Consider the following 55,343-nt stretch of genomic DNA (forward strand, 5'->3'; position numbering starts at 1 on the left):
CTATTCTTATGTACAGAAGTATCTGATAGGCCAACAACTTTTCTTGACCTTTCTAACAATATGTTATCTGAAAGCCTTCCTGATTGTTGGATGCATTTGGGTAAATTGAGAGTTCTTAATTTGGAAAACAATAAATTGTCTGGAAATATTCCTTCCTCATTGGGTTCGCTGGATCAAATTTCAACACTGCGTTTGAGCAACAACAGCATCTCAGGAATTTTGCCTTCCTCGTTGAAGAATTGCAGTTTGCTACGACTTTTAGATGTTGGACAAAACAATTTGTATGGAGAAATACCAACATGGATTGGAGATTATCTAACTGATTTGATTGTCCTACATTTAAAGTCAAATAGATTCTATGGGAGCTTACCTTTAAGTTTATGTCACCTTAGTGATATTCAAATACTGGATCTTTCCCTAAATGATTTATCTGGAGTCATTCCCAGGTGCTTCCATAACTTTACCCCAATGATTCATGGAGTACATGATTCTGATAGCAGTGCTTTTGTCGATGGCATTGATGCCTCATATATCATTGATCAATCGAGAGGTTATGGACGAATCTTTGTAAATTATGAATACATAACATGGAAAGGGAAAAACTACAAGTACGACAAGAATCTCAGACTACTCAGAATTATTGATCTTTCAAGTAATAAACTGAGCGGAGAGATTCCCACAAATCTGACAAATCTTGTAGAGTTGGTCCAGTTAAACCTCTCAAGGAACAACTTGAGTGGAACCATCCCTGAGAGCATAGGGAAGATGAAGCTACTGGAATCTCTAGATCTATCTCACAACCAGCTTTCTGGTAAAATTCCAATGGGATTAGCTGATATATCTTTTTTGACATTCTTGGACTTATCGAATAACCAATTGTGGGGGAGAATCCCTACAGGAACTCAATTGCAAAGCTTTGCAGCTTCCGACTATTCAGAGAACAGAGGACTTTGTGGACCTCCTCTGAATGTTAGATGTTGTGGAGATGGAGAATTGCAAGAAACTTCTACTTCATGCGAAACCGGTGCTGGAAGAAACGTTGAAGAAGATGATGAAGAGTGGGTTGATATGTCATGGTTTTACATGGGAATTGGAGTTGGATTTGGTATTGGGTTTCTGGGAACCTGTGGGTTGGCTTGGTATTTCAACACTTCCTGGAGACGTGTTTATTTTAACCAGCTTTTGAATGGTCGTCGTTGGAGGACTAGCAAGTATGGAGCTAGATTAAGAAGGCCACTTTGAACTTGGTAAGAGCGTTTCCATTTTTATTTTTTCTTTTCTTTTTTCTTATTTTAACCTGCTTTTTAATTATCATTTTTGTGTGTCTGTAATATAACTTTATTGTGTTTCTGTTTTAATGTTTACAAGGGCCGCAACGCATTGGCACTTTGAAGAACCATCAATCAAAATTGTAATACAGCGAAGGGCATGTGGAAATTAAGCACCTGATACATATGTTGTCCGGTCATGAAATCATTCCTTTTGAAAGAAAAACCCAAAAAAAAAAAAAAAAAAAAAGGATTTATGTTTGTGTGTTGTGTGTATCTAGCTTATTGTGAAATGATTCTTGCATGATGAACAATAAAACCCTATTGGTATGGCATTCCCTTGGCAGTTCTTGTGGTTGCTTCTATAATTGTGTTTTGTGTTGGTGTAAACTCTATAAGTGAAGCCTTTCTGTTTGTAATATTATTGAATTCAACTTCCTAAGTAAATAAGTATTAATATTTTCTATTTTGATTTTATTTCTTCCATTTTCCATTTGTCTAAAATTTTTTAACCTCTTTCTAGTTATATGTAAGTTGATGTGTTCTTAATACTATATATTAATCTGCTCGAATTTCATTCTTAATTACTATTTGAAAAAAAAAAAAACATTATAAAGTAGATAATCTCTATTGATTATAAAATTAATTAATAAAACAGAGAACAATATCACATAGCTAAGAAGATCAGATAACGATAAATATACAGATTTAGTAATTTTAGCAGCTAACCAACTATTTCTGCTGTAATTAATGTTAATTAATAGTATATATTGAGCACTGTTCCCAATTAATTAGATTTATGGGGCTTGCCAACATATTAAATTATAATATATATGTATATTATATTTGTTTGTCACTAGGAACAAGAGGTTCCTTTGCATTACTTGCGACAGTCAGCCCCTTAAGTTCATCAGGCTTAAGTTTAATTGGGCCGAAATTAAATGATTTACAAAAGGGGAATTTGGCCCTATCTTTATTTTAAACACCTTAATGAAAAATACCCCTGCCCTTTAAAACTTTTTCCTTCTACCCATCTTTTTTTTCATTATTCCAACTTTATCCTTACTCTGTAAACCACGTGCAATTTCTCTCTCACTGATCACTATCTCACCCACCACATTCCACATCCAGACAGAGCTTTTACAGCTTTAGCAGCTCACCTCTTCTTCTCTGCTGCTTGTCTTCTGGTGATGTTCTTCCCCCAACATCCGTCTACAACCCCATCGCTTCCAATCAGCTCCCTTTGGCCGTAATTAGCGATATTTACCTTCTAGACTTCGTGGATCCGTCTGGGTTTGTTCAGGAAATCTCTTCCAAGGTCAGCAGAGTGGTGGTTTCGAATCACTACAAGACCGCAGTAGATTGCAGTGAGAGTTCTTGTTCAGTTGGTGAGAATGTGGAGAGGGTTATTGACATCTGGAGGAGTGGAGCTACTGTTGTTTTTTATTATTTCAAGGAAAGAGCTGGTAGTGGTCTAAAAGATTTGAATTTTGTTTCGATGAGGGTTTGATCTTTGAATCCATCTTCGTTCAAGCGAGTAATTTGTTTTTATCGGTTTATTGATTTTTCATTTTATTTTATTTTATTTTTTAAAGCTGTAAAGCTACAAAATTCTCTCTTTATTTGGGTGTATAAGGCTTTTGCATTTTCTTTTTTTGAAGTTGGAGGATGTAATTAGTCAAGGATTAACCGGCTTATCCTAGAAGCGGGAATGATTCTCTCGGTCAATCATATGAGATTGCTCTTGTGGCTGGAGCATTTGGAGATTGCCTGGTATAGTCAATGTATCCTTCTGTCTCTCCAAACATGGGTCATTGTAGCATTTTTATATATGTTCTTGTACTTATTTGCTCCAGCGTATAGAGGTGTTGTGTTAGGTAGAAGTGAATTGATGACTGAATTCTTAGTGTACAGTCATGTCAAGTTTATACATTTGTTTATGTTAGATTTGTCCTTCCATGCATAGGCTATGAAAGCTAATTCTTTATTGGAGTTGAGGAGTGAACTTGGACATAAATTAGCTAACAAACGTTGTAATCTAAAGTTGAGGTGTTGAGGTATGAAGCTATCTACCTACAAATATGATTGTCAATGTATTTATAGCATATTTTTCTTTTTCTTTTTTAACATTCATTGATTAGACATTTTTTTTTTTTTTTTTTTTATGTTATTAGTTGACTTCAATTTATCCCTAGAAAATAAGTAGGCTTGGAGTGTACGTTAGTTTAAATCTAGTCTAAAGTTGTTATTTTGCCAGCTGCACTAATAGTTGTTGACATGTTGTGGGCCTGAGGCAACTTAAGGACTTAAATGACATAGATGATTACAATAGCTTCACATTTCATTGCAGAGATTTCTTTTCTTGAAGAATTTCTGTTCTTTTCTCCTTTGAATGCATTGATTATTGGCTCGCCACATTTAAGCATTTACATGCCAGTTTTCTCGTAGTTATAATTCCTATGGAAAAGTAATGTTGAGGACCGAGACTGGTAAGTATGGCGTTAATTGCTTAGGATATTCTTTCTAGAGTTATAATGTGGTAGATTGTTTTTTTCTCCAGTAATATATATTCATGCAACAGAGAAATCATACTTTAGTTCTCTCTGATAAATTGGATAAGCCCCTTTGTCAGAATAAATAACAGTCAATCACTGGGCATTGGAAATCACTTCAACTCTACGATGATGTGGTTCAGATAATACACCTAATCTTTTCCTTGGTTAAGGATTTAATGCCAATACTTCTGTAGATTTGTATTCCTACTTTCTTTTGATTATCTTTGAAGTGTCACAACTAAAAATACCTCTAGTAACTAAAAATGCCTCTAGTGTCACAACTAAAGGACTATAGGGGGTTGCAGAATAATATAAGAATAGCTGCCAACCAAAGAAGTCTTTATGAACAAGCCACTAAAGAAGTGAATTTAATAGCTCTTATGAGTGGAGTATATTTAATATAGACTTTTGAATATTTTTATGAACTTTTTTTAAGTGATTACTTTTACGAACTTAATGCAATTCTATTTGGAAAAAGTACTTTTTTATTACAAATTTTTATGTTATTGCATAATTTTCATTTTAGCAATATATTTTGTTTAAATGTAATGACCTTGATTTATTTGTTACTTATGGTTCTTAGGCTTTTATGAAGTTTTCTTATGAAGTTCTTATGCCACAGTCTGATTTTCACTACTGAAGCTACAGCTAGGTGGGTGGGTGTGTGTGTGTGTGTGTTTTTTATTTGAAAGAAAAATGTAGAAACAGGCATGCAAAATGTTTGAGGTCTAGGCCTTTTTATCCGAGCTTGAGATATCCTTTGATTTACTGGGTTTGCGAATGGGAAAGTTTTGTTGTTTAGTCTATCGGTGTGGTCCCTCTCCTTCCCTGCTCTATTATCATTATTATTTCTATAGGCTTATTAATTTCATACAAAAAAATAAAAATAAATAAACATATTCAAGGTAGGTTTGACATGGACTGGTTATCTCCTCTAGAGTTTAAGGTGATGGTATGTGATATAAAAACCACATGAAAAAAATTGGGGTTGTAGAGGTCGGAAACCAAGTTGCTTTCATGAGTTGAGTTAATTAAACTTGTCAGCGCCTTGCTGTAGAAATTGTTGCAAATATATGACAGGCTTGTTGCCTTGTTAATGATTTTCAAGTTGATATTTCTATAACTATATCAAAATGGTTTGTATAAGTCCTTTATATTATTATTGATTTTCGGGGATCATTTAAATCTTGTTAAAATGTTTAAGAAGCAACTAGTAATGTTTTTACATACAAATCTTTTTCCAGGCTCAGCAGACAGAACTGTGAAATTCTGGGATTTGGAAACCTTCGAACTGATTGGATATACAAGCCTCGGAGTCACCGCATTCAATGTCTACTTGGTGAGCGAGCAGGTCTGCAGTCGAAGAGAGCTTGGGAGAGAGAAGAGAAAGAGAGAGAGAGCAGGTCTGCAGCTGGTATTCTTTCTTATATTTTTTTATCATTAAAGAATGTTGCACTCAACATGTTCTATGGTGCAATACATTGTTAAAAAATAATTGTAAATTTGGATGATTTGTGAAAGAAAATTTTTTACGCAATTTTGATGATAATTAAAAAGATCCTCACCTTAAAAGCATATATGGTCCGGTATTCCCTTGTTCCCTATATTGTTTATGCTCTTTATCTCTTGTATAGCAGAAACTAGTTGAGCTCCATTTGATCTCCCAGAAGCGGAATCTGAATCCGTTGTAGGCTATAATGTGAATGCAATTTTTCCTAAGTCTTTCATATGCTTACAAGAGGAGAGGTGAGAGATGCTTTTTCATAAAGGAAAGGAAAACAGAGGTGGTATTACTTTGGTAAAATAGTATTGTGTTTTAATTATTTCATATGTTATTTACCGTTATAAAGATGGCGTTATCATGACAATACGATATTAATGTGTGTATGGAATTATGGTGGGAATAATTATTTATTCTTCGCGCAAATACACATTATCAAAGTAGGTATATTGAATTGTAATGATTCAAAATGAAAAATAAAAGAATTGGCAACAACATGGTTATCACATTTTACCAATTTTTTGGCCCCCACAAGTCCTCTAATGTGTGTTAAATGCAACAACATGCAAAATATACATTCATTAATGATCCTAAGAAGAAAAAATCCCAAAAGTTCTGAAAAAGTTCTCAAATTGGCACAAAAATTTGATTACCGTAGGATTTTCGGTAATTACCGATGAAACCTATGGTAATCAATTTGTCCTTACTTGAAAAATTACTGTAGGTTTTATCGGTAATTATTGAAACCCCTATGGTAATCACATTTTACCAATTTTTTGACTCCCACAATTCCCCTAATGTGTGTTAAATGCAACAACATGCAAAATATACATTCTTCAATGATCCTAAGGAGAAAAAATCCCAAAAGTTCTAAAAAAGTTCTCAAATTGGCACAAAAATTTGATTACCATAGGGGTTTCCGTAATTACCGATGAAACCTACAGTAATCAATTTGTAGTTACTGAAAAAATTACCATAGGTTTCATTGGTAATTACGGAAACCCCTATGGTAATCATATTTTACCAATTTTTTGGCCCCTACAAGTCTCCTAATGTGTGTTAAATACAATAACATGCAAAATATACATTTTTCAATGATCTTAAGGAGAAAAAGCCCCAAAAGTTCTGAAAAAGTTCTCAAATTGGCACAAAAATTTGATTATCGTATGGCATTCGGTAATTACCGATGAAACCTATAGTAATCAATTTATAGTTGCTGGAAAAATTACCATAGGTTTCATCGGTAATTACCGAAACCCCTATGGTTATCACATTTCACCAATTTTTTGGTCCCCACAAGTCCCCTAATGTGTGTTAAATGCAACAACATGCAAAATATACATTTTTCTATGATTCTAAGGAGAAAAAACTCCAAAAGTTCTGAAAAAGTTCTCAAATTGGCAAAAAAAATTTATTATCGTCGGACCTTTAGTAATTACCGATGCAACTTATGGTAATCAATTTGTCCTTGCTGAAAAAATTACCGAAGATTTCATCAGTAATTACCAAAACCCTTGTAGTAACACCAAGCCATCACACCCAAACACAAAATTAATCTACAAATTCTTTGATAACCAAAACTCCAAAAAGAGTTCAAGAAATTCAAATTATTTAGACCCATTTCACTAAAAACACCATACTAAAACCCATATTCCATTTTCATAAGAAAATGCAGAATTAATGAAAAAAAAGAATCGTTTTCTCCATAAGAAGGGGAAAAAAAAAAAAAAAGAGTAAAGGGAAGTACTTGACCAACAATGGCAGCTAGAGGGAAATACTGTCTTCCATAAGGAGTAACATATGGGTTCTTCTTTGGAGCCAGTACGGCTCCATTGCCATTGCCAGAGTCAGCTAGACCTGGCAATTCGTGTTTGTGGATCGTGTTCGTGTCAAAAATGCCTAACCCGAACACGATCCATTTATCAATCGTGTCAGGTACCTAAAATATTAACCCGACCTGTTTATAAACAGGTCAACACGACACGACCCGTTTAACACGATTATTTTAACGGATCGTGTTGATCTATTAACCTGTTAACCTGAAATTGAACTATTAACCCGAAAATTAACCTATTAACCCGAAATTTTTTTTTTATTTTTATGTTTTTTTTTATTAAAGATGTATTTTTTGTTTTTAAAAAATTAGTAATAGAAAATTATTTTTATAAAATTTTTAATTTATAATATTTTTTAGTTATTAAATATTATATTAGTGATAAAATATTAATTTAAAATTAAATTTAAATAGGTTGTAATAGGTGTATAATCGTGTCGGGTTGAAACTGACATGTTTAATAAATGAGTCGTAATGGGTCAATTTCGAATTAAACAGGTCAATCCGAAAATGACACGATTAATATTTGTGTTAAACGGATTGACCCGATTATGACCCAAACCCATTTATAATAAACCCAAACCCATTTATTCCGTGTCGTTTTCGAATCGTGTCGCCGTGTCATGACCCAAATTGCCAGGTCTAGAGTCAGCAGCAGTAGCATTTGCATAAGCACAAACATAAAGGCCGTGGAAGTGAAGGCGTTGAGTTGAAAGAAGAAGAAGAAGCAAAAGAGTGAGAGAAAAGACATATAGGTCTTTTAAAAGTTTTTTAAAAGTATAATGGATATTAAAAGGCAAAGTAAAAAAGTTCATAATTCGGTAGCTATATATCTTCAAGCTCTTTCAAAAGGAATATTGGGCCAAATTCCCCCTTAAAAAACCAGGCTAGTCCAAGTTTGTAACAATGTTCATATAACGGGCCAATTTATAATCAGGCCCATTCTATGTTATAGAGTCTTTTAGAGCCCAACATGGCCCCAACTATCTACCCAATGTCATTGCCGAATCGAAAGTTGTTATCAAAAAGTCTTTCCGGGGAAAAAAAAAAAAAAAAAAAAAAAATCGTGTGCGGACGAGAATCAGTTATCCATTGCTATGGGTATAGAAGGGAGATTATATTAATTATTTGAAGTAGGGGTTAATAATATTTTCAGTTAATGAATAAGTATGGGTGTGAAAAATGAGATCATACAATATTGGAAGACTTGGACATTTTTGATTCTTTAATTAAAGAAATGGAAAAATCTTGAGGAGTAGAAATCAACCATATTCGAAAGCTCATTTGGAGAATTCTCAAAACATGGAACTTCAAACTGAACAAATTGATGTTTTGGCTTAGCAACAGCATGTTGGCCAAATAAGTCGTCCAGCATACTGAATCCTTATAATAACTATTTCTTCAATTTTGGATTCGGGAACCAAGTAAATTATATACTCACTACTGGAAAACTGCATTACAAAAAAAAAAATCAGCTGGTTACAAGGAACAGGGAATTAAATTGACTTTATAAGGGGAAGCGGTGATATAAGAAGGAAAATAAGCCATAAACCATGGGTTAGACACAAACAGCTGAATTCATATAAGTACATATGGGATCGAAAGTTGCAAGTCTGCTACATAAAACCTCGTCCCAATCTTATCATACGTATGCATATATATATATATAGAAAAAGGGTAGATTTTATCTACCACACGCAAATGAATGGGACATAAATACCCAAATAATATGGTGCAACAAAGAAGAGGGAGCTAGAAACAAATGGGGGATTGTCAATATAAATTTTTCCTATATATCATGGATGGTGTAATGTCACTGGGCCAGAGTTCTCCATATTTTCATATGCATTTTCCTCAAGGTAGCGTGCTTTTTATAAAGTGTTCAAAACAAAGGCCAAAGATCTGGACTCATAAAATTGGTGGTGCTGTCATAGAAGACTTCAAAGGCAGGATCGAACTTGAAGATGAAGCAAAAAAGAGTTTGTGATGAATACAACTACAGTGATCAAGAATGGCGTGATTGCTAAAATAGGAACTCACAATAATCTGATGAAAATCACTATAGCTTATGCATCGTTAGTGCCACCAGTCTATATAAGTTCAAAAGGAGGAAGAGTGTATAGGAAAATAAATTATACATATACGGGGAAGGGAAGCCTGAAAGATTTAATTCAAAGGAGAGTAACATTTAAGTTATCAAAAATGGAAAAAATCTGCATTTGTTAAAGTTCTTAAGTGACCCCTTGCTTGACAAAAAATCTAATCAAGCAAAAGATCACTTGGGGGTAGTGTTAATAGCCAAAATTACACACCAATAAAATAGCTCAATCATACACATGTTTAAGGGTAAAACAGTTGATACAAAGATCCAATAGAGGGACCAGGTTTATTTTTATTTATTTATTTTTTTGTGTGCACAGGTCACAATTAGACTGTATTTCGAACTAAGACTACAGGACTACAGGATAAAAATCCAGTACTATGTTTTTTGTCAATAAAATTAAAATATTTTTTTATATGAATTGATAAAAATTATAATTTATCATATTATTTATTAATTTGTAAACTAAACAAAATGATTTTAATTTTAATTATATAAGTCATTTATCATAATAATTTTTTAAAAGAGTTTTATCTAATTGATATTATCAAAATAAATTAAATATTGGATAAGTATTTATTATCTTTCTTTTTTATTTTTTGATAAAAGTATATATTATCTTTAAATGAAAATTAAATTTTCTTTTTTTTTTTTAAATTAAAATTAACTAGGATATGATTTTTTAAGGAAAATTTGTTTTGCTTAAGATGTATTTAATTTATTATACACTATTTAAATGACAAAATAATATAACTAAACTACATTTATTACTAAATTGGCTATAAGAAAATATTATATAGTTTGATTATATTAAATAAAATAATTATTTGTGCATATTTATTCTATTATTATTTAGCAATTAAAAAATATCATATACTAAGCGAAAGACTATTTTTTTTTTTTCATCGATTACAATAATAATCTTCCATACCTCAATATCTCAAGTATGAATGGTTTATCAAGGAAATTAATTTCCCTTAACCATATCAATTCAAGATGTGATGAATAGTTTATTTACATTCTACAATATTTTATAACGGATTAGATTTCCCAAGATTTTTATAAAAAATAAAAAAATAAAAACAAAATCGTTTAGTTTGGAGCCAAAAATGTGAAAAGGAAGCAGTCCAAGTGTCCCCAAGCCTACCATCCCTTGATGGGACAACTTATATGATAAAATACCAGACTATTCCACTATTTACATTTCTACTCCCCACTTGCGCCATTTATGCCATTTTCTTCTGTCAAATCCCACCTTACGCCATTTTCGTACGCCATTTTCTTCTGTCAAATCTCATCCTTATCAAGCGTGCCAAATAGGCCCCAAAGTCTTATTTGGATATGTTTGGTACGTGGGATTGGCCAAGATTGGACGGAACTGTGTTCCAGTTTAATATTTGGTTTGTCATTTTGAGATCGGGACAACTTATATTAAACAGTAATTTTATCCCAATTGATTGGGATTTATTTGACCTGGCTCCTTCCTGGATCATTTTTGTCCTAAATTCAAATGAAGCCCTACTTTGTTCTCTCGCTGAAGCAGATTGTTGGCTCACGGTGGAAAATCGAAAGAGCTCGTTGGAACGCAATGGAAAATCGAAGGAGCTCACCGGACATTTGCATCTCTCAGAGAAAGAAACACAATTGGTGAGTATGGTTTACCCTCCATCTCTGCATCTCTTCTGTTTAATCTTCTTCTTCCTTCTTCGTGACCTTTCTTCTTGTCCTTTGTTGAAATGAAACCAGATCTTACTTGATCTGGAAAGTTAAGGCTTCGATTTGCAAGTAAATCCCAGATTTGCAAGGACCCAGTCAAGTGTCATCTTCCTCTCTTTGTTTATATTGTCATGGTGTGGATTTGAAACCCAATTTTCATCTCTTGCTGACTTCTCTTAAAAAAAAAATTACTTAAAAATTTTACCAAAACCACCTTTTTTTTTTTTTTTCCTCGAACGTTTGGGAATTTTTTTTTTTAAATGCACTTTTGCAAGTAAATCCCAAATTAGCAAGGACCTAGGCAAGTGTCATCTTCCTCTTTGTTTATGTTGTCGTGGATGTAGATTTGAAACCCCAATTTTCATCCCTCGCCGACTTCTCTTAAACAAAAAAATTACTTAAAATTTTTACCAAAATCCTTTTTTTTTCCTAACGCTTGGGAAATCTTTTTTTTCAAATGCTCTTTTGCATTTTTTTTTTTCGGTTTGGGCAATTTTTCTTTTCGTTTGGTTTGGGCGTTCTTCTTCTTCTCTTTAAGCTTTTCATTGCAGACAAGGTTCTCAGCCCTATGCTCTCTGTTTCTCTATATATAGATACGTATGTATGTGTTGGTGTGTGTGAATGCATTTTGTTATAAAATTTGTTCGTTTTGATGTTGAAGTTTGTATTAGTATGGAACAAATTTTAACGAATTTCCTACTGCATGTTCTGTCTTAGAAACATAATATATTGGAGAAAGGTGTCTAGGCACTCTTCACTGTACCTTCCTCCTCCCAAATCTTATCGATTATTGCTCGAACACAAAACCTTAGCACCAAAGGTCAAATCCTCTACATACTGTTGCTATTTTCTTGTTCTTGTCTCTGAATTCTTCTTGTTAGAGGAATATGTTTTAGCTTATGCAGCTATTAATTTATTGTAATTTTTTTTTATTTGGCCTTGTGTGTCTGAAGTATGTGAAATGGTTCTAACTTATTTGGTCTTATTTGTGCTATTTTGATTTGGGTCGGTCTGATTTATTGTTCTCATTTGGTGTTGATTTCAATTTGGGTTAGTGGAGGTATAAGATGTTTAAGCTTTTCTTTGTTGGTTTGCCTGCTATGTCATTTTTATTTTTATTTCCTTGAAGAAAACCTATCTTGTGTTCCTTGGTTGCAGTTGTAATATTTGGTTTGAGGAGTTGTATGTTTGTTGCTTCCTTGCACGGGTTGCATGTTACTGTTGATGAGGATTCCAAGTTAGATGCTGCTTTCATGTTATTATGACATGCTGGCTTTGTTTTATAGTGTGAAGATGGTTTGGGTTTTATAGTTGTTGTTTTCGGTAGTTTGTTCTTATGACACACTGGCTTTGTTTTCTAGTTTGAAGATGGTTTTGGCTTTTAAGTTAGCTGTTGGTTTCATTATTTTGTTCTTTTATAGTGAGTTTTGCACATTTTTTTAAACATTTAGTACAGTTGGTGGTACTTGAAAGGATGACAGGAAACGTATGTGAAATCCTTCTACTGTACCTGAATGACAAAGTTTAAACTTAAATTTCTATTTCCTTTGCAATATCTCTAAATATAATTTTTACATTGTCACTCTTTTTAGCATAAAATTGTACCAGCTATGAATGGTTTCTATTTATTGAAGTTCAAGGACTTGGCTTTCAAAATATTAAGTTGGTGAACTAAATTGTTAAATTGTGCAAAAGTAAATTGTGAGTGCTAACTAGTTTATGACTATATTATTGTGTTTCCATTGCATTGTGCAAAACTCTAGCTATGAATGCTATTAGTTTGGCATTTGATTTTTTCTGTTTATCCTCGTGCAGTTGTTTTGCATGTGCAGCTTTAATTTAGATGCCCTGATTTTTAGTTAAGACCTACATTTTCTAGGAAGAAAAGATTAAACGGAGGATTGGTTAGATAAGAGGGGTGGAAAGTAAGATGGAAGGAAAAGAAAATTATAATCCAACATATTTTGTACAATAAGAAGTGCAAATTGTTAGTCTCTCCTTTGTTTGGTAATGGAGGTAAAAACCAGAAGGAAAGAAAGTCTTTTATTAAGGGTTATTATATTTCACCCTCTAAACTACAGCATATTTGACATTTTGACCCCAAACAATTGTTCTGCAGGTATAGCTTTTAGTTAGTGCATGGATTTAGAAAAGTCCCCTTTATTATCTATAACCAAAACATAAATAATAAGGAATCCCAATAGACATAATTCATATTTCATACCTAATTTAAACATAATGCCTTTCATTTTTGTGTAGTTTAGAGCTTATCTTTTATGCATAATGCCTTTCTTTTTTGTGTAGTTTAGCGCTTATCTTTTATGCATAAGGCCTTTATTTTTTTGTGTAGTTTAGACCTTAACTTGTGATTTGGATCGGTCAAACAAATAGGCAATGCAATTTGTGATTGAGAAACTTCGGTTCTTGATAGCTAAAAAAGCTTGATTAGAAAAACAGTGCTTCTTAAAAGTGGTGTTGATAAAATGTTTTGGCTTTTCTTTGTTGGTTTTCCTACTAAGTCTTTTTTCTTTGTATTTCCTTAAAGAAAATCTATCTCGTGTTCTTAAAATCCATCTTGAATCTTTTTATTGATGATGTTTGGCTATAGTTTAAGTTTGGAAATGATGTTTGGAAAATCTCTCATGTTTGCTCATTTGGTGTTTTCCATTGGCATGCCAATAAATATAATATACTATATACCCAATCCATTAATTAATTATTGGATTTAGTTATTTGTACCTTGTACAACAAGTACTCTTATTAAATTCTTTATAAATTAATATACTATCTATATATATTAGCCTAATATAACTAATTCCATGTCTCCTATCAATTCCCGTCTCTCACACAATCATCTTCATCTTACTGTACTTACCCAATCCACTTTATTGAAATGAGGTTATGAAATTGATGCCTTATTTATTTAAAACATGTAATAAAAAATTAAAAATATATAAAATACATATTGAATTTAACAATAATAAAATATATATTTGATTATAAATGAAAAAAAAAGTTAAATAAAATATAAAGCACATAAATATGAATAAATATTAAATATGAAATATGAAATAAATATTTTTTGTGTTAATCCTTAATTCTAACTCATTGCCATAATCAATTAAACACAAAAATATTAATTATGAAATCCCGATAGACAAAATTATAAATTAATATAGTTTGTGGATGTAATAAAAATTTAAATTTCATATGTAAATACAAAATATATAAATTTACCATATTAATTAAATATATTATTTTTTAATGCAATTATAAGTAGAATTTTAAAATTTTTTACTTTAAAAAAATAAAAAAGTATAAAATAGTCCAATCCAATCCAATTCTTCACCAAACATGAAACAACTAGTCCACCATTCAATTCGAAATTATACTAAATACAAGACTGCACTATTTTATCCTATCCGATCCGGACCTATCATGTCCGATCCGAACCTGTCCTGCGTATCAAACGCACCCTTTATGTAGGACTAAGAGTCAAATAAGAATAAACATTGACCCTGAAAGTAAATTAGCAACAATCAATAAAGCGACCCTTAGCGTAAGAAATGCACTTCAAAAGGCAAAAAGTCTTATCTCCATAGGGGTAAAAGCCTAAAAATAGTAAATGTAGGCCCTGAGAACAAATTAGCAAATACTAGTTAAGCCCCACAACAGTAAAAATGGAGATCTATATAATACTTAACATGAAGAGATGAGAAAACACTTCTCTTGCCCACAACACAAGCGGACAGGAGAGAAGCAAAGTGAGTAGTTTCAGTGTGTGAGAAAAAAAAAAAAGAAGAAGAAGTTATATTTACGTGTCAGCTAGAGAGGAAGTATAAAAGGAGGGATAAAAAAAGAAAAAAAAAAGAGAGAGACAGAGATAAGGTGAACAAATTTCTATGCCAACAAATATCACGAAGATGATAGGTATCAGTAGATGGCTTGCATTGTGCGTTGGACTTGTATTATCCATTGTAACAATCACTATATTAAGCGAGGGTGGTGAAAGTAAAGTTCAAGCACGGTGCATAGACAGCAAGAGGCAAGCTCTTCTCAAATTCAAACATTGCCTTGAAGATTATCATAACACATTATCCTCTTGGACGAGCAGCAGAGAAGAAGATTGTTGCAAGTAGAGAGGAATCAAATGTGACAACCGAACCAATCATGTCATTGTGCTTAACCTTGCTGGATTTTATTATGAATATGATCACCAAGGTTTTGATTTTGATAATATCACTAGATACTTTGATGACTATGATGTAGCTTTGAGTTTTGTTTTTGGCTACTCCAATTTTGGCGGTGAGATTGGCTCTTCCTTGGTTGAATTGAAACACTTAAGGCAATTGGATCTCAGTAACAATGATTTTATTAGGATTCCAAAGTTCATTGGTTCTTTAGTTTGGCTCAGATATCTCAACCTCCTAAGGAATCCAATAAGTGGAATTATCCCTTCCCAACTTGGAAATCACACTAGGCTGCGTTTTCTTGATCTAAATTCCAATGGAGGAATGACTGCTGAGGATCTCGAATGGCTCCCTCGTCTCTCTTCTCTCACAGCCCTTTCATTGGGTAATCTCTATCTATCTAATTCGGTGGATTGGCTTCAATCAATCAGAATGGCCCTTTCATTGTCAAGTTTGAAATTATGGAATTGCCACTTTCCTTATAAGGTAAAGGTAGGTACTTCATCTCTTTCTCATATAAACTCTTCCAACTCTCTCAGAGCTTCAAAGGTAGTAGGAAGTACAATACATCCTATAATAGTTCCTTGGTTGTTCAATGTTAGCTGTAATTTAGTCAATCTTAGGATATGGTGGAGCAAAATAATGGGCCCACTTCCAAATTCTTTTGATAATATGAGGTCCTTAGAAAATATTGATTTGCCATCAAACAATAAAGAAGGTGGAATACCAAAATCCATAGGGCATCTTTGCAATTTGAAGTCACTAGATCTTTCTTACAACTCTTTAAATGGTAGAATAATGGATCTTTTAAAAAGTTTGGCTGGTTGTGCTAGAAAATCCTTAAGAGATTTTGAATTTGGATGGAAACAAACTTAGAGATTCGTTGCTTGATCTTTCCCCATTTTCAATATTGAAAGAGTTATATTTAGCTAATAATGAACTGAATGGTAGAATGGAAAATATTGGTCAGCTCTCTAATCTTGAGATTTTAGATGTTTCTTCAAATTATATTACTGGAATGGTCTCCAAATTGAATGGTAGCTTGCCCGAACTTTCATAATTTTCATCTTTGAAAGATTTACGTTTAGCTAATAATAAACTGAATGGAAGCTTAATGGAAAGTATTGGCCAGCTCTCTAATCTTGAAATCTTAGATGTTTCTTCAAATCATATTACTGGGGTGGTCTTCAAAGCTCATTTACAGAAACTATCTGTTGAGATTCTACCTATGGATAACAAGTAATATATATCCACAAGCAGCACACAACCCACAACTAGTCCACAAACAAGCAAATATAGATGAAATAGATGATTTTAGAACAAACTCAATGACAAAAAATCTAGGAAGAGAAAGACAAGCACATAAATATAAAAGGAGAGAGAGAGAGAGAATATACAATACAATCTGCAAAACCATATCTCACCAGTGCCTTGGATTGTCTCTGCTCTCTATCGTGAGCCAAATTGTAATCATGGAGGCTATAAACATCAATCACCTCCTCATCGGTATGATCAACTATCTCATCAACTTGTTCTTGAGCCACTTGTGTATCATGGTGCTCCTCACAAGTCACATTCTTTCTTGGATTATCCTTAATCCCAAGATCAAATGTCTCCTTGTCAACTTCACCTCCACTTGAAGATTCTCCATCCTTCGCCAACCCAAGCATCTCATTCTCCTTGAACACCACATCCCTACTAATCACACACTTCCTGTATTTGGATTCCAAAGTCTATAGCCTTTGATACCCTCCGGGACCCCAAGAAAATGCATTTCATAGATCTTGGATGTAACTTGCCTTCGTTTACATGAACATACGAAGTGCAACCAAAGACCTTCAGATTACTTAAATCTGGTGCGTGCTTGTACCACTTCTCCATTGGAGTATTGAACTCAATAGCACTCGATGGACACCAATTGATCAAGCACACCACGGTATTCACCACCTCTACCCAAAAACTTATAGGTAGCTTAGCATTGGAAAGCATACTTCTCACTCTTTCCAAAATGGTCCTATTCATACATTTGGCAAGACCATTTTATTAAGGAGTCATCTGCACGATCTTGTTCTCATAATTCCATGCTCATTGCAATAGGAATTGAACTCTTCATTGCAATACTCGAGCCCGTTATCCGTTTGGAGCATCTTCATCTTCTTTTCAGTTTGGTTCTCAACCATAACCTTCAATTCCTTGAACTTAATGAAAGCCTCATCCTTGGTTTTCAACATGTAAACCCATACTCTCCTTGAGTAATCATTAATGAGGGTCATGAAGTACCTACAACCACTCATTGAATTTGTTCTTATGGGGCCCCATACATCGGAATGTACATAATCCAAGATCGCCTTAGTTCGATGCACCGCGATGTTAAACTTCACCCTAACTTGCTTGCCATAGATACAATACTCACAAAAGTCAAGTTTCTCCACCTTATGCCCACACAAAAGCCCTTGTTTACTAAGCACAATTAGCCCTTTCTCGCTAATGTAGCCTAGCCTTCTATGCTAAAGTGTGGTGTCTCTCACTTTCTTATTCACCGAGACTGAAGCTTCACCTTGAACTGCACTTCCATCTAGCACATACAAGTCATTCTTCTTAGAAGCCTTCATCGCTACCATTGAACCCTTCAAGACCTTCAAAGTGCCTCTCTCGGCCTTATAACTATACCCATGCTCATCCAATGTACCAAGAGAATCAAATTCCTCCTCAACCCAGGAATATACCGCACATCCGACAAAGTTCTCACAACTCCATCATGAAGCTTCAACTTTATTGTACCAATCCCCTTAACATTGCAAACCGCATTGTTCCCCATGAGAACACATCCTCCATCTAGTTCCTCAAATGTATCAAAATAACTCCTCATCGGACTCATATGGAAAGTACAACTCGAGTCAAGTATCCATTCAACACCATTGTCTCGGTTGGTTACAAGCAATACTTCAGAGCTTTCATAACCTTCCAAGGCAACACTTGCATCTCCATCGGATTGCTTCTCCTTCCTTTTCCAAGCCTCTCTGAACAATCCTTCTTGAAATGCCCCAATTGATTACATCGGAAACATCTCATTTTCTCCCTTGATTTCGATCTCCCCTAACTTTTACCTTGCCAATTTCTACCACTAGGCTGATCCGAGGTTCTACCTCTCACCGCAAGCCCCAACCCATCACTACTCTTGCCAATTAAGCTCTTCTCTGCATCCTTAGCAACTATTGCCACTATAACTTCCTTCACATCCAAGGTTTGTCTTCCATACTTGAGAGTATCCCCAAAGTGCTCATTTCCTCGAGGCAAAGAATTAAGCAAAATCACCGCTTGGTCCTCACCCTCAATTGAGATTTGCATACTTTCCATATATTGAATCAACTTAGTGAAATCATCAAGATTTTCACTCAAACACTTTCCCTCTTTCATTTTGAAGCTGTATAGTCGTTATTTCAAATTGATGCAGTTCGGTATCGATTTAGCCATGTACCTCTCTTCCAAAACTCTCCAAACATATGCCGTCGTTGTTTCCTTCGATACCTCTCTCAACACCTTGTCGCCAAGACCAAGAATTATTGAACTATATACATTTTTCAATAATTGCCTCCTCTCTCTAACATCCATTGTTTCCGATAAATGGCCCTCACCCTCTAAAGCGACATCTAACCTTTCCTTGACTAACACCGCCTTCATTTTCATCTTCCAAAGGCCAAAATCATTTAAGCTCGTGAATTTCTCCACCTTAAAGTTAGTAGACATGGTCAAGTTTGCTTGGGAACACTATAATCAACCTAGCTTCAACCAAGGGAACCTCCAATTCCACTGCAAGAAGCTAACAATAACAAGCCACACAAAAGCCCCAAATCTCCAAACTTCAATCCCTAAATTTTCACCAACCTAGGTTCTGATATCAATTTATTAAGATTCAACCTGTGTATAACAAGCAATATATATATACACAAGCAGCACACAACCCACAACTAGTCCACAAACCAGCAAATATAGATGAAATAGATGATTTTAGAACAAATCCAATGAAAAATCTAGAAAGAGAAAGACAAGCACATAAATATAAGAGGAGAGAGAGAGAGAGAGAGAGAGAAAAAAATACAAAAAATTTTACGTGGTTCGATTAAGATGATCTACGTCCATGGGCAAGCAAGGAGATGACGATTTTCATTAACTTGAAGAGATTACAAGCTTAATCACCAAGAACATGACACCATTGATGGGATGTTTGAAGAACCCATTGGTTCTCTCTCTAAAACCAGGTAGAAAACCCCCTTACTGTTTCGCACGAATTCCTAGGCTAACAAATCATTATAGAAGGGCAAAACAATAATTTCGTAAAAACCTTTTTTCTTTTCGGCTTTTTTTATTTTTCCCCCTTCTTCCTCTTCACTTCATCACCAAACATTATCCCTTCAACTCTCATGTTCACCATTAATTTAGAGTCAAAAAAACAACACTATCCAAATTGAAGAAACTCGATTTAACTCTTTCATAATCAATATTGAATCCAAGTGAGTTCCACCTTTTCAACTATTTGAATTGAAATTGAGATCTTGTAGGTTGGGTGCATCATTTCCTAGTTGGCTTCAAACCCAATTGAAATTGTTTAGCCTTGATATCTCCAATTCTGGAATTTCAGATTATATCCCTGACTGGTTCTATAATCTGACTCCCAAATTAAGATATTTAAACTTGTCTTGCAATTCTATTAGAGGTATCGATCTTGCCAAATTTTCCTGTGAGATTTGATAACTACCCAATCATTGATTTGAGCTCCAACCAATTTCATGGTTCCATTCCCATTTCTCTTGCTAATGTAACTGCATCATATCTCTCCAACAATGCATTAACCATCTTCAAGCCATTCTTATGTACAGAACAATCATATAGGCAAACAAGTTTTCTTGACCTTCCCAACAATATGTTATCTAGAAGCCTTCCTGATTGTTGGATGCATTGGACTGAACTGAGAGTTCTTAATTTGGAAAACAATAAATTGTCTGGAAATATTCCATCCTCAATGGGTTCACTATATCTAATTTCAACATTGCGTTTGAGCAACAACAACATCTCAGGAATTTTGCCTTCCTCTTTGACGAATTGCAGTTTGCTAAAATTTTTATGTGTAGGACAAAATAGTTTGAACGGAGAAATACCAACATGGATTGGAGAATATCTAACTGGATTGGTTGTCCTACGTTTAAAGTCAAATAGATTCTATGGGAGCTTACCTTTAAATTTATGTCAGCTTAGTGATATTCAAATACTGGACCTTTCCCTAAATGATATATCTGGAGTCATTCCATGGTGCTTCCATAATTTTACCCCGATGGTTCACAAAGTAGAAGGTTATGATGCTTCCGTTTCCCTTTATCATTTTGATGGATTAAGAGGTTATGCAAAAGTGTATGTAAATCATGAATACATAACATGGAAAGGGAAAAACTACAAGTACGACAAGAATCTTGGACTACTCAGAGTCATTGATCTTTCAACTAATAAACTGAGCGGAGAGATTCCCACAAATCTAACGATTCTTGTAGAGCTTGGCCAGTTAAACCTCTCAAGGAACAATTTGAGTGGAACAATCCCTGAGAGCATAGGGAAGATGAAGCTGCTGGAATCTCTAGATTTATCTCACAACCAGCTTTCTAGCAAAATTCCAAAGGGATTAGTTGATATATCTTTTTTTAGCTTTATTGGATTTGTCGAATAACCAGTTGTGGGGGAGAATCCCTACAGGCACTCAATTGCAAAGCTTTGAAGATTCCCAATATTTAGAGAACAAAGGACTTTTTGAACCTCCTCTGAATTTTGCATGTTGTGGAGATGGAAAATTCCAAGAAACTTCTACTTCTTGTGAAACTGTTGCTGGAAGAAACATTGAAGAAGATGATGAAGAATGGGTTGATATGTCATGGTTTTATATGGGAATTGGAGTTGGATTTGGTATTGGGTTTCTGGGAGCTTTTGGGTTGGCTTGGTATTTCAACACTTCCAGGAGACGTGTCTATTTTAACCAGCTTTTGAATCGTCATCGGAGGAGGACTAGCAACTATGGAGCTAGATTGAGAAGGCCACTTTGAACTTAGTTGGTAAGAGTGTTTCCCTTTTTTTTTTTTTTTTCCTATTTTATGTTTTTTAATTATCATTTTTGTGTGTCTGTGATATAACTCTTATTGTGTTTCTGTTTTAATGTTTACAAGGAGCTCACTGCATTGGCACTTTGAAGAACCATCGATTAAATTATTATCCAGCCAAGGGCATGTGGAAATTAAGCATCTGATACATATATTGTCCGATGATGAAATCATTCCGTTCGAAAGAAAAACAAAACAAAAGCAAAAAAAGATTTATGTTTGTGTGTTGTGTGTATCTAGGTTGTTGTGAAATGATTCATGCATGATGAACAATAAACCCTAATAGTATGGCATTTCCTTGACAGTTTTTATGGTTGCTTGTATAATTTTGTTTTGTGTTGGTGTTAACTCTATAATTAAGTAAAGCCTTTGTTTTTGTATTATTATTGAATTCAACTTTCTAAGTAAATAAATATTGATATTTTCTATTTTAATCTTATTTCTTCCATTTTCCATTTGTCTAAAATTTCTTTAACCTTTTTCTATTTATATGTAAATGTATTCTTAATACTATATATTAATCTACTAGAATTTCATTCTTAAGTACTACTTTAAAAAAAAAAAAATTATAAAGTAGATAATCTTTATTGATTACAAAATTAATTAATAAAACAAACAACACTGTCACATTAATACAGCTAAGAAGATCAGATAACGAGAAACATACAGATTTAGTAATTTTCACAGCTAACCAACTATTTTTGCAGTAATTAATGTTAACTAACAGCATGTATTGAGCATTGTTCCCAATTACTTAGATTTATGGGGCTTTCTAGCATATATATTATAATATATATATATATATATATATATATATATCTTTGTCACTAAGAACAAGAGGTTCCTTTGCACAGCAGGCTTAAGTTTAATTGGGCCTAAATTAATTAAACACCAGCCTTGTCCATATTTGTGAGAATGTAGATAAAAGGGGCCAGTCTATAATTAAGGCCCATTCTATGTGATAGAGTCTTGGGGAATTTAGCCCAATACCCACAAAAATAAACGGCTAATGATATTTACCCGTTCTTTGTCAAGTTTTTTTTATCTACCCCCTGCTTCCTATTTTGCCCCTCATAAAACAAAAAATTACTTTACTTTCCTTTTCTCATTCTTAAAGCCAATAATTCCGAGTCCCTGCACCTCTGCTTTCCTTTCTTTCTTCTTGCCTGAGAAAACCCACAAATAATCCCATTAAAAATCCTGCTCGACCTCTTTTTTCCTTTCCTCCATGAAAAATCAAATTTACATCTTTTGATTTTTTCTGTGTGAATTCTTAGCTAATATTACTGTATCGGTGGCCTTGATATGTAATTGGTGCTTTGTAGGGTAATTTGCAAGTTGCAAATTTATATGCTGGTACCGACAGTGTAGAGCTCAAAGGCCTGAAATAATTGCTGAATTGAATTATTTCTTAAGGCATTGTATCTGCAAGTTGCAAGTGTATATTCTTTTCTCAAAGAAGCCGTTCCTGGTGTTTTTAGAATCTGTCGGCTACTCGCAAGAAGATGTGCTCCTTTAGAAGCCCGAAGCTGCGTATGTATAGCTTCAAATCATTCTTAATCAGAATGCTTAAATCACCCTTGAATCAGGCTTTCTGATCTAGATTCAAATGTGGGTTAATATCAGTTACTGAGTAGTATAATGCTTGCAGCTCCTGAAGCCTACTTTCACAATTACATGTGATAAAGATTCCAAATGCTTCCTTTGATAAAGATTCAAAATACTTCCTTTTATTGATTCGTGGAACCCATAGCATCAAAGATACACTAACAACAGCTAGTGGTGTAGTGGTACCTTTCCTCTCTTTTATTTTTCATGATGGTGGGATAAGCAATTTGGTTCTGGTTTTTGCATATTGTGGGATGGTTGTTGCTGCTCGTTGGATTGCTAAGCTCAACACTTCATCCTTGCTTAAGGCTCTCAATGACTATCCTGACTACAAAGTTAAGGTAAACAACATTTATTTTATCTAAGAAATAAGTTAATTTCTTATTCAATTGCATATGATCTTGTTTCTCATTATGATACTATAGGAATGTTGTCTGAAATTTCACATGCTTGGGCTTGATTGGGTTGCCCCCTTTATAAAAGGTTACATGAGTGTAGAAAGATATATATATTGTCACTTAGCACACAATACTTGCTTTGTAATGCATTCATGTAAGGTTTTGTCTGAAAACTCATTGTTTTAAGGTTTTATGTCATATGCTCTAAGTTGTTACATAGAAAAATACATTTAGATGGCTGCATAAAAAGTTTCTATGGGCTATATGTAAATGAAACTAGTTCTGTATATTGACTTCCTTTAAATGTTCTAGGCTTCTAGGATCACTTAGTGTACAAAGGACACCAAATATTCTTGTACAAAAGAGAACAAATATCTGCTACAAATTTGTGGGGTGCATTTCAAGGCCAAGGATATGGAGAATTTAATGACATTAGATCCATTACTATTATGGTCGATTATATTGTTCCAGCGGTTCTTCAACAACTTGGCATGCTGAAATACAGTTCAAAGCTTGCCAAATTGATTGTGGCTAATAATGAAATAGATTTAGGCAGTGAGGAGGAAGTTAATCCATATATGCTATGGAGAGGATGAAGGAGTTGATCAGTAAAAAATCAGGGAAGCAGGTGTTGCTAAATTCCTTTGACATTTCTAGCAATTTAGTACTTGTATATTTCCTTTTGGTATTTCAATGATTTTCACTCTTTTTGTTTAGATCAATCTATGTCCTTCTATTTTTTTCTTTTGCTTTTTTTTTTCCCAATAGTATATATAATCTTTCTCTTTGTTTTCTCAGTGTTTTCCCGTTGTTTTTATTTATTTATTTATTTATCTAGTTGTTTAAATCATGTGACTTTTGTATTCAGGTGCTTAGTGTGGAGTTAGACCTTTGGCTTTGGTCTTTTGGCATTCAATTTCCATCTCTGCAACACCACTGAACACTTTCAACATATTAATGAGCTCACCATATCCGATGGTGTCCTTAATTTATGCTTCTAACTGTAAGATTATAGGAACTAGCATAGTAAGTTTTGGGGCGAAGTCATTAGACAGATGTATCTATAAATTCCTCGCATCTATTTTTCTTTTTGCATGGTTGTAGCTTTTCTTAATTTTGAGAAGTACTACTAATATTAGCCTTGAGTTGATGAACCAAAAACTTATTGTTTTAAAAATTGACCATTTGATATGTTGCTATTACCTATTTTGAGATATCTGTCACTTGTATTTTCTATTCACTGTAAAAAAATTAGTGGCTTTGTAATGTCGCAGTAGGTGTCATAGCTTTTCATGTTATTTTTAATTTATGTTTAACAACTCTATATGTACCTTGAACCTCTAGATTATATTTCATTGTTTGCCCTTTAAAGATGACAAAATAGAGTTGCTGAAACTCTTAAAACATCTTCAGCAGGTGTCTGTTTATAGGCTTTAGATTCACTAAACATTTGATATTATACAGAATTACATGTAGTAGCAACGAAATTAATTGTTTTTGTACGTGGATTGGATTAATATACATTAATTCAAATAACAAAGTAAAAAAAAAAAGAAAGAAAAAAAAGCATTGGAAGAAGTGAAAGAAAAAAAAGCATTGGAAGAAGTGAAAAAATGACAAATTAACTTCAATACTGACGGGCAATCGGTACACCGATGGAAAAAGTCGGTAATCCAATTAATTATTTTACTACTTGATGGAAAATTTACCGATGGATCAATGGTAATTGTCAATTGTTAATTTTTTCAATTGAACTCACCACAATTCAATACAACCTTTGATAATATGTATTTACATCAAGAACATGCTAAATGGAATTTTATTTCATTATAAAAATGAAGGTAAATATAGTTGACAAATTTTTTGACTCCCACAAGTCCCCTAATGTGTGTTTTGTGCAACAACATGCAAAATATACATTCATCAATGATCCTAAACAGCAAAATCCCCATAAAGTTTGGAAAAAGTTCTAAAATTGCCAAAAAAATGTGATTACCGTCAGGCCTTCGGTAATTTTTCCAGCAAGGACAATTTGATTACTGATAGTTTCATCGGTAATTACCGAAGGCCCAACGATAATTAAATTTTTTTGGCAATTTTAGAACTTTTCTGAACTTTATGGGGATTTTGCTGTTTAGGATCATTGATGAATGTATATTTTGCATGTTGTTGCACGAAACGCACATTAGGGGACTTGTGGGAGTCAAAAAATTTGTCAACTATAATACCGAAAGCCCTTCGGTAATTATCGATGAAACCTTCGGTAATTTTTCCAGCAAGGGCAATTTGATTACCGATGGTTTCATCAGTAATTACCGAAGGCCTTACGGTAATCAATTTTCTTTTGGCAATTTTAGAACTTTTTCTGAACTTTAAAGGGATTTTGCTGTTTAGGATCATTGATGAATGTCTATTTTGCATGTTGTTGCACGAAACACACATTAGGGGACCTGTGGGAGTTAAAAAATTTGTCAACTGTAGTTATCGAAGGACCTTTAGTAATTACCGATGAAACCTTCGGTAATTTTTCCAGCAAGGGCAAGTTGATTACTAATGGTTTCATTGGTAATTATCGAAAGCCCTATGGTAATCAAATTTTTTTGGCAATTTTAGAACTTTTTCCGAACTTTATAGGGATTTTGCTGTTTAAGATCATTTATGAAGGATGTTAATTTTTTTTATATAATGTAACTATGTAACTATGATAATCTTAGGGTTAATTGATGCATAATGGATGAGGAATATGTATATGTTTGTGTACGTATATGAAAATATGGATATATATATATATATATATCCATATATATATATATGGACTGAAAAATAATTGCATAGTACAAGACAAAGTATATGCTTCATAAGAAAACGGCTATTGGACCTGAATTCATCCACCATATCAACAAATAAAAGAATTTTTCAAAAGCCATGAAAGTAACTCAATACCATTGGAAGCTTTGCCTTTGAAAAAAAGAAAAAAAAATGTCAAACTAGATGGTTAAAACAGCTTTAATGGAATGAAGTGGAAATTTATGGCTTTAATTCTCTTTTGTGAACAATAAATAGCCTTGTGGAAGACTTGACTCACAAGCAATTCAATACTAACATTTCTCAACTGCATTGAACCACCAATGGTTGGCTTGCATATCTCTTCAACGGAAGAATCAATTCCACCCACCATGCATCCTTTAAAAGGTGCAACATGACTCATCCGCATGAAAGTTCTATTCCATGGACACAAATCTTTTAAATTTCTCATTTCTTGATGTTGGCACATCACCATCTGCTGGAACTCAAGCAAGTTCACACGATCTACCTGAGCATTGACTTGTATTCTCCTCAGAGTTTGCTCAAGCTTCATCAGCACTTCCTGCTCTTGTAATAGTTGTGTTGTAGCAGCGACAAATCTTTTCATTTTCTTCACTTTCCTATCCATTTTCTTCAATCTATATTCCTAGCCAAACCATTGAAAATCATTCTGAATAGGATCATTACAAAATTGTTCAAGACGGTGATAAACAGGATTGGCACGTCCTATATATGCACAATCATACAAAGAAACCAAAAGATATTACGTGTTACTGTTTACATTTGGATGGAAATTTCAATTTTTAAATAAAGAGAAGCACTAAAACAAAAGTTAACATCACACTGATAGAACAAATTCACTAAATGAATCGAAGAAACCAAGTTGGCCAGGAAGAGTTTCCAACAACCTACTAAACGGGTGGCTAATATTGATTTAGATTTCCCATTTTCAAAAGAAAAAGTCAAAGAGTAGTTTTAAATTCTCCAAGATTCTTCATATGCTATCACCATTAGTGCAAGTACCTTAAACATTTTTTAGCACAAGAAGAATTACATGTATCATGCAATCAGATTAATCCAATCAAACAACCAATATCAGCCAGGAAGAACAGATTGTTTATACCTTTATGTACCTTCCAAATTTAGTTCCTTGATCTTTTCTAATAGTGGAACAACAGGTTCCATGACAATATAGATAGCAACCTTTGTCGTATTACCATGAAAAGTTTTAGTCTCCATACTATAAAGGAATGATAAAATATTTGGATGTCTGACCTGAAAAGAACAAACGTGACTTTTTTTATACTAGTAGGTATCGCAAAAAAATTCCTTTACAGAAGGCTACTAACAGAAGGATAAAGTAGCTAGACAGGGAAACAAAACATGTATTAAAGCTTTAGAAAAATAGGCATACTATCAAACAAAATCTATGGACTCTGAAAAAACAACCATGTTGAGTTAATGCTTGATAAAACTAAAAATTTAAACATTTTGTTACAAAAATATTACACTTAAATTTAATCAGATTATTGGATTTCAAATTTCAAGGATGTAAGAATCTTTCATATCAATTCCCTCTTTGATTTTGATAGGTGTATGTGACAAGAAAATCCATAATGCATCAATCCGCTAATATCTAAATTCAAAAAAAGTAGCAACCAAAATATTGAAAATTGCAAAGAGAAGAATATTTAAACCAATCCAAGAAACCAAAGAGAATAAGAACTTTCTCAAGAAAAATACTAACCACATCAAAGAGTAAAACAGATGAGAACTTATAGTTCTTAGGCGCTTTACACCATTACGACCAGCAGCTAAATGTCCATCTTGGCATTACTTCCAGAAAGAGAAAATATACATACAACAGATCCATCATCCTAAAATACCAATTAAAAGTATATCAACATATCATGTATTTATATATGATAAATTTTTCTTAGATTAGAGAAACTGAAGATTGAAATTCGTAATTGAAGTATAGGAAATAGCCAATAATAAGATCTTAGGAAGATCTGAGCATATAGACACATCCAAGACTTTAACAGAACAGGTTATGGAATATCTTCACTACTAAAATTTTCTCTTCATTTGTATAAGCAAAAGCATTATATAATTTCCACCACACACACGCGACCCAATAAAACATATCAACAAACAGTTAAAATGCATATGATTTTGGCCCCAAATAGTAAAACCCAGAAATAATAGCATTCTAAAAACAAGTTCAGTAATTAATAATTACTATACCCCATCTATAAGATCCATTAACTTAATATTTTCAATTGTAATAATCAACAAAATTTCCAGAACAGCTACTAAAAACAAAAATAAAAGCAGACCCAAAAAACTAGACGGAACAAAAAGTAAAAGAAGATTTAAGGGGGCTGAATGATCATCGTCACCTGATGAGGTTATTGTTTTAGTTGTCTCAGTGAGTCAGTGAGAAGCAGAGGAATGGGAAGAGTGTTGAGAAGAAGAAGAAGCAGAAGAGGAAGGAGGAGTTTGTTGTAGACTTGCTCGCCAACTCCGAGGACAAGACCGAGAAGGGCATGGCAGAGCTGATTGCTGAGCCTTGGATGCTTCCTCCACTCTCTTCTCCTCCTGAAGAACTCTGATTTTCCCAAAACGCTTCGCCATTCTCTCTCACTTTCTCTTCCTCTTCCTCTTCTTCTTCGTGCTCCGTTTAGGGGGAAAATGGCGTAACCTTACATCTTCATTCTTCCTTTTCACATTTGAAAAGGGTAATGTGGGGATATTTAAAAATAGAAGGGTAAAACAAAAAAGGTTGGAAACGGATGGGTAGTTTTCATTAAAGCCTTTAAAACAAGGGTATTGGACCAAATTCTCCTATGGTCTTTTCAAGCGCAACAACGCCCCAGCTATCTAGGCAATGTCATTGTGGAATCAAAAGTTGTCATCAAAAAGTCTTTCCCAAAAAAAAAAAAAAAAGAAAATTAATCGTGTGCTGACGAGAGTAAGTTATCTATTGATAGGTATTGAAGGGAGATTTTAGTTATTTGAAGCAGGGGTTAATAATATTTTCAGTTACCGCATAACTATGGGTGTGAAAATGAGATTGTAAAATATTGGAAGACTTCCAAAGTTTTGATTCTTTAATTAAAGAAATGAAAAAATCTTGGAGAGTTACTATTGTAAGAATTGTAATAATAGGACACCCAATTAATGCATTGTGCAAAATAAAGCCGATGTTTCACAAAACGTCAAAACGTTACAAATTTATTGAAATTTCGATGGATATTATAAATATTCTATCTATTTTTATTTGAAATCCAAATTTATTTTCGAATCTATCTTTTAAAAAAAAAATTCAAAAAAAAAATCAGTATTTAACCTTGAATAAAACTTTATAATACTTTCAGTAAATGAATAACTATGGGTGTGGAAACGAGATTATACAATATTGGAAAACTTCTAAAATTTTGATTCTTTAATTGAAGAAATGGAAAAATATTGGGAGTTGAAACAAACCATAGTCGAAGCTCATTCAGAGAATTCTCAAAACAAAGAACTTCAAACTGAACAAATGGATCTTTCGGCTTCTGATTTGCACCAACGATCTGTTAGCTATAGAGTAGCAAACACAAAGAGAAGGAAAATAAATTTTGTGCCATTATTGTTTGTGCAAAAATAAATTAATAAATAAATAAAAAGGGAGGAGATGGGAGACATGATCCAGTCATCAGACTCTCGCAATAAAGGATCGAGTTGATCGACCACCTCTTAGCAACAGCATGTTAAATAAATACAAGTCATCCAGCCTATTAAATCCTTATAGACTACATACTTAATATTACTTATATGCAGGGTAACACCCTCCAAGCTTTGTCAGAATCAGTCAAAAAGCCTTATGCTCAAATTAAGCTAACCAGATTCAAAGAAGCCTTAATTCTCTAATCGAGTTAACTAGGTTCCAAAAAAAACAAAAAACATCCTTAATGCTCGAACAGAGCTAACTAGATTCAAAAAAAATTATGCTCATTAATGCTCATTAGAACTAACTGGCCATGTAATACAGCAATCCGACAATGTTAAAAATAAAATAAGTTGTATCATATTGTAGAGGTTTATTGTATGCTATAGATAAATCCTCGAATTTAAAATATTTCATACTTTCTTATAATGGATCAAATTTTTTATGGCTAAAGTTTACTTATCCCTATATAAGAAAAAATTAAATGACATATGATATTATCCATTATAACAAAATTATTTATATATATATATATATATATACACACACACACACAAAAAGACAAGGTATCCAATGCTCATCATTGCTAATCAATAATGGTGTTCCCATGCTCATTAGAGCTACGTCAGCTAACACGGTGCATTTTATATGTATGAACAAGATCATCATTTAATTTCTTTTTTAAGTGGAGGCCCAATAAGGTTTACCAAGTACTGTGGAGAACTATTTCTTCAAGTGTGGATTTGTGAACCAAGTAAATCATACACGTATTCGCCACTGGAAAAATGCAGTTTTAGGTGTATACTCGCATATGGTATGAGTAATTAGCTGGTTACACGGAACAGGGGATTAACTGGACTTTAAGGGGGAGCGCTGATAAAAAGGGGAAAAAACCATAACGCATGGCTTAGAGATTCTAACAGCTGAATTCATATACGTACATATAATAAGTATGGAATCGAAAGTTGGAAGTCTGCTACCTAAAAGCCCATCCCAATCTTACCAGTTTTATTCTATACGTATGCAAATACATTTAGAAAAAGAATAGATTTAATATACTCCACGCAAGTGAAAGGGACATAAATATCCAAATAATAAGGTGTGACAAATTAGAAGGAAAGTTAGAAATTAAAACTCTCGGACACCATGGAGGGACTATCAATATAAATTCTTCCTATATATCATGGATGGTGTAATGTCATTGAGCTAGACATCTCCATCTCTGGATGCAAGTTCCTCAAGGTAGGCTGCTGTTTATAAAAATGTTCAACAAAAAAAAAATAAAGACCAAGGATTCCTCAAGGTAGGCTGCTGTTAATGAGATGTTTAATAAAATCAAATAAAGACCAAGGATCGAGGCTCACAAGGTTGGTGGGGCTGTCGTAGAAGACATTGAAGGCGAGAATGAACTTGAGGATGCATACTTGAGATACCATACAAAGCCAGATGTGCAACTCCTTGCTGGATTCTCGTTTGTATGTTCCATGTGAAGAAACAGTTGCTTTATGGTCAAAGTGGCAGCGAGAAGTTAAAAGAGTAATCAGACTATTGAAAAGATTCTATAACACACCAATAAGGTGTTAATTAAGTTGGTAACAAACTGCAATTTAAAATTTATACTTGATCAGAAGTGAGAAATATTGGTTGGAGTAGTTTTTGTTGGGAAAAAAAACATACCTATTGACACTTTAATTTTGGAATAGAAACTAAGTCCATACCCAATTGAATATGAAGATACCATATGGTAAAAAAAAATTCTGATGAAAGTTGCAGCTTAAATGGGTAAGAGAGAAGGTTGGGTTGGATAGTTAACAACGAATTTTTTTTGCAACTAATAAATATGATAAATAAATTGTTAGAAAATGCAAATGAAGTCCCATATTGATAAGAAATCCAAAGAAAAAATCTACTATATAATTCACATAGATTATTATATCAATTTGTCAAATTGAGATTATTATATCAATTGTCAAATTGTTTTGGAATAGAATCTCATATAAATTCGCCCAAATTGGCTTGGGCATAAACTGGAAGTCAAACAGTTGTTTGGTGTCAATCGGACTAATTTTTTTTTTATATATTAATGGATAAAAAAATATAATTTATCATATTATTCATTGATTTGTAAACTAAACAAAATGATTTTGATTTTAATTAGATGAGTCATTTATCTAATAATTTTATAAAAGAGTTTTATCTAATTAATATTATCAAAATAAAATAATTATTTGTATATATTTCTTCTATTATTATACAGTCATTAAAAAATCATATATTAATCGAAGACTTGACGAATAATTTGTCTACACTCTGCAACTATATTAATTAATGGATAAATGAAAATTGATGTATATTTTATAATTGATTAGATTTGGAAATCCCAATATTAAAAAAAAAAAAATTAAAGTGGAAAAGAAACGTTGGTTTGGAGCCAAGAATGGAGAAAGGAAGCAGTCCCAAGTGTCACCAAGCTGACCCACCTCTTGATGGGAGAACTTATCCGATGAAATGCCAAACTATTCCACTGTTTAGATTTCTAATCCCGCGTTGTTTTTCATGGGATATTATTATTAAAGCAGTGCTAACAACACTTGCTTTGTTTGTCATTATTGGTATAATCCCATCCTATTGGAGAAAAATATAAATGAAATAAAATCAATCTTTTATCAGTTTAAGTTTTTAGAATCAATATATTTCAATTTGGTATTCAAAAAGTTAAAAATACATATAAAGATTCAAAAAAAAATCCTAATAAAGGTAAACCTATATGTAAGAGAGAATATTTAAGAAAAATATAAATGAAATAACCTACAATGAGTCAAAAAAGAACTCAATAAAAACCTATATATAAGAAAAATATTAAAAAAATATATAAATAAAATGAAAATTTATATTTTATCGATTTAAACTTTTAGGATGAGTAGTATATTTCAGCTCACCCTTACCTAGCGTACCATACCTAGCATACCAAATACGCTCACCCTTACCTAGCGTACCAAATACGCCTTCAAAGTCTTTCTCTATGTAGGACTAGGAGCCAAATACGCCTCCAAAGTCTTTCTCTATGCCGGACTAGGAGCTAAATAATAGGAGACGTAGGCGCTAAAAATAAATTAGTAAAAGTCAGTCAACATGGAAAAATATGTTTTGTTTTGTCTACCAAATAATATTCAACATGATCAATCACACCAAAATAATAATAATAATAATAATAATCAACATGAGCAGATAAGGAAACACATCTCTCGCCCACACAGGACAAGCGGACAGGCGAGAAGCAAAGGCACAAGTAGTTTCAGTGGGTGGGAAAAAAAATATATATATATATATATATATATTTGTGCCAACTAGAGAGAGAGAAAAAAAAAAACAAACAAATAAGGTGAACAAATTTTTGTGCCAACAAATATCATGAAGATGAGAGGTACTGGTAGATCGATTGCATGGTGTGCTGGACTTGTATTATCCATTGCAACCATTGCTATATTCAGCGAGGGTGGCAAAAGTATAGTTCAAGCACGGTGCATAGACAGTGAGAGACAAGCTCTTCTTGACTTCAAACAGGGCCTTGAAGATTATCATAACACCTTATCCTCTTGGACAAGCGGCGAAGGAGAAGACTGTTGCCTTTGGAGAGGTGTCAAATGTGACAACAAAACCAATCATGTTGTGGTACTTCTTCTTGGTGATCATGTTCTTGCACCAGGCAACTTTGGTCATGACTACTCCAGATACTTTCATGACTTTGATTATTTTGTCGTAATGGCGCCTAACAGTAGGTTCGGCGGTGAGATTGGCTCTTCCTTGGTTGAACTGAAATACTTGAGGCACTTGGACCTTAGTTGCAATGATTTTTCAAGGATTCCAGAGTTCATTGGTTCTTTAACTCGGCTTAGATACCTTAACCTTGGATTTAATCCAATAAGTGGAACTATCCCTTCCCAACTTGGTAATCTCACTAGGCTGCGTTTTCTTGCTCTTGATCGTGCCGATGAGTTGATTGCTGATAATCTGGAATGGCTTCCCCGTCTTTCATCGCTGACAACCCTTAAATTGGGTACTCTCACTCTATCCAAGCCCGCCGATTGGCTTCAATCAATCAAAATGGCCCCTTCATTGTCAAGCTTGGAATTGGTTGGGTGCTATTTTCCTTATAAGGTAGCTACTTCATCTCTTTCTCATATAAATTCTTCCAATTCTCTTAGAACTCTTGTTATAAAATACAGTAAATTCCATCCTACAGCAATTCCTTGGTTGCTCAATGTCAGCTATAATTTAGTCAATCTTACTATAAAGCATAGTGAAATAATAGGTCCACTCCCAAATTCTTTTGACAGTATGAGGTCCCTTGAAAACATTGATTTGAAATCAAATAAACTTGAAGGTGGAATACCAAAATCCTTGGGGAATCTTTGCAATGTAAAGTCTCTGGATCTTTCTTTCAACCTTTTGAATGACACGCTACATCTAATAGAGACTTTGACTGGTTGCACTGCCAAGTCCTTGGAGATTTTGTATTTGCATGGCAACGAACTTGTAGGTTCATTGCCTGATCTTTCCCAATTCTCATCCTTGAAAGAGTTACGCTTAGCTGATAATAAACTAAATGGTAGCTTAGCGGAAAGTATTGGCCAGCTCTCTAATCTTGAGATCCTAGAAGTTTCTTCAAATTATATTACTGGAGTTATCTCCAAAGCCCACCTACAAAAATTATCCAAATTGAAGGGGTTAGATTTATCATTCAACTCCTTAACATTGAATTTTGAGTCCAGGTGGGTTCCACCCTTTCAACTCTTTTCCTTAAAGTTGAGTTCTTGTAAGTTGGGTGCACCATTTCCTGGTTGGCTTCAGACCCAGGTGAAATTGTTTAACATTGATATCTCTAAATCCGGTATTTCAGACAATATCCCTGACTGGTTCTACAATTTGACACCCAAATTAATCAACTTGAATCTGTCTTTCAATTCTTTCAAAGGTATCTTACCAAATTTTCCCTTGAGATATGATAACTACCCAGTCATTGATTTGAGCTCCAACCAGTTTTATGGTTCCGTTCCCGTTTCTCTTGCTAATGCATCTGCACTGATTATCTCCAATAATTCAATTACGAGCTTCAAGCTATTCTTATGTACAGAACTATCTGATCGGCCAACAACTTTTCTTGACCTTTCTAACAATATGTTATCTGAAAGCCTTCCTGATTGTTGGATGCATTTGGGTAAATTGAGAGTTCTTAATTTGGAAAACAATAAATTGTCTGGAAATATTCCTTCCTCATTGGGTTCGCTGGATCAAATTTCAACACTGCGTTTGAGCAACAACAGCATCTCAGGAATTTTGCCTTCCTCGTTGAAGAATTGCAGTTTGCTACGACTTTTAGATGTTGGACAAAACAATTTGTATGGAGAAATACCAACATGGATTGGAGATTATCTAACTGATTTGATTGTCCTACATTTAAAGTCAAATAGATTCTATGGGAGCTTACCTTTAAGTTTATGTCACCTTAGTGATATTCAAATACTGGATCTTTCCCTAAATGATTTATCTGGAGTCATTCCAAGGTGCTTCCATAACTTTACCCCAATGATTCATGGAGTACATGATTCTGATAGCGCTGCTTTTGTCGATGGCATTGATGCCTCATATATCATTGATCAATCGAGAGGTTATGGACGAATCTTTGTAAATTATGAATACATAACATGGAAAGGGAAAAACTACAAGTACGACAAGAATCTCAGACTACTCAGAATTATTGATCTTTCAAGTAATAAACTGAGCGGAGAGATTCCCACAAATCTGACAAATCTTGTAGAGTTGGTCCAGTTAAACCTCTCAAGGAACAACTTGAGTGGAACCATCCCTGAAAGCATAGGGAAGATGAAGCTACTGGAATCTCTAGATCTATCTCACAACCAGCTTTCTGGTAAAATTCCAATGGGATTAGCTGATATATCTTTTTTGGCATTCTTGGACTTATCGAATAACCAATTGTGGGGGAGAATCCCTACAGGAACTCAATTGCAAAGCTTTGCAGCTTCTGACTATTCAGAGAACAGAGGACTTTGTGGACCTCCTCTGAATGTTAGATGTTGTGGAGATGGAGAATTGCAAGAAACTTCTACTTCATGCGAAACCGGTGCTGGAAGAAACGTTGAAGAAGATGATGAAGAGTGGGTTGATATGTCATGGTTTTACATGGGAATTGGAGTTGGATTTGGTATTGGCTTTCTGGGAACCTGTGGGTTGGCTTGGTATTTCAACACTTCCTGGAGACGTGTTTATTTTAACCAGCTTTTGAATCGTCGTCGTTGGAGGACTAGCAAGTACGGAGCTAGATTAAGAAGGCCACTTTGAACTTGGTAAGAGCGTTTCCATTTTTATTTTTTCTTTTCTTTTTTCTTATTTTAATCTGCTTTTTAATTATCATTTTTGTGTGTCTGTAATATAACTTTATTGTGTTTCAGTTTTAATGTTTACAAGGACCGCAACGCATTGGCACTTTGAAGAACCATCAATCAAAATTATAATACAGCGAAGGGCATGTGGAAATTAAGCACCTGATACATATGTTGTCCGGTCATGAAATCATTCCTTTTGAAAGAAAAACCAAAAAAAAAAAAAAAAAAAGGATTTATGTTTGTGTGTTGTGTGTATCTAGCTTATTGTGAAATGATTCTTGCATGATGAACAATAAAACCCTATTGGTATGGCATTCCCCTGGCAGTTCTTGTGGTTGCTTCTATAATTGTGTTTTGTGTTGGTGTAAACTCTATAAGTGAAGCCTTTCTGTTTGTAATATTATTGAATTCAACTTCCTAAGTAAATAAGTATTAATATTTTCTATTTTGATTTTATTTCTTCCATTTTCCATTTGTCTAAAATTTTTTAACCTCTTTCTAGTTATATGTAAGTTGATGTGTTCTTAATACTATATATTAATCTGCTCGAATTTCATTCTTAATTACTATTTGAAAAAAAAAAAAAAACATTATAAAGTAGATAATCTCTATTGATTATAAAATTAATTAATAAAACAGAGAACAATATCACATATAGCTAAGAAGATCAGATAACGATAAATATACAGATTTAGTAATTTTCGCAGCTAACCAACTATTTCTGCTGTAATTACTGTTAATTAATAGTATATATTGAGCACTGTTCCCAATTAATTAGATTTATGTGGCTTGCCAACATATTAAATTATAATATATATGTATAATATATATATATATATATATGTATATTATATTTGTTTGTCACTAAGAACAAGAGGTTCCTTTGCATTACTTGCATACAGCCCCTTAAGTTCATCAGGCTTAAGTTTAATTGGGCCGAAATTAAGTGATTGAAAAAAGGGGAATTTGGCCCTATATCCTCATTTTAAACACCTTAATGAAAAATACCCCCGCCCTTTAAAACTTTTTCCATCTACCCATCTTTTTTTTCATTATTCCAACTTTATCCTTACTCTGTAAACCACGTGCAATTTCTCTCTCACTGATCAATATCTCACCCACCACATTCCACATCCAGACAGAGCTTTTACAGCTTTAACAGCTCACCTCTTCTTCTCTGCTGCTTGTCTTCTGGTGATGTTCTTCCCCAACATCCGTCTACAACCCCATCGCTTCCAATCAGCTCCCTTTGGCTGTAATTAGCGATATTTACCTTCTAGACTTCGTGGATCCGTCTGGGTTTGTTCAGGAAATCTCTTCCAAGGTCAGCAGAGTGGTGGTTTCGAATCACTACAAGACCGCACTAGATTGCAGTGAGAGTTCTTGTTCAGTTGGTGAGAATGTGGAGAGGGTTATTGAGATCTGGAGGAGTGGAGCTACTGTTGTTTTTTATTATTTCAAGGAAAGAGCTGGTAGTGGTCTAAAAGATTTGAATTTTGTTTCGATGAGGGTTTGATCTTTGAATCCATCTTCGTTCAAGCGAGTAATTTGTTTTTATCGGTTTATTGATTTTTCATTTTATTTTATTTTATTTTTTAAAGCTGTAAAGCTACAAAATTCTCTCTTTATTTGGGTGTATAAGGCTTTTGCATTTTCTTTTTTTGAAGTTGGAGGATGTAATTAGTCAAGGATTAACCGGCTTATCCTAGAAGCAGGAATGATTCTCTCGGTCAATCATATGAGATTGCTCTTGTGGCTGGAGCATTTGGAGATTGCCTGGTATAGTCAATGTATCCTTCTGTCTCTCCAAACATGGGTCATTGTAGCATTTTTATATATGTTCTTGTACTTATTTGCTCCAGCGTATAGAGGTGTTGTGTTAGGTAGAAGTGAATTGATGACTGAATTCTTAGTGTACAGTCATGTCAAGTTTATACATTTGTTTATGTTAGATTTGTCCTTCCATGCATAGGCTATGAAAGCTAATTCTTTATTGGAGTTGAGGAGTGAACTTGGACATAAATTAGCTAACAAACGTTGTAATCTAAAGTTGAGGTGTTGAGGTATGAAGCTATCTACCTACAAATATGATTGTCAATGTATTTATAGCATATTTTTCTTTTTCTTTTTTAACATTCATTGATTAGACATTTTTTTTTTTTTTATGTTATTAGTTGACTTCAATTTATCCCTAGAAAATAAGTAGGCTTGGAGTGTACGTTAGTTTAAATCTAGTCTAAAGTTGTTATTTTGCCAGCTGCACTAATAGTTGTTGACATGTTGTGGGCCTGAGGCAACTTAAGGACTTAAATGACATAGATGATTACAATAGCTTCACATTTCATTGGAGAGATTTCTTTTCTTGAAGAATTTCTGTTCTTTTCTCCTTTGAATGTATTGATTATTGGCTCGCCACATTTAAGCATTTACATGCCAGTTTTCTCGTAGTTATAATTCCTATGGAAAAGTAATGTTGAGGACCGAGACTGGTAAGTATGGCGTTAATTGCTTAGGATATTCTTTCTAGAGTTATAATGTGGTAGATTGTTTTTTTCTCCAGTAATATATATTCATGCAACAGAGAAATCATACTTTAGTTCTCTCTGATAAATTGGATAAGCCCCTTTGTCAGAATAAATAACAGTCAATCACTGGGCATTGGAAATCACTTCAACTCTACGATGATGTGGTTCAGATAATACACCTAATCTTTTCCTTGGTTAAGGATTTAATGCCAATACTTCTGTAGATTTGTATTCCTACTTTCTTTTGATTATCTTTGAAGTGTCACAACTAAAAATACCTCTAGTAACTAAAAATGCCTCTAGTGTCACAACTAAAGGACTATAGGGGGTTGCAGAATAATATAAGAATAGCTGCCAACCAAAGAAGTCTTTATAAACAAGCCACTAAAGAAGTGAATTTAATAGCTCTTATGACTGGAGTATATTTAATATAGACTTTTGAATATTTTTATGAACTTTTTTTAAGTGATTACTTTTACGAACTTAATGCAATTCTATTTGGAAAAAGTACTTTTTTATTACAAATTTTTATGTTATTGCATGATTTTTATTTTAGCAATATATTTTGTTTAAATGTAATGACCTTGATTTATTTGTTACTTATGGTTCTTAGGCTTTTATGAAGTTTTCTTATGAAGTTCTTATGCCACAGTCTGATTTTCACTACTGAAGCTACAGCTAGGTGGGTGGGTGGGTGTGTGTGTGTGTGTTTTTTTTTTTTTTCTTTGAAAGAAAAATGTAGAAACAGGCATGCAAAATGTTTGAGGTCTAGGCCTTTTTATCCGAGCTTGAGATATCCTTTGATTTACTGGGTTTGCGAATGGGAAAGTTTTGTTGTTTAGTCTATCGGTGTGGTCCCTCTCCTTCCCTGCTCTATTATCATTATTATTTCTATAGGCTTATTAATTTCATACAAAAAAATAAAAATAAATAAACATATTCAAGGTAGGTTTGACATGGACTGGTTATCTCCTCTAGAGTTTAAGGTGATGGTATGTGATATAAAAACCACATGAAAAAAATTGGGGTTGTAGAGGTCGGAAACCAAGTTGCTTTCATGAGTTGAGTTAATTAAACTTGTCAGCGCCTTGCTGTAGAAATTGTTGCAAATATATGACAGGCTTGTTGCCTTGTTAATGATTTTCAAGTTGATATTTCTATAACTATATCAAAATGGTTTGTATAAGTCCTTTATATTATTATTGATTTTCGGGGATCATTTAAATCTTGTTAAAATGTTTAAGAAGCAACTAGTAATGTTTTTACATACAAATCTTTTTCCAGGCTCAGCAGACAGAACTGTGAAATTCTGGGATTTGGAAACCTTCGAACTGATTGGATATACAAGCCTCGGAGTCACCGCATTCAATGTCTACTTGGTGAGCGAGCAGGTCTGCAGTCGAAGAGAGCTTGGGAGAGAAAAGAGAAAGCGAGAGAGAGCAGGTCTGCAGCTGGTATTCTTTCTTATATTTTTTTATCATTAAAGAATGTTGCACTCAACATGTTCTATGGTGCAATACATTGTTAAAAAATAATTGTAAATTTGGATGATTTGTGAAAGAAAATTTTTTACGCAATTTTGATGATAATTAAAAAGATCCTCACCTTAAAAGCATATATGGTCCGGTATTCCCTTGTTCCCTATATTGTTTATGCTCTTTATCTCTTGTGTAGCAGAAACTAGTTGAGCTCCATTTGATCTCCCAGAAGCGGAATCTGAATCCGTTGTAGGCTATAATGTGAATGCAATTTTTCCTAAGTCTTTCATATGCTTACAAGAGGAGAGATGAGAGATGCTTTTTCATAGAGGAAAGGAAAACAGAGGTGGTATTACTTTGGTAAAATAGTATTGTGTTTTAATTATTTCATATGTTATTTACCGTTATAAAGATGGCGTTATCATGACAATACGATATTAATGTGTGTATGGAATTATGGTGGGAATAATTATTTATTCTTCGCGCAAATACACATTATCAAAGTAGGTATATTGAATTGTAATGATTCAAAATGAAAAATAAAAGAATTGGCAACAACATGGTTATCACATTTTACCAATTTTTTGGCCCCCACAAGTCCTCTAATGTGTGTTAAATGCAACAACATTCAAAATATACATTCATTAATGATCCTAAGAAGAAAAAATCCCAAAAGTTCTAAAAAAGTTCTCAAATTGGCACAAAAATTTGATTACCGTAGGATTTTCGGTAATTACCGATGAAACCTATGGTAATCAATTTGTCCTTACTTGAAAAATTACTGTAGGTTTTATCGGTAATTATTGAAACTCCTATGGTAATCACATTTTACCAATTTTTTGACTCCCACAATTCCCCTAATGTGTGTTAAATGCAACAACATGCAAAATATACATTCTTCAATGATCCTAAGGAGAAAAAATCCCAAAAGTTCTGAAAAAGTTCTCAAATTGGCATAAAAATTTGATTACCATAGGGCCTTCGATAATTACCGATGAAACCTACTGTAATCAATTTGTAGTTACTGAAAAAATTACCGTAGGTTTTATTGGTAATTACCAAAACCCCTATGGTAATCATATTTTACCAATTTTTTGGCCCCCACAAGTCCCCTAATGTGTGTTAAATGCAATAACATGCAAAATATACATTTTTCAATGATCCTAAGGAGAAAAAGCCCCAAAAGTTCTGAAAAAGTTCTCAAATTGGCACAAAAATTTGATTATCGTATGGCATTCGGTAATTACCGATGAAACCTATGGTAATCAATTTATAGTTGCTGGAAAAATTACCATAGGTTTCATCGGTAATTACCGAAACCCCTATGGTTATCACATTTCACCAATTTTTTGGTCCCCACAAGTCCCTTAATGTGTGTTAAATGCAACAACAAGCAAAATATACATTCTTCTATGATCCTAAGGAGAAAAAACTCCAAAAGTTCTGAAAAAGTTCTCAAATTGGCAAAAAAAATTTATTACCGTCGGACCTTCAGTAATTACCGATGCAACTTATGGTAATCAATTTGTCCTTGCTGAAAAAATTACCAAAGATTTCATCAGTAATTACCAAAACCCTTGTAGTAACACCAAGCCATCACACCCAAACACAAAATTAATCTACAAATTCTTTGATAACCAAAACTCCAAAAAGAGTTCAAGAAATTCAAATTATTTAGACCCATTTCACTAAAAACACCATACTAAAACCCATATTCCATTTTCATAAGAAAATGCAGAATTAATGAAAAAAAAGAATCGTTTTCTCCATAAGAAGGGGGAAAACAAAAAAAAAAGAGTAAAGGGAAGTACTTGACCAACAATGGCAGCTAGAGGGAAATACTATCTTCCATAAGGAGTAACATATGGGTTCTTCTTTGGAGCTAGTACGGCTCCATTGCCATTGCCAGAGTCAGCTAGACCTGGCAATTCGTGTTTGTGGATCGTGTTCGTGTCAAAAATGCCTAACCCGAACACGATCCATTTATCAATCGTGTCAGGTACCTAAAATACTAACCCGACCTGTTTATAAACAGGTCAACACGACACGACCCGTTTAATACGATTATTTTAACGGATTGTGTTGACCTATTAACCTGTTAACCTGAAATTGACCTATTAACCCGTTAACCCGAAAATTAATCTATTAACTCGAATTTTTTTTTTATTTTTATGTTTTTTTTTATTAAAGATGTATTTTTTGTTTTTAAAAAATTAGTAATAGAAAATTATTTTTATAAAATTTTTAATTTATAATATTTTTTAGTTATTAAATATTATATTAGTGATAAAATATTAATTTAAAATTAAATTTAAATAGGTTGTAATAGGTGTATAATCGTGTCGGGTTGAAACTGACACGTTTAATAAATGGGTCGTAACGGGTCAATTTTGAATTAAACAGGTCAACCCGAAAATGACACGATTAATATTTGTGTTAAACGGATTGACCCGATTATGACCCGAACCCATTTATAATAAACTCAAGCCCATTTATTCCGTGTCGTTTTCGAATCGTGTCGCCGTGTCATGACCCAAATTACCAGGTCTAGAGTCAGCAGCAGTAGCATTTGCATAAGCACAAACATAAAGGCCGTGGAAGTGAAGGCGTTGAGTTGAAAGAAGAAGAAGAAGCAAAAGAGTGAGAGAAAAGACATATAGGTCTTTTAAAAGTTTTTTAAAGGCATAATGGATATTAAAAGGCAAAGTAAAAAAGTTCATAATTCGGTAGGTATATATCTTCAAAGCTCTTTCAAAAGGAATATTGGGCCAAATTCCCCCTTAAAAAACCAGGCTAGTCCAAGTTTGTAACAATGTTCATATAACCGGCCAATTTATAATCAGGCCCATTCTATGTTATAGAGTCTTTTAGAGCCCAACAGGGCCCCAACTATCTACCCAATGTCATTGCCGAATCGAAAGTTGTTATCAAAAAGTCTTTCCGGGGGAAAAAAAAAAAAAAAAAAAAAATCGTGTGCGGACGAGAATCAGTTATCCATTGCTATGGGTATAGAAGGGAGATTATATTAATTATTTGAAGTAGGGGTTAATAATATTTTCAGTTAATGAATAAGTATGGGTGTGAAAAATGAGATCATACAATATTGGAAGACTTGGACATTTTTGATTCTTTAATTAAAGAAATAGAAAAATCTTGAGGAGTAGAAATCAACCATATTCGAAAGCTCATTTGGAGAATTCTCAAAACATGGAACTTCAAACTGAACAAATTGATGTTTTGGCTTAGCAACAGCATGTTGGCCAAATAAGTCGTCCAGCATACTGAATCCTTATAATAACTATTTCTTCAATTTTGGATTCGGGAACCAAGTAAATTATATACTCACTACTGGAAAACTGCATTACAAAAAAAAAATCAGCTGGTTACAAGGAACAGGGAATTAAATTGACTTTATAAGGGGAAGCGGTGATATAAGAAGGCAAATAAGCCATAAACCATGGGTTAGACTCAAACAGCTGAATTCATATAAGTACATATGGGATCGAAAGTTGCAAGTCTGCTACATAAAACCTCGTCCCAATCTTATCATACGTATGCATGCATATATATATATATAGAAAAAGGGTAGATTTTATCTACCACACGCAAATGAATGGGACATAAATACCCAAATAATATGGTGCAACAAAGAAGAGGGAGCTAGAAACAAATGGGGGATTGTCAATATAAATTTTTCCTATATATCATGGATGGTGTAATGTCACTGGGCCAGAGTTCTCCATATTTTCATATGCATTTTCCTCAAGGTAGCGTGCTTTTTATAAAGTGTTCAAAACAAAGGCCAAAGATCTGGACTCATAAAATTGGTGGTGCTGTCATAGAAGACTTCAAAGGCAGGATCGAACTTGAAGATGAAGCAAAAAAGAGTTTGTGATGATTACAACTACAGTGATCAAGAATGGCGTGATTGCTAAAATAGGAACTCACAATAATCTGATGAAAATCACTATAAAGCTTATGCATCGTTAGTGCCACCAGTCTATATAAGTTCAAAAGGAGGAAGAGTGTATAGGAAAATAAATTATACATATACGGGGAAGGGAAGCCTGAAAGATTTAATTCAAAGGAGAGTAACATTTAAGTTATCAAAAATGGAAAAAATCTGCATTTGTTAAAGTTCTTAAGTGACCCCTTGCTTGACAAAAAATCTAATCAAGCAAAAGATCACTTGGGGGTAGTGTTAATAGCCAAAATTACACACCAATAAAATAGCTCAATCATACACATGTTTAAGGGTAAAACAGTTGATACAAAGATCCAATAGAGGGACCAGGTTTATTTTTATTTATTTATTTTTTTGGGTGCACAGGTCACAATTAGACTGTATTTCTAACTAAGACTACAGGACTACAGGATAAAAATCCAGTACTATGTTTTTTGTCAATAAAATTAAAATATTTTTTTATATGAATTGATAAAAATTATAATTTATCATATTATTTATTAATTTGTAAACTAAACAAAATGATTTTAATTTTAATTATATAAGTCATTTATCATTATAATTTTTTAAAAGAGTTTTATCTAATTGATATTATCAAAATAAATTAAATATTGGATAAGTATTTATTATCTTTCTTTTTTATTTTTTGATAAAAGTATATATTATCTTTAAATGAAAATTAAATTTTCTTTTTTTTTTAAATTAAAATTAACTAGGATATGATTTTTTAAGGAAAATTTGTTTTGCTTAAGATGTATCTAATTTATTATACACTATTTAAATGACAAAATAATATAACTAAACTACATTTATTACTAAATTGGCTATAAGAAAATATTATATAGTTTGATTATATTAAATAAAATAATTATTTGTGCATATTTATTCTATTATTATTTAGCAATTAAAAAATATCATATACTAAGCGAAAGACTATTTTTTTTTTTTCATCGATTACAATAATAATCTTCCATACCTCAATATCTCAAGTATGAATGGTTTATCAAGGAAATTAATTTCCCTTAACCATATCAATTCAAGATTTGATGAATAGTTTATTTACATTCTACAATATTTTATAACGGATTAGATTTCCCGAGATTTTTATAAAAAATAAAAAAATAAAAACACAATCGTTTAGTTTGGAGCCAAAAATGTGAAAAGGAAGCAGTCCAAGTGTCCCCAAGCCTACCATCCCTTGATGGGACAACTTATATGATAAAATACCAGACTATTCCACTATTTACATTTCTACTCCCCACTTGCGCCATTTATGCCATTTTCTTCTGTCAAATCCCACCTTACGCCATTTTCGTACGCCATTTTCTTCTGTCAAATCTCATCCTTATCAAGCGTGCCAAATAGGCCCCAAAATCTTATTTGAATATGTTTGGTACGTGGGATTGGCCAAGATTGGACGGAACTGTGTTCCAATTTAATATTTGGTTTGTTATTTTGAGATCGGAACAACTTATACTAAACAGTAATTTTATCCCAATTGATTAGGACTTATTTGACCCGGCTCCTTCCTGGATCATTTTTGTCCTAAATTCAAATGAAGCCCTACTTTGTTCTCTTGCTGAAGCAGATTGTTGGCTCACGGTGGAAAATCGAAAGAGCTCGTTGGAACGCAATGGAAAATTGAAGGAGCTCACCGGACATTTGCATCTCTCAGAGAAAGAAACACAATTGGTGAGTATGGTTTACCCTCCATCTCTGCATCTCTTCTGTTTAATCTTCTTCTTCCTTCTTCGTGACCTTTCTTCTTGTCCTTTGTTGAAATGAAACCAGATCTTACTTGATCTGGAAAGTTAAGGCTTCGAGTTGCAAGTAAATCCCAGATTTGCAAGGACCCAGTCAAGTGTCATCTTTTTCTCTTTGTTTATATTGTCGTGGTGTGGATTTGAAACCCAATTTTCATCTCTTGCTGACTTCTCTTAAAAAAAAAAAATTACTTAAAATTTTTACCAAAACCACCTTTCCCCCCCCCCCCCCCCCCCCGAACTTTTGGGAATTTTTTTTTTTTAAATGCACTTTTGCAAGTAAATCCCAAATTAGAAAGGACCTAGGCAAGTGTCATCTTCCTCTTTGTTTATGTTGTCGTGGATGTAGATTTGAAACCCAAATTTTCATCCCTCGCCGACTTCTCTTAAAAAAAAAATTACTTAAAATTTTTACCAAAATCCTTTTTTTTTCCTAACGCTTGGGAAATCTTTTTTTGCAAATGCTCTTTTGCATTTTTTTTTTCGGTTTGGGCAATTTTTCTTTTCGTTTGGTTTGGGCATTCTTCTTCTTCTTTTTAAGCTTTTCATTGCAGACAAGGTTCTCAGCCCTATGCTCTCTGTTTCTCTATATATAGATACGTATGTATGTGTTGGTGTGTGTGAATGCATTTTGATATAAAATTTGTTCGTTTTGATGTTGAAGTTTGTATTAGTATGGAACAAATTTTAACGAATTTCCTACTGCATGTTCTGTCTTAGAAACATAATATATTGGAGAAAGGTGTCTAGGCACTCTTCACTGTATCTTCCTCCTCCCAAATCTTATCGATTATTGCTCGAACACAAAACCTTAGCACCAAAGGTCAAATCCTCTACATACTGTTGCTATTTTCTTGTTCTTGTCTCTGAATTCTTCTTGTTAGAGGAATATGTTTTAGCTTATGCAGCTATTAATTTATTGTAATTTTTTTTTATTTGGCCTTGTGTGTCTGAAGTATGTGAAATGGTTCTAACTTATTTGGTCTTATTTGTGCTATTTTGATTTGGGTCGGTCTGATTTATTGTTCTCATTTGGTGTTGATTTCAATTTGGGTTAGTGGAGGTATAAGATGTTTAAGCTTTTCTTTGTTGGTTTGCCTGCTATGTCATTTTTATTTTTATTTCCTTGAAGAAAACCTATCTTGTGTTCCTTGGTTGTAGTTGTAATATTTGGTTTGAGGAGTTGTATGTTTGTTGCTTCCTTGCACGGGTTGCATGTTACTGTTGATGAGGATTCCAAGTTAGATGCTGCTTTCATGTTATTATGACATGCTGGCTTTGTTTTATAGTGTGAAGATGGTTTTGGGTTTTATAGTTGTTGTTTTCAGTAGTTTGTTCTTATGACACACTGGCTTTGTTTTCTAGTTTGAAGATGGTTTTGGCTTTTAAGTTAGCTGTTGGTTTCATTATTTTGTTCTTTTATAGTGAGTTTTGCACATTTTTTTAAACATTTAGTACAGTTGGTGGTACTTGAAAGGATGACAGGAAACGTATGTGAAATCCTTCTACTGTACCTGAATGACAAAGTTTAAACTTAAATTTCTATTTCCTTTGCAATATCTCTAAATATAATTTTTACATTGTCACTCTTTTTAGCATAAAATTGTACCAGCTATGAATGGTTTCTATTTATTGAAGTTCAAGGACTTGGCTTTCAAAATATTAAGTTGGTGAACTAAATTGTTAAATTGTGCAAAAGTAAATTGTGAGTGCTAACTAGTTTATGACTATATTATTGTGTTTCCATTGCATTGTGCAAAACTCTAGCTATGAATGCTATTAGTTTGGCATTTGATTTTTCTGTTTATCCTTGTGCAGTTGTTTTGCATGTGCAGCTTTAATTTAGATGCCCTGATTTTTAGTTAAGACCTACATTTTCTAGGAAGAAAAGATTAAACGGAGGATTGGTTAGATAAGAGGGGTGGAAAGTAAGATGGAAGGAAAAGAAAATTATAATCCAACATATTTTGTACAATAAGAAGTGCAAAGTTTTGTTAGTCTCTCCTTTGTTTGGTAATGGAGGTAAAAACCAGAAGGAAAGAAAGTCTTTTATTAAGGGTTATTATATTTCACCCTCTAAACTACAGCATATTTGACATTTTGACCCCAAACAATTGTTCTGCAGGTATAGCTTTTACTTAGTGCATGGATTTAGAAAAGTCCCCTTTATTATCTATAACCAAAACATAAATAATAAGGAATCCCAATAGACATAATTCATATTTCATACCTAATTTAAACATAATGCCTTTCATTTTTGTGTAGTTTAGAGCTTATCTTTTATGCATAATGCCTTTCTTTTTTGTGTAGTTTAGCACTTCTCTTTTATGCATAATGCCTTTATTTTTTTGTGTAGTTTAGACCTTAACTTGTGATTTGGATCGGTCAAACAAATAGGCAATGCAATTTGTGATTGAGAAACTTCGGTTCTTGATAGCTAAAAAAGCTTGATTAGAAAAACAGTGCTTCTTAAAAGTGGTGTTGATCAAATGTTTTGGCTTTTCTTTGTTGGTTTTCCTACTAAGTCTTTTTTCTTTGTATTTCCTTAAAGAAAATCTATCTCGTGTTCTTAAAATCCATCTTGAATCTTTTTATTGATGATGTTTGGCTATAGTTTAAGTTTGGAAATGATGTTTGGAAAATCTCTCATGTTTGCTCATTTGGTGTTTTCCATTGGCATGCCAATAAATATAATATACTATATACCCAATCCATTAATTAATTATTGGATTTAGTTATTTGTACCTTGTACAACAAGTACTCTTATTAAATTCTTTATAAATTAATATACTATCTATATATATTAGCCTAATATAACTAATTCCATGTCTCCTATCAATTCCCGTCTCTCACACAATCATCTTCATCTTACTGTACTTACCCAATCCACTTTATTGAAATGAGGTTATGAAATTGATGCCTTATTTATTTAAAACATGTAATAAAAAATTAAAAATATATAAAATACATATTGAATTTAACAATAATAAAATATATATTTGATTATAAATGAAAAAAAAAGTTAAATAAAATATAAAGCACATAAATATGAATAAATATTAAATATGAAATATGAAATAAATATTTTTTGTGTTAATCCTTAATTCTAACTCATTGCCATAATCAATTAAACACAAAAATATTAATTATGAAATCCCGATAGACAAAATTATAAATTAATATAGTTTGTGGATGTAATAAAAATTTAAATTTCATATGTAAATACAAAATATATAAATTTACCATATTAATTAAATATATTATTTTTTAATGCAATTATAAGTAGAATTTTAAAATTTTTTACTTTAAAAAAATAAAAAAGTATAAAATAGTCCAATCCAATCCAATTCTTCACCAAACATGAAACAACTAGTCCACCATTCAATTCGAAATTATACTAAATACAAGACTGCACTATTTTATCCTATCCGATCCGGACCTATCATGTCCGATCCGAACCTGTCCTGCGTATCAAACGCACCCTTTATGTAGGACTAAGAGTCAAATAAGAATAAACATTGACCCTGAAAGTAAATTAGCAACAATCAATAAAGCGACCCTTAGCGTAAGAAATGCACTTCAAAAGGCAAAAAGTCTTATCTCCATAGGGGTAAAAGCCTAAAAATAGTAAATGTAGGCCCTGAGAACAAATTAGCAAATACTAGTTAAGCCCCACAACAGTAAAAATGGAGATCTATATAATACTTAACATGAAGAGATGAGAAAACACTTCTCTTGCCCACAACACAAGCGGACAGGAGAGAAGCAAAGTGAGTAGTTTCAGTGTGTGAGAAAAAAAAAAAGAAGAAGAAGTTATATTTACGTGTCAGCTAGAGAGGAAGTATAAAAGGAGGGATAAAAAAAGAAAAAAAAAAGAGAGAGACAGAGATAAGGTGAACAAATTTCTATGCCAACAAATATCACGAAGATGATAGGTATCAGTAGATGGCTTGCATTGTGCGTTGGACTTGTATTATCCATTGTAACAATCACTATATTAAGCGAGGGTGGTGAAAGTAAAGTTCAAGCACGGTGCATAGACAGCAAGAGGCAAGCTCTTCTCAAATTCAAACATTGCCTTGAAGATTATCATAACACATTATCCTCTTGGACGAGCAGCAGAGAAGAAGATTGTTGCAAGTAGAGAGGAATCAAATGTGACAACCGAACCAATCATGTCATTGTGCTTAACCTTGCTGGATTTTATTATGAATATGATCACCAAGGTTTTGATTTTGATAATATCACTAGATACTTTGATGACTATGATGTAGCTTTGAGTTTTGTTTTTGGCTACTCCAATTTTGGCGGTGAGATTGGCTCTTCCTTGGTTGAATTGAAACACTTAAGGCAATTGGATCTCAGTAACAATGATTTTATTAGGATTCCAAAGTTCATTGGTTCTTTAGTTTGGCTCAGATATCTCAACCTCCTAAGGAATCCAATAAGTGGAATTATCCCTTCCCAACTTGGAAATCACACTAGGCTGCGTTTTCTTGATCTAAATTCCAATGGAGGAATGACTGCTGAGGATCTCGAATGGCTCCCTCGTCTCTCTTCTCTCACAGCCCTTTCATTGGGTAATCTCTATCTATCTAATTCGGTGGATTGGCTTCAATCAATCAGAATGGCCCTTTCATTGTCAAGTTTGAAATTATGGAATTGCCACTTTCCTTATAAGGTAAAGGTAGGTACTTCATCTCTTTCTCATATAAACTCTTCCAACTCTCTCAGAGCTTCAAAGGTAGTAGGAAGTACAATACATCCTATAATAGTTCCTTGGTTGTTCAATGTTAGCTGTAATTTAGTCAATCTTAGGATATGGTGGAGCAAAATAATGGGCCCACTTCCAAATTCTTTTGATAATATGAGGTCCTTAGAAAATATTGATTTGCCATCAAACAATAAAGAAGGTGGAATACCAAAATCCATAGGGCATCTTTGCAATTTGAAGTCACTAGATCTTTCTTACAACTCTTTAAATGGTAGAATAATGGATCTTTTAAAAAGTTTGGCTGGTTGTGCTAGAAAATCCTTAAGAGATTTTGAATTTGGATGGAAACAAACTTAGAGATTCGTTGCTTGATCTTTCCCCATTTTCAATATTGAAAGAGTTATATTTAGCTAATAATGAACTGAATGGTAGAATGGAAAATATTGGTCAGCTCTCTAGTCTTGAGATTTTAGATGTTTCTTCAAATTATATTACTGGAATGGTCTCCAAATTGAATGGTAGCTTGCCGGAACTTTCATAATTTTCATCTTTGAAAGATTTACGTTTAGCTAATAATAAACTGAATGGAAGCTTAATGGAAAGTATTGGCCAGCTCTCTAATCTTGAAATCTTAGATGTTTCTTCAAATCATATTACTGGGGTGGTCTTCAAAGCTCATTTACAAAAACTATCTGTTGAGATTCAACCTATGGATAGCAAGTAATATATATCCACAAGCAGCACACAACCCACAACTAGTTCACAAACAAGCAAATATAGATGAAATAGATGATTTTAGAACAAACTCAATGACAAAAAATCTAGGAAGAGAAAGACAAGCACATAAATATAAAAGGAGAGAGAGAGATAGAAAAAAAACACACAAAAGTTTTTACGTGGTTCGATCAAGATGATCTACGTCCACAGACAAGCAAGGAGATGACGATTTTCATTAACTTGAAGAGATTACAAGCTTAATCACCAAGAGCATGGCACCATTGATGGGATTTTTAAGAATCCACTGTTTCTCTCTCTAAAACTAGTTAGAAAACCCCCTTTTACTGTTTGGCATGAATTCCTAGATTAACATATCATTAAAGAGGGGAAAAACAGTAATTTTGAAAAAAAAAAAAACTTTTTTTTTTTTTTGGTTGGCCTCCTTCCTTTTCACTTCATCACCAAACATCATACCATCAACTCGCATGTTCACCATTAATTTAGAGTCACAAAAACAACATTTCTTCACCTTGACTCTAAATTCACAAACTCTTCAAATCACTTCCCATCACTCCTTGCTTACACACATCCTCATCACTTGCTTTGCACATTGCTTAGACTCATACAGAGCCTAAGCTTCTCCATTGGCACTACCTTGGTCAACATATCCGTCAGATTCTTTTCACCCTCAATCTTGACCAAATCCACTTCACCTTTGTCGATCAATTCTCAAACAAAGTGGTACTTCTTCTCGATATGCTTTATACGGTCGAAGAAGGCTTGATTCTTTACCAAGTAGATTACACTTTGGTTGTCACAATGCACAATGACTTGGTTTTAGGGAACACCAAGCTCATTTACCAACCATTTTAACCATAATGAGTCCCTTGTTGCTTACGTGGCTGTCATATATTCAGCTTCGATACTTGAGAGTGCAACCACTGATTGTAACAATGCTCTCCAACTAATTGTATTACCCCAAACTGAAAATATATAACCCATCAAGGACTTTCTCTTATCCCTATCACCACCAAGGTCTGCATCACAATATCCGATAACACAATCACCATTACCATTGTTCTCTTTCCGATACAATAAGCTAACATCCATGGATCCCTTCAAATACCTTAGAATCCATCGCAAAGCCTCCCAATGTGGTTTGCCCGAATTACTCATAAATCTACTCACCACACTAACCGCATGAGCGATGTCTAATCTAGTACACACCATCAAATACATGATGCAACCTACGACACTTGCATATGGCATCTTAGCCATGCTCTCCCTCTCTTGTTCACTTTCCGGGCATTGCTTGAATGACAATTTGAAGTGGGATGCTAAAGGCGTGATCACGGGATTTGCACTGCCCATGTTGAACCTCTCCAAGACCATCTCAATATACTTCCTTTGAGAGATAAATATCTCCCGATTCTCCTTATCCCCAAATATATCGATCCCCAAAATTTTCTTGGCTTCTCCAAGGTCTTTCATTTCAAACTTAGAACTCATCAACTTCTTCAAATTATCAACCTCATCCATACGTTTGCACGCAATCAAGATACAACAAGAGATATACACACAAAGATCAAATGTGCTCTTCTTGAAGTCAATACCAAGCTTAAACTTGTCGAATTTCTTATATAATTGCCTAGGAGATTGTCACAAGCCATAAAACGATTTTTGAAGCAAGCATACCTTGGCACCCTTTGCATATCCTTCAGGTTGAGCCATGTAAATCTCTTCCTCAAGGTCTCCATGCAAGAATGCCGTCTCGATGTCCAATTGATGCAACTCAAAACCCTTGTGAACCACATGTAACATCCCACATCGGTTGGAAAGGGAAACGAAGCATGGCTTATAAACGTGTGGATACCTTTCCCTAGAGAGGCCTTTTCCTGTGACCCACCGTTGTACCGGGGTCGGGAAGAGTAAAACCGTGCGGGTCGGGCCCAAAGCAGATAATATCTTGAGGCGGGTGGTTTGGGCTGTTACAGTGGTATCAGAACCGGACCTGGATCGGTGTGCCAGCGAGGACGCTGGGCCCTAAGGAGGGTAGATTGTAACATCCCACATCGGTTGGAAAGGGGAACGAAGCATGGCTTATAAGCGTGTGGATACCTTTCCCTTCAAGAGGCCTTTTCCTGTGACCCACCGTTGTACTGGGGTCGGGAAGAGCAAAACCGTGCGGGCCGGGCCCAAAGCGGACAATATCTTGAGGCGGGTGCTCTGGGCTGTTACACCACAAGTGATAACAAGATCTGAATAAAAGTGTATCTCACCATCAGGGAGAATATTTCATTGAAATCCACTCCCTTCTTCTGAGTATAACCTTTGGCAACCAATCAAGTTTTGAACCTTGATGCCTCAACTCCGGGTACACCTTCTTGAACACCCACTTGCAACTTACAACCCTTCCACCTTTAGGCTTATCTACTAACTTCCAAGTTTGATTCCTGTGCAAGGAATCCATCTCCTCATCCATGGATGCCTTCCACTTTACCGAATCCTTTGAAGCTAAAGCTTCCTCAAACGTGTTAGGCTCCGAGTCCATTTCTTCCGTAACTTTGAGAGCATATACAATACAATCTGCAAAACCATATCTCACTAGTGCCTTGGATTGTCTCTGCTCTCTATTGCGAGCCAAATTGTAATCATAGAGGCTATCAACATCAATCACCTCCTCATCGGTATGATCAACTATCTCATCAACTTGTTCTTGAGCCACTTGTGTATTATGGTGCTCCTCACAAGTCACATTCTTTCTTGGATTATCCTTAATCCCAAGATCAAATGTCTCCTTGTCAACTTCACCTCCACTTGAAGATTCTCCATCCTTCGCCAACCCAAGCATCTCATTCTCCTTGAACACCACATCCCTACTAATCACACACTTCCTGTATCTGGATTCCAAAGTCTATAGCCTTTGATACCCTCCGGGACCCCAAGAAAATGCATTTCATAGATCTTGGATGTAACTTGCCTTCGTTTACATGAACATACGAAGTGCAACCAAAGACCTTCAGATTACTTAAATCTGGTGCGTGCTTGGACCACTTCTCCATTGGAGTATTGAACTCAATAGCACTCGATGGACACCAATTGATCAAGCACACCACGGTATTCACCACCTCTACCCAAAAACTTATAGGTAGCTTAGCATTGGAAAGCATACTTCTCACTCTTTCCAAAATGGTCCTATTCATACATTTGGCAAGACCATTTTATTGAGGAGTCATCTGCACGATCTTGTTCTCATAATTCCATGCTCATTGCAATAGGAATTGAACTGTTCATTGCAATACTCGAGCCCGTTATCCGTTTGGAGCATCTTCATCTTCTTTTCAGTTTGGTCTCAACCATAACCTTCAATTCCTTGAACTTAATGAAAGCCTCATCCTTGGTTTTCAACATGTAAACCCATACTCTCCTTGAGTAATCATTAATGAGGGTCATGAAGTACCTACAACCACTCATTGAATTTGTTCTTATGGGGCCCCATACATCGGAATGTACATAATCCAAGATCCCCTTAGTTCGATGCACCGCGATGTTAAACTTCACCCTAACTTGCTTGCCATAGATACAATACTCACAAAAGTCAAGTTTCTCCACCTTATGCCCACACAAAAGCCCTTGTTTACTAAGCACAATTAGCCCTTTCTCGCTAATGTGGCCTAGCCTTCTATGCTAAAGTGTGGTGTCTCTCACTTTCTTATTCACCGAGACTGAAGCTTCACCTTGAACCGCACTTCCATCTAGCACATACAAGTCATTCTTCTTAGAAGCCTTCATCGTTACCATTGAACCCTTCAAGACCTTCAAAGTGCCTCTCTCGGCCTTATAACTATATCCATGCTCATCCAATGTACCAAGAGAAATCAAATTCCTCCTCAACCCGGGAATATACCGCACATCCGACAAAGTTCTCACAACTCCATCATGAAGCTTCA

General features: G+C 33.9%; 3 protein-coding genes and 3 long non-coding RNA genes across 10 annotated transcripts in view; 5 read left to right on the forward strand and 1 right to left on the reverse strand.

Annotated features, from left to right (window-relative positions):
• The window catches only part of LOC125420246 (receptor-like protein EIX2), a 2,946-nt gene extending 1,704 nt beyond the window's left edge, over positions 1-1,242 (forward strand). Inside the window, exon 1 of the mRNA XM_060813165.1 lies at positions 1-1,242. This exon is cut by the window's left edge and continues 1,704 nt beyond it. Within this exon, the coding sequence (XP_060669148.1) occupies positions 1-1,242 (1,242 nt within the window).
• A 1,086-nt stretch (positions 1,243-2,328) lies between these two features.
• Positions 2,329-5,672, forward strand: LOC132800114 (uncharacterized). Of its 3 annotated transcripts, XR_009635014.1 has the most exons (4): positions 2,329-2,805; positions 2,930-3,041; positions 5,068-5,226; positions 5,461-5,672. It is a non-coding gene; the product is annotated as an uncharacterized LOC132800114 (long non-coding RNA). The 3 variants fall into 3 exon arrangements; XR_009635013.1 differs by lacking the exon at positions 5,461-5,672 and having other exon boundaries at positions 2,930-3,052; positions 5,068-5,400; XR_009635012.1 differs by lacking the exon at positions 5,461-5,672 and having other exon boundaries at positions 2,333-2,805; positions 5,068-5,400.
• Positions 5,673-20,494: 14,822 nt separating this feature from the next.
• LOC132800151 (receptor-like protein EIX2) lies at positions 20,495-21,251 on the forward strand. Its single transcript, XM_060813166.1, has 2 exons — positions 20,495-20,839; positions 20,886-21,251. The coding sequence occupies exons 1-2, from the start codon at positions 20,495-20,497 to the stop codon at positions 21,249-21,251; spliced, it is 711 nt and encodes a 236-aa protein (XP_060669149.1).
• Positions 21,252-22,341: 1,090 nt separating this feature from the next.
• LOC107404497 (uncharacterized) lies at positions 22,342-24,472 on the forward strand. The gene is made up of 2 exons (XR_003054005.3): positions 22,342-23,254; positions 24,180-24,472. It is a non-coding gene; the product is annotated as an uncharacterized LOC107404497 (long non-coding RNA).
• Positions 24,473-26,135: 1,663 nt separating this feature from the next.
• LOC132800273 (uncharacterized) lies at positions 26,136-28,958 on the reverse strand. 3 transcript variants are annotated; one of them, XR_009635249.1, is made up of 4 exons: positions 28,519-28,958; positions 27,864-27,993; positions 27,240-27,391; positions 26,136-26,762 (listed from the first exon to the last, which is right to left on the reverse strand). It is a non-coding gene; the product is annotated as an uncharacterized LOC132800273 (long non-coding RNA). The 3 variants fall into 3 exon arrangements; XR_009635247.1 differs by having other exon boundaries at positions 26,136-27,391; positions 28,519-28,952; XR_009635248.1 differs by lacking the exon at positions 27,240-27,391 and having other exon boundaries at positions 28,519-28,948.
• Positions 28,959-33,245: 4,287 nt separating this feature from the next.
• LOC125420247 (receptor-like protein EIX1) lies at positions 33,246-36,188 on the forward strand. Its single transcript, XM_060813167.1, has one exon. The coding sequence runs from the start codon at positions 33,246-33,248 to the stop codon at positions 36,186-36,188; it is 2,943 nt and encodes a 980-aa protein (XP_060669150.1).
• The last annotated feature ends 19,155 nt before the right edge of the window (positions 36,189-55,343 follow it).

Source organism: Ziziphus jujuba, chromosome 12, assembly GCF_031755915.1.
Source record: "Ziziphus jujuba cultivar Dongzao chromosome 12, ASM3175591v1".
NCBI classification, from domain to species: domain Eukaryota; kingdom Viridiplantae; phylum Streptophyta; class Magnoliopsida; order Rosales; family Rhamnaceae; genus Ziziphus; species Ziziphus jujuba.

What these genes read in the sequence shown, in the direction of transcription:
- LOC125420247 (XM_060813167.1), top strand. Translation starts at nt 33,246, where the DNA reads ATGAGAGGTACTGGTAGATCGATTGCATGGTGTGCTGGACTTGTATTA.
- LOC132800151 (XM_060813166.1), top strand. Translation starts at nt 20,495, where the DNA reads ATGGTTCACAAAGTAGAAGGTTATGATGCTTCCGTTTCCCTTTATCAT. An exon ending in GCAAAATTCCAAAGGGATTA is followed by an intron (nt 20,840 to 20,885) that starts GTTGATATATCT and finishes TCGAATAACCAG; the next exon opens with TTGTGGGGGAGAATCCCTAC.